The following is a 72,089-nucleotide window of genomic DNA, read 5'->3' as shown; positions in this document are numbered from 1 at the left end:
ATGTATAAATAAGGATCTCTGAACAGATACGATAACTCTGCAGAACAATGATTAAAACTTGAGCGTGGAGTGCCGCAAAGAGGATGCGAACGTGTGAGAAAAACGAATACGTGAAATTACTATTTTAGTATGCAAACTGTGACTTTTGAATAACCAAAATCCACGTGGCATGTTACATAAGCCGTGACCGGAAACTGAACATCAGTAGTCCATTTGTGTAATGTTTGAGCGAGCATTCTGTCACAGACAACCCGTTTGGTTTTTCTTCTGTTAACGGGATCGGTTAGTTACCATAAGTTGACAATGACGATTGACTGTGGTTGCGTGTGAGTGTTGAAACAATAATTTAAGATTAGCAGGGATTTGACAGTGATTTTTTGTATCAAACAAGTGCCAATATATCGAAGTTACCACTCACAGACTACCTTTCAGTCAGTCACTTCGTTAACATGATAATGAAAAAAATTGTCGCATCCGTTAGATTCATATAACAACTAGCTCTACTCATCTTTTCCAGAAGAGGAACATCATCCGTTTTCAACAGGGAAGGCATACAGACAGGACTGCAGAAGAAGAAGTTTCCGCAGGGTGAGTGACCATAATTTCTGTAGGACGAGCACATAGTAACTGCGATACTGCAAACTGTAGCAGTAGTGATCACACACTTACAAAGAAGTATTACAATGTCAACGTAATTCCTTGTATTGAGAAAAGAACACGATTGGTATGAGTATGTATACTGATTTGTCTCTTTGGGTTGAAACGACGCAAGATGGAGCGCAAGTGACTGTGGAGTGGAAGGCAGGACCAGAGAAACATGCAAGGGCAGCAGCATTCATAGACATATGCTCATATTTTAAATCAGATGACAATTAACAAGCAACCTTTCCAGTTGATTAGAAAACAGCTTTAAATAGTAAAAAAAATCTATTTCCATTGAAATCTCGACTACAGGTATTGAATCTCAAAATAATTACTAACAAGGTACTCAGACTGTCAGCCCTTTTAAAAAGCCAAGGGTTATCGACACAGTAACTAGTTAGTGAGTCTAGAATGAGATTTTCCTTCTGCAGCGGAGTGTGTGCTGGTATGAAACTTGCCCACTAGGGCAAAGGTATCGAGTTCGAGTCTCCGTCGGGTTCACAGTTTTAATCAGCCACGCAGTTTCATGCCAGAGCACACCTCGGCTGCAGAGTGAAAATCTCATTCCGGAAACATCCCCAAGGCTGTGGTTAAGCCACGTCTCCGCAATATCTTTTCTTCCGGAAGTGCTAGTTCTCCAAGGCTCGCAGAAGAGCTTCTGTGAAGTTCGGAAGGTTGGAGACGAGCTGCTGGCAGAATTGAAGCAGTGACGATGGATCGAATTCATGCTTGGGTAGCTCAGTTGGTAGAGCACTTTCCCGTGAAAGACAAAGGTCCGAGTTCGAGTCTCGGTCCAGCACACAGTTTTAATCTGTCAGGAAGTTTCAGTTAGTGACTATACCCAAAACAATAAATGACAAACCTTATTCACAACATTTGATTTTAAATAACTAGGGGAGTTTTCCCAGAACAAAAATAATGACAAAGCTCAACTTGAACAGCAGGGGCTCAAATAATTAATTATTTTCCCGCACACAACAATAATGACAACGCTTATGCAAATCAATTTCTACATAATCAACAAAATAGTATCTCAGAACACTTATAATAACAAAGCTGCCCTTCAACAGCAACGCTGAAATAATTAATGATCTTATCCCACACCATGATAATGGTAAAAGCTTATGAAAATATAGTTTTTAAACAGTTAAAAATTGAAGCAGTATATCAGCTGATCATAGTATATTACAACAGTTGAACACTTGTATGTGCCACCAGAATAAGAATATTAATAAATTAAAATGAAAGTAGTGTACTATAAACGATGTATGTCTCTGATAGGCTCGATAATGTGGATCTCTGACTGTGCGCGACTGCAGAGCCAAAGATATTGCTTCTGGTCTAAGATTTAATGTTGGAGTAAGAGAGCGCTGGGCGCACAGTTGTAGGTGGCTGCCTGTGAGGGAAAAACGATGGAGTAGGCAGTTCTTTGTGGCGTGCTGAGTGAAGCCATCAAGTGTTCGATTACTTCAGTTATGCCAATGTCATTGAACTTGGAAGCAGAAGTCTTCATGCAAGCAAGGTAAAGATGTTAAATAATTATGATTTTTCTTTTGCCAGCACGTTAGTATAAATGAGTTGTAATTGTTGAGGGACTCCAGAATACGTTCTGTATTGGTAAAAAGGCTAGTTAGATATTTCATTTTTGTAATGCTTCTAAGATTTGTTAACAGAGCTGTATGTAATGGGGTTAGGTAATACTTGCTTTTTAAATCTCATTGTTTATGAATCAATTGTGAGCAATGTAACTTCAGTTGTCAAATGTTTTTTAAAAGCTAAATATAACTTGCAATATAATTTTGCTATAAGAAAAGCTCAGTGTTAGTAATTCACCATAATCAGTACCGCTTTACTTTCTCTTTCTGAAAGAAGGTTACAACGTCACATCACCGTTGAACTACTGACCGATAATCCCAAATGGAACCACATCTGTAACACACTAAGACTGACCATGAGCCCACAGATAACGGAACAGATACAATTCAAAAATAATGGTATATACACAGGCCATACTTCAAGTACTTCCCCTTATCCTTTTCTTTTACGTTTCTTTTGGAACTGGACGGCAACATTGAAGGTTCAGAGCTAGCGAGCCAAAAGCTTCAGTGAGCGCGGCCACGCCACAAACAAACGTGTGAGTAACTATGGCGATACTAGTAACTGCTCGCGGCACTGCGGAAGGTCCTCCCTCTGTCGAACAGATTGCTCCACGGGAACCGGTGTTAACACGACCCAAAAAGACACTATATACACAGACACATCAGCTACCTGTCGCATGTATCCAGTCCACCACAGGAAAAATTGTAACTTACAGCCAGAATGAGGCCAGCTCAATGTAACCCAAATTTAGGCTTGAGACTATTCCACATATTGATGATGAACTCGCCAGATAAAATTTAACCTTGCAAGGCAAATACTTAAAACATTAATCAGAAATAACTACTTTGAAACCCACGAAAGACAATCAAATTATCAATGTCAATGAACAGTAATCACCTTCATTAAGAAACATTAAAGAATTTGAGAGCATGTCTCGCGTTGTCTAGAGTAACCTTACAGTACACCTCCGCACAAGTCCAAGCCATTACGGTGGAACAGGCAACCAATAGCCAGACCGACCAGGAGTGGCTGGGGAAATAAACGAATTCACACAAAGAGAGCAGCTAGCCCACAATCCTGTGCTTAACACGATGGGTTCACTTTAGATTAGGGAACCGAACAAGGAAACGCGAGCCTGCGGTAATGTTCAAGATAACAATCAGAGTTAAGACATGATTAGAGGGTGAGGCAGTACCTCAGACGGGAGTCACACAACCAACGTGAGGGACTGATGACCTTGCAGTTTGTTTCCTTTCGCTCCAACCGACCAACCAATCAACAAACCAGCCAACAACCAAATGGATGCTCTCACCCTACCTCACTTGAAAGAACAAGCCATCAAAAAATCTAAACGGTGAGAAAATACAATACCAGCAGAACACACTAACCGCTCCCCGGGACACACTCGAACAGATGACGCCGGGCGCCCACAGCACAGCCCAAACGACTCAGCAGTGCCAGAGCCATACATTTCCCCCTCCACCAACCTGTTTCGAATTAACAACCGGCGCCTTCCCGAAGAAGGAAGCATCCGATGTTCGTCGTTGGTGCGTCTTCAGCCCTTGTGACCCAGAGCCACTCGTCTAAGTTGCTCGAGATGTCCAGCAGACGACGGAAAGCATCGAGGTATCACACTCGAGCCACACCTCTGTCCTTCCCCACAGAAAACTGAATAGCGCCCCTCGTTTTTCTCTCAGCAAGACGAATATTAACACCTTCCTCCCTTCCTTGACCTGAGATATGTAGTTTCTAGAAGTCTTCCCCAATCCGTATATTCTGGACCAATAGATTGAGTGGATTTAGGACCCTTAGAACTTCACAGGGACCCTTAAAAGGTGGTAATGATTTGTTACAAATAGCCTTCTTACCTCGCTACATAATAGCAAAACTATGAACGAAAACGTTATCTCCTGGCACAACCTCTAAGGGGTGACGCCCTTCATTGAAGCGGCATATACACTACTGGCCATTAAAATTGGTACACCAAGAAAAAAATGCAGATAATAAACCGATATTCATTGGACAAATATATTATACTAGAACTGACATGCGATTGCATTTTCACGCAGTTTGGGTACATAGATCCTGAGATCAGTACCCAGAACAACTACCCCTGGCCTAACAGCCTTGATACGCCTGGGCATTGAGTCAGAGCTTGGATGGCGTGTACAGGTACAGCTGTCCATGCAGCTTCAACACGATACCACGGTTCATCAGGACTAGTGACTGGCGTATTGTGACGAGCTAGTTGCTCGGCCACCATTGACCAGACGTTTTCAATTGCTGAGAGATCTGGAGAATGTGCAGGCCAGGGCAGCAGTCGAACATTTTGTGTATCTAGAAACGCCCGTACAGGACCTGCAAGATGCGGTAGTGTATTATCCAGCTGAGATGCAAGGTTTCGCAGGGATCGAATGAAGGGTAGAGTTGCGGGTCGTAACACGTCTGAAATGTAACGTCCACTGTTCAAGTGCCGTCAATGCCAACAAGAGGTGACCGAGACGTGTAACCAATGGCACCCCATACCATCACGCCGGGTGATACGGTAGTATAGTGAGGACGAATACACGCATCCATTGTGCGTTCACCGCAATGTCGCCAAACACTGATGTGACCATCATGGTGCTGTAAACAGAACCTGGATTCATCCGAAAAAATGACGTTTTGCCATTCGAGCACCCAGGTTGGTCGTTGAATACACCATCGCAGGCGCTCCTGTCTGTCATGCAATGTCAAGTGTAACCGCAGCCATGGTCTCCGAGCTGATAGTCCATGCTGCTGCAAATGTCGTCGAACTGTTGGTGCAGATGGTTGTTGTCTTGCAAACGTCCCCATCTGTTGACTCTGGGGTCGTGACGTGGCTGCACGATCCCTACAGTCATGCGGATAAGATGCCCGTCATCTCGACTGCTAGTGATACGAAGCCGTTGGGATCCAGCACGGCGTTCCGTATTACCTTCATGAACCCCCTGATTCTATATTCTGATAACAGTCATTGGATCTCAACCAATGCGAGCAGCAATGTCGCGATACGATAAACCGCAATCGTGATAGGCTACAATTCGACTTTTATCAAAGTCTGAAACGTGATGGTACGCGTTTCTCCTCCTTACACGAGGCATCACATCAACGTTTCACCAGGCAACGTCGGTCAACTGCTGTTTGTGTATGAGAAATCGGTTCTCAATTTTCCTCATCTCAGCACGTTGTAGGTGTCGCCACCGGCGCCAGCCTTGTGTGGATGTTCTGAAAAGCTAATCATTTGCATCACAGCATCTTCTTCCTGTCGGTTGAATTTCGCGTCCGTAGCACGTCATCTTCGTGGTGTAGCACTTTTAATGGCCAGTAGTGTGTGATTCTGATGAGTGAGCTTTATGATCCTACAGGCACACTTCCAATTTCCCTCATTGACCTCTGCGGTTACCTTTTCCGTAAGAAGATCATTAATCGACGACATATAGGTCAGTTACAAGTTAACCGGATAGTTCAGCTTCAAGGACGCTGTAGTAGTCCTACTGAACTCATGATGAGAGGAATTGAAGTTAAACCAGAGGAGGGAAGTGTCCCATTTCCGCTTCGAATGATGATGAAACACAATGAGAGAGGACGAGATGCAATTATCACTTTTTGCAAACGAAGACGAGAGATAACAGGATATGGTGGTAGAATGATGAATATCAATCTCAAACCAAAAAATTCTAAATCTCCACAACATGTAAACTTGGGAGTTATCGTTAACCATTAATCTCAGAGGACACAAGATAGCAAATATGTCGTATAGATGTCGAATAGTTAAATCAGCCGTGACCCCATTACCTGGGGCAGCCACAGTAAAAAGCGGAAGACATCCCACCACAACGGAGGCATAACGCTTTCTGCACCACATCCTAGACAAAGGACCAATATAGTCGATGAACAGCTCCTCCCTTGTTGATTGTAAGAACCCTTTCGAAATGTTAGGGTTAGGCTCGGCTGTCTTAAACAACCATGGCATTCACCTACTAATGTCCAGACATCTTTGCCCCAAGGTGGGCCATGTAGGTGCTCTCTAATCTTCGAAATGGTTTGAGCGACTCCCAAATGACCACCTACTACAGAGGTTTGAAATCAATTGAAAATAGCCGGAATTAGCTCATGAGCCAAGAAAATCTTGAAGCGTTTATGACTCCTCGTTTGGTAGCAAACGGCGTCTTTCTTCAGACTGTAACCCAGCACCCATTTACTGCCAACAAGTTGCCGTTTGAGCTCGTTCAAGGAGGGGTTCCGGCTCTGCTTCTCCCTCAAATTACTAAACAGCTCAGAAACGTCCGAGAAGACCCTCATTACTCAGCTGGAACACTCCATGTGGCAACTGTCCTGATCATTCTCCTTATCATCATCAAACGTCAGACTTGAAACATCGGCTAGCAAATCATCGGCGTCCCATATGCGCTTGATAGTGAGATGAAAGGCCGATATGCGGACTGCCCACTGACCACCAGTCTTCATGGGCCAGGCCAGGACGCATCTAAAAGCTTCGTTGCCGATGCTCAAGATAAAAGCGGAAAGTCTCCAGGGCTTCCATCACAACCAAGGCCTGTCACTCATTCGTGGAATATTTTAATCCGGCTGGAGAGAGCGATCTAGACGCTTAAGTTACAATGCCACTGGCCCTTATCTTACTGAAGCAGCACAGTACACACGCCCGATTTAGATGCATCCGTCTGCACAATAAAAGTTTTTTGAATGGCATAGAAAACTGTCTATGGAGAATCTTCCCTCCTGAACTCGTAGTCCTTCTTTTGTATTTGATTCAACTGAGCGGAATAGGATACGAATTTCCTAAAAAAAAAAAAAAAAATTGGCCACGCTAATGAAACGAGAGACTCACTTCTTGGTCATAGTCGGGGGCGAACTTGTGGAAACCCGAAGTTCTTTTTTGATCGATACTAACACCGCCTGCTGAAGCCAAATATCCTACGAAGGAAATTCCTAGATGTACGTCATTTTGGGCGAATTAACAGTGAGTCTCGTAGCACGAAGACGGAGTCACATCTGCTTAAAATATTGAAGGCGCTCTCCAAACGTGGAACTATAAACTACGACATCATCAAGTAACTACACTGAAGAGCCAAAGAAGCTAGTACACCTGACATATCATGCAGGGCTCCGGCGAGCACGCAGAAGTGCCGCAACACGACGTGGCATGGACTCGACTAATGCTGGAGGAAACTGGCACCATGAATCCAGCAGTGCTGTCCATAAATCCGTAGGGATACGAGAGGGTGGTGACCTCTTCTGAACAGCAGCTTGCAAGGCTTCGCACGTATGCTCAGTAATGTTCATGTCTGGGGAGTTTGGTGGCCAGCAGAAGTGTTTAAACTCAGAAGTGTGTTCCTGGAGTCACTCTGTAGTTATTCCGGACGCGTGGGGTGTCGCATTGTTCTGTTGGAATTGCGCAAATCCGTCAGAATACACAATGGACATCAATGGATGCAGGTGATCAGACAGATTGCTTACGTACGTGTCACTTGTCAGAACCGTATCTAGACGTACCAGGGGTCTCATATCACTCCAACCGCACATGCCCCAGACAATTACAGAGCCTCCACCAGCTGGAGCAGTCCCCTGCTGACTCTCAGTATACATGGATTCTTCATACCTGTACTCATCCATCTGCTCGGTACAATCTGAAACGAGACTCGCTGGCCAGGGAACTTGCTTCCAGTCATCAACAGTTCAATGTCGGCGTTGACGGGCACGGGCGAGGCCTAATGGTTTGTGTAATGGAGTCATCAAGCGTACATGAGTGGCTTTCGGCTTCAAATGCCAAAATCGATAATGTTTCGTTGTATGGTTCGCACGTTGAATCTTGTTGATGGCCTGTAATAAGACGTGGCGAAAATGTTTTGGAGGTGATGTTTGGGATCTATATCGTTGCTTAACACGAGCAAAACAATGTTCAGTACACCACATCTTATTACAGATATTCTCCACCAAATAGATACGTATCTTGTGTAATCTGGAGTGCTGCTTCTAGATGCTGCCGTAGGTTAATTTTTATGTTACTGCTTTGCAACATGGGATTTATGCAATAGATTCAATAAGCTTCAGTGCTTCATGATCACAATAGATTTTATTTCGCTCACAAGATGTTCGATGGCGTACGTAAAACTTAAAATGTCTGACTACATGCTGTTGATACAATAGTCGGTCTAAGACTCCCGTGTGGCGCCGTACAGTTCACCTCTGTTACATGATTTTAAACAGTTACTGTCATTCTTACATACTGAATTTTGGATTTATACGATTAAAGTTTTCTCATACATCTTCCCAAAATACATAGAAAGTTACGTGAAATAAAAGTGAATGATTTCATACACAGACAGGAAATAATTTGCTTCTGGTAATACTATAAATTTAATGTTTTATCGTTGTAACAATGTATTTCGTTAATTTGCGTATATTATTTTACTGGCTGAAAGGAAAATCATCCTATCATTTTCAGGTGAACAGAGACATTAGTTTAATTGCATGAAAGGCCTAGATTGAATTAATTACATTTTGTACGAGCATAATTTTATATTTCTATATCGTCGTAATTGGAGTCCTATTAACTAACATCAATTAAAATATGAGTATGCTTAATTCGGAATGAAAAGTAGTCGTGTCATATTTCTGTTACGGATATAAACAATTCCTGATTTGAAAAATCGAAAAATAGCTGTCTCTCGATGACTTGGAAATATCGGAACTTTAATCATTAATTACTCCCTAAAGCAAAATTATTCCTACCATGTGCCTGAAGTTTGTATTGTGTGTAAATCATGATGGTACATTATTTTTTTAATTCAATATGTTTCCTGCATTCTATATACTGGTGAGACACAATGTAGACAATGTCAAAGCGACAGTTTAAATTGGTGTCAGTTACTAATATTACACACGACTATATGCCCTCTTAGGGAGAGTGGGGATGAGGTTGGTATAGGTCACAAGATCCCAGAATTGAAATCGGCATCAATTTGCGAAAGGGTTGCACTTCTGTCACGTTGAACGATTCTCTTCAGTCGTCGCTGGCCCCGTTCTTGTATGATCTCTTCCTGGCCGCAGCAACGTCGGAGATTTGATGTTTCACCGGATTCTCGATATTCACGGTACAATCGTGAAATGGTCGTAGGGGACAATTCATACTTCATCGCTACCTCGGAGATGCTGTCTCCCATCGCTTGTGCGCCGACTGTAACAACACGTTCAAATTCATTTAAGTCCTTATAGCTAGCCATTATAGCAGCAATAATCGATCTAACAACTGCGCCAGACACTCGTTAACTTGTATAAGTGTCGCAGACCGCAGCGCCGTATTCAGCCTGTTTACATATCTCTGTATTCGAATACGCTTGCCTTTATCAGATTCTTAGGCCCTTCAGTGAATAAACAGATTTACATTTCAGATCGTCCAATTCATTATCGAATACGGGAAAGGAAGTTTGCTCCAAGTCATTATCGAATAAGGGAAAGGAAGTTTGCTCTCGAGGAGGCCAAGAGGAAAGCGGTTAAATTCACATGCAATCCATACGGTGCAAATGCAGTCACTGGCTGATAACAGCCCTGTTTAAGTTCTAGGATCCTGAAAATTTTAGCCTCGACTAACCAGGGAAAGCAATGATAAGTGCAGCAAAATGACAGGCTGGTTTAAAAGCTTATACTCCACGACTGGGCGATACACTGACTCCTCTTTATGGAGTCAGAGCATGAGAGAAGTATAGGGAAAAGTAGAAGGCTTAATAACTCCTTCTGCATTTTTCGTCCACTGTCTGTCGTTACAACTCGATCTTGGACGGTAAACGCCGACAGGTAGATTGCTGAATTGGAACATCGTCAGTCAACAGTCTATTTTAAAGGACTCTGTTGGTGACCCATGGTATTAGTAATCAAATCGTTCTCACCCCGGTTTGAGACCCGCCATATCTTAAATTTTGATTAATACTCATCATGCGCAGCCGGAGACTTCCGATATAAGAAGTCACTCCCATTCAGCCAAATGCCTTGTCAAAGAGGTCGGAAGATCTGACAAAGGTTCAGAGTACTCTCTTGTGCTAAGAGTGGGAAGCTCTCCCTAAAGATGGGAGAATCTGCAATTATCGACGGCATGAGGGTGCAGAAGGCGATGGAAACCACTGCATTAAAGACACTTAACTGCTTTAGTAATAGATTCCAGAGAAGACACCCATTCGAATCTCAGGAGAATACTGCCAGGGAGGTGACATTAAGAAAAAGATTCAATAATCAACGAAAGGATAACGTTCTAGGAGCCGGGGCATGGAATGTCAGAAGCATGGACATGGTAGGGAAATTAGAAAACCTGAAAAGGCTCAATGTAGGTATACGTATTAGGGATCAGTGAAGCGAAATGGAAAGAAGACTGGGATTGGTGGTCGGACTAGTATAGGGTAATATCAATAGTAGTGCAAAAAAGTATAGGGGGAGAAGGATTTGTTGTGAATAGGAAGGTAGGGCAGACGGTGTGCTTCTGTTAACAGTTCAAAATAGGGTGGTCCTTATTAGAATCGACAGCAAACCAACACCGACAACGATAGTTCAGGTATACGTACCCACGTCGCAAGCTGAAGATGAAGAGACATAGAAAGCGTATGAGGATATTGAAAGGGTAATACAGTATATAATGGGAGACGAAAATCTAATAGTCATAGGTGACTAGAATACAATTGCAGGGGAAGGAGTAAAAGAAAAGGTTACAGGAGCATATGCGCTTGGGACAAGGAATAAGAGAGGAGAAAAACTGAGTTCTGTAATAAATTTCAGCTAGTACTAGCGAAAACTCTGTGCAAAATTCACAAGAGGAGGAGGTATACTTGCAAGGGAACCACCCCATCGCACCCCCTTCAGATTTAGTTATAAGTTGGCACAGTGGATAGGCCTTGAAAAACTGAATACAGATCAATCAAGAAAACAGGAAGAAGTTGTGTGGAACTATGAAAAAAATAAGCAAAATATGCAAACTGCGTAGTCCATGAGCAAGATAGACAACATCAAGGATAAGGTGACCTCAGGAGCGCCGTGGTCCCGTGGTTAGCGTCAGCAGCTGCAGAACGAGAGGTCCTTAGTTCAAGTTTTCCCTCGAGTGAAAAGTTTACTTTACTTATTTTCGCAAAGTTATAGTCTGTCCGTTCGTTCATTGACGTCTCTGTTCACTGTAATAAGTTTAGTGTCTGTGTTTTTCGACCGCACCGCAAAACCGTGCAACCGTGAGATTAGTAGACGAAAGGACGTGCCTCTCCAATGGGGACCGAAAACATTAGATCGCAATGTCATAGGTCAACCGATTCTTCCACAGGAAAGCACGTCTGATACATTCTTTATGGCACTGGTAACGGCATGTGCGTCACATGACAGGAATATGTTGTCGTCCCACCTAACCTGTACACTTGGCTAATGGGTAAAAAGATTTTTCTACCTTGCCCGATTTAAGTTTTCTTGTGGATGTGACAATCACTCCCAAAAAGTGATGAAAACGTAAGTGTTTGTCACATAAACTGAAAATAAAGAATTAAACTTTTCACTCGAGGGAAGACTGGATCCAAGGACTTCTCGTTCTGCAGCAGTTCACGCAAACCACGCGACCACGGCGCTCCTGTGCTCCCATTGGCCTTGATGTTGCCTATCTTGCGCATGGACTACTCAGTTTTGTATATTTTGCTTATTTTTTCATAGTTCCACACAACTTCTTCCTGTTTTCTCGATTGATCTGTCTTCAGTTTATCAAGGCCTATCCACTGTGCCAACTTATAACTAAATCTGACGGGGGTGCGATGGAGAGGTTCCCTTGTTGGAAAATGCCGGTGATGCGGGAAGATTTCAGTTAGATCACATCAAGGTCAGACAGAGATTTCGAAATCAGATACTGGATTATAAGGCGTATCCAGGAACGGATATAGACTCAGATCATAAAGTAGTAGTGATGAAGATTACGCTGAGATTTAATACATTACTCAAGAAGAATCAGTACACAAAGAAGTGGGATGCGGAAATACTAATGAATGACGGGATAATCTTGAAGTTCTCTAAAGCTATAGATACAGCAATACGGAATGGCTCAGTAGACAGAGGAATTAACATATCTAAAATAGTCTATCAAATAAGTTGGAAATAAGAAATTGTGTATGTGTATTGTATGTATTAAACCAGGGACCTAAAAACGACGGAGAGTCTTCGTTCCGCCTTGGCCCTCAGATATTCACAACAACACAAAATGGTTCAAATGGCTCTGAGAACTATGGGACTCAACTGCTGTGGTCATCAGTCCCCTAAAACTTACAACTACTTAAACATAACTAACCTAAGGACATCACACACATCCATGCCCGAGGCAGGATTCGAATCTGCGACAGTAGCAGTCGCACGTTTCCAGACTGCAGCGCCTAGAACCGCGAGACCACCGCGGCCGGCAACACAACAGGAGGCCACAGCAGTCCACCAATCCCACCGCCGCCCCACACCGAACTCAGGGTTAGTGTGTGCGGTTCGGCCCGCGGCCAGTTAGTGGACCCCTCCTCCCCCCCAACCCCCTCCTCCGTCGGGAACGTCACATACCAAACGAGTGTAACACGAAATGTTTGCGTGGTAGAGTAATTACAGAACACGGACACAGGTTTTGCACAGCAATAGCCCACATCATGTAACTGAGGCGGAATAAGGGGAACCAGCCCGCATTCGCCGAGGCAGATGGAAAATCACCTTAAAAACTATCCACAGGCTGGCCGGCACACCGGACCTCGACACTAATGCGCCGGACGGATTCGTGCCGGGGACCGGCACGCCTTCCCGCTCGGGAAGTAGCGCGTTAGACCGCGCGGCTAGCAGGACAGGCAAAATAAAGAAGATAACTGCGAAGAAAGAATGGTAACATAACATATACTTCAGTTGATCGATGGAGGAAGGAAGTACAAAAATGTCATGGAAAACTAAGGAATGCGGAAATACCATTCGGTGAGGAATGAGATAAATAGGAAGTGCAGTGAAGCTAAGACGAAATGGCTGCGTGAAAAATGTGAAAAAATCGAAACAGAAATGATTTTTGGAGAGAAAGACCAAGAATTCGAGCGCTCTCAGGCGCCTTGTCACGGTCCGCGCGGCTCCCGCCGTCAGAGGTTCGAGTCCTCCATCGAACATGGGTGTGTGTGCTGTCCTTATCGTAAGTTAGTTTAAGTTAGATTAAGTAGTGTGTAATCTTAGGGACCGATGACCTCAGCAGTTTGGTCCGATAAGACCTTACCACAAATTTCCAAATTTCCAAGCATACAGGGAATTCAAGACAACTTTCAGTGACATTAAAAAACAAGGGTGGTAACGTTAGGACTGCAACAGGAATTCCACTGTTAAATGCAGAAGAGAGAGAGGATATGTGGAAAGAATATATCGAAAGTCGCTATGAGGGGAAAAATTTGCCTGATGTGTTAGAAGAAGGAACAGCAGTCAATTTACAAGAGGTAAAGGATCAAGTACTATAATTTAAAAGAGCTTTGGGGAACTTAAGATCAAACAAGGTAGAAAGGATAGATAACATTCCATTAGAACTTCTAAAATAATTTGGGGAAATGGCAACGAAACGACTATTCACGTTGGTGTGTGGTATATATTAAACTGACGACATTCCATCTGACTTTCGTACAAATATCATCCACACAATTCCGAAGACTGCAACAGCTGACAAGTGCGAGAATCATCGCAAAATCAGCTTAACAGCTCATGCATCCGAGTTGCTGACAAGAATAATATACAGAAGAATGGAAATTAAAATTGAGGATGTGCTAGGTGACGATCAGTTTGGCTTTAAGAAAGCTAGAGGCACGAGAAAGGGCAATTCTGACATTGCGGTTGGTAATGGAAGCAAGACTAGAGATAATCCAAGACAGTTCGTAGGATTTGTCGACCTCGAAAATCGTTCAATCTGTACATCGAAGAAGCAATGATGGAAATAAAAGAAAAATTCAGAAGTGGAATTAAAATTCAAGATAACAGAATATCAACGTTATGATTCTCTGATGACGTTGCTACTGTGAGTGAAAGTGAAGAACAATTACATAATCTGCTGAGTGGAATGAACAACCTCATGAGTACAGAATATCGATTGAGATTAAATTGAAGGGAGACGGAAGTTGGTTGGTTGACTGGTTGATTTTGGAGAGGGGACCAAACAGCGACGTTATCGGTCCTACGGGATGAGGGAAGGAAATCGGCCATGCCCTTTTAAAGGAACCATCCAAGTACTTGCCTGAAGTGATTTAGGGAAATCACGGAAACCCAAAAAAAAGTGTGTGAAATCTTATGGGACTTAACTGCTTAGGTCATCAGTCCCTAAGCTTACACACTACTTAACCTAAATTATCCTAAGGACAAACACAAACACCCATGCCCGAGGGAGGACTCAAACCTCCGCCGGATTCAGTCAATGACTGCAGCGCCCTAGACCGCTCGGCTAATCCCGCGCGGTCACGGAAACCCAAATCATGATGTTTCGATGCGGGAGTGAAGCATCGTTCTTCCGAATGCGAGTCCAGTGTGCTAAGCCACCTCGCTCTGTTTGAGGAAAGTAATGAGAAGCAGCAGAAATGAGAACAGCAAGGAACTTAACACCAGGATTGATGGTCACGAAGTAGATGAGGTTAAGTAATTCTGCTACCTAGGTAGCGAGATAGCCAACGACTCACAGAAAGAGGAGAACATAAAAAGCAGACTAGAAATGGGAAAAAGGGCATTCCTGGCCAAGAGAAGTCTACTAATATCAAATATCGGCCATAATTTGAGGAAGAATATTCTGAGAATTTACATTTGGAGCACGGCATTGTATAGTAGTGAAACATGGACTGTGGGAAAACGGGAACAGAAGAGAATCGAAGCATTTGAGATGTAGTGCTATAGACGAATGTTAAAAATTAGGTGGACCGATAACGTAAGGAATGAGGAGGTTCTGTACAGAATCGCAGAGGAAAGGAATATGTGGAAAATACTGACAAGGAAAAGGGACAGAATGATAAGACAGCTATTAAGACATCAGGAAACGACTTCCATGCAACTAGAGTGATCTGTAGAGAGCAAAAGCTGTAGAGGAAGACACAGACTGGAACACATCCAGCAAATAGTTGAGGACGTAGGTTGCAACTGCTACTTGGAGATAAAGAGGTTGGCACAGGGCAGGAACTCGTGGTGGGCCGCATCGAACTTGTCAGAAGATTGATGACACAAAAAATGAAAATAAATAAATAAATAAATAAATTGGTGATACCTAAGTTATTGGTCAAAACATCTGGAAACTGATTAAGAATTTCCAACAGGGCCTCTGCCTTCTGACTGGATAAATGACTCACGCTATACTCAGCACTCCACAATTTCACATGAGCACAATCTAAATTGTCTGGTAGGACAAAACCTTAAGGAAAGGGCAATACCGGTGTAATGTGGTATGTGACGTTCCCGATGGAGTGGGAGGGGAGGGACGGGTCCACTGACGGACCGCGGACCGAACCGCACAATTACCCTGGGTTCGGTGTGGGGGGCGGTGGGTTGGGTGGACTGCTGTGTTGTTGTGAGTATCTGAGGGCCACGGCGGGACGAAGCCTCTCCGTCGTTTCTAGGTCCCTGGTTTAATACATACAATACAGTACACACACGCATGTTCTTCTTTCCATCTTATTAGATGCACTATTTTAGATATGTTTATTCCTCTGTCTATTGAGCTATTCCTTATTGCTGTATTTATAGCTTTAGAGAATTCAAGTTTTTCCATATCCCACTTCTTTGCGTACTGATTCTTCTTGAGTAATGTCTTAAATCTCAGCCTTCTCTTCATCACTACTACTTTATGATTTGAGTCTATATCCATTCCTGATTACGCTTTATAATCCAGTATCTGATTTCTAAATCTCTGTCTGACCATGATGTAATCTAACTGAAATCTTTCCGTATCATCGGCCTTTTCCAAGTATACCTCCTCCTCTTGTGAATCTTGAACAGAGTTTTCGCTAGTACTAGCTGAAATTTATCACAGAACTCAGTTTTCCTCCTGTCTCATTCCTTGTTCCTAGTGTATATTCTCCTGTAACTTTTTCTTTTACTGCTTCCCCTTCAATTGTGTTCCAGTCACCTATGACTATTAGATTTTCGTCTCTCCTTGTATACTGTATTACCCTTTCAATATCCTCACACGCTCTCTCTATCTCTTCATTTTCAGCTTAGGACATCGGCATGTATACCTGAACTATCGTTGTCGGCGTTGGCTTGCTGTCGATTCTGGTAGGAACAACCCTATTTTGAACTGTTAACAGAAGCACACCATCTGCCCTACCTTCCTACTCACAACAAATCCTTCTCCTCCTATACTTTTTTGCACTACTATTGATATTACCCTATACTAGTCCGACCACCAATCCCAGTCTTCTTTCCATTTCGCTTCGCTAACCCCTAATACGTACATCTACATTGAGCCTTTGCATTTCCCTTTTCAGATTTTCTAGTTTCCCTACCATGTTCAAGCTTCTGACATTCCATGCCCCGGATCGTAGAACGTTGTCATTTCGTTGAGTATTGAATCTTTTTCTTAATGTCATCTCCCTTGCAGTATTCTCCTGAGATTCGAATGGGGATCTACTGCGGAATCGTTTGCTAAAGCAGAGATAGTCTTGAAACACTTTCATTTGCAGGCCACATCTCCCGTTAAGTGTCTTTAACGCAGTTCATTCCTTTGCCTTCTGCATCCTCATACCGTTGATAACTGCTGATTCTCTTTAGGGGCAAAAAAAAAGTTCAAATGGCTCTGAGCAGTATGCGACTTAAGTTCTGAGGTCATCAGTCGCCTAGAACTTAGAACTAATTAAACCTAACTAACCTAAGGACATCACACACATCCTTGCCCGAGGCAGGATTCGAACCTGCGACCGTAGCGGTCGTGCGGTTCTCCACTGTAGCGCCTAAAACCGCTCGGCCGCCCCGACCGTCCAACGGCAAGGTCCACGGTTCATGGGAGAGCGTGTTAACAATTATGACAGGAGAAATATTGGCTACTGATGACTCACCATATTAAACAGGAGGCCGATAGACAAATAATGTCTAAAAGTTGCTGAGATCGAGTTTCTGTATTATGTATGTGTTACACTTCACAAAATGGACATCATCGACATTGAAGAAATGTTCATTGTGACGTAACGGGCAAATTGTGGCGCCCTGAAAATATTCTAAGTTGGTTTGCCCGCACGGGTCGCTAGGCCAGCCGGAGCCCGGGAGGAAACACGTGTGGCGAACGTTAGCCGTACGAGAGGGGTAGCCCCAGCGCGTGGTCCAGCCGCGTGGCTGGGAATTCCGCTGTGACGAGGACGGTGCTTTGAGTCGATGAAGGAGATGTCTATGCCGGGGGTACCAAAGATGGCGGACTTTGTGAAATCTTAATGGCAGACATTTCACAGTTCGTATATAAATTAATAGTAGCCAGAGGATGATGATACCTCAAAAAGAAACATGCACGTTACTATTATTTACACGTAGATTCTGATGGTGTAATCAGATTTTCAACATCTTTATTAGTTTAGTTTAGTATCTGACTGTAAAGTATACTAGAAACACCCAGCAACGAATTTCCAAAATCTAAACGCTTCATCCGATGTTGTCGAACGGCGTGTCTTTAGAAAGCTGTTAGTGTAAACCTCAATTGGTATGAATTACAGGCATGTAATTTGAATAGTACATGAGTTATTGGAGGTCAAAGTGGCCGATTACTATCGTTCGGGTCAGGCTATAAGTACCCCACAGTTACAAGAAGAAACGGTAGCAGCATGCTTATAAATATATCTATCCATCTATGTCTTTGTTTATATCCGGTATATATACTATTAATGAAGAAACTGGTTAAATATTTACTGTGTGGCCTACCTATTGCTTCTTTTCGTTTGATATATCTTTATTTAATTTGTATATGTATTTAATAAGGTGTGTTTAACCGTGTTTATACTCCAGACGTAGAAATATTTATTCAGTTTCAAGTATTTAAATATAAATCGAGTATTTTGTGTGTGTTTAAATATGTTTGTGAGTGTACGTTGGATTGAAGACATGGCACGAGCGCTCTAGCCAATCACAGCGCTCGTAAATGGGGAAATTGGTTGGAAGCGAGTTCGGGAGAGGATACGAGGCAGTTTTGGGAAGCGTGGTAGTTCTGGCTATGCGGCAGTGGAGGGACAGTGGCACAGGACACGGAAAGTGCGGGAGGCAATGGAGCGACGGACGCGGAGTCGTGGAGAGACTTGGAGAGTGTGGAGTGGCTTGCACGTGGTCGCGACAGATAGAAACAATTTGGCTTCTGCAGTGAAGACGTAGTGTGCGTTTAGAAGTGAATATTTCGCGAGCTGTGTTGTCGTTCATAACGTGCAGTAAGAATCTATTGTTTCCCTGTTATTCAACATATATTTTATTTAAGAACTTTCAGCATTATTTAATTGCTGGACCATCGATACCAATAAGTATTTTGCAGAAATATACCGCATTCTCAAAAGTACTTCAACTATCGTACTCGTCATTTAAAGTCGTTAAGATAGTACCTGCAGATTTCATTTAATTGCAATCTTTCATTTATAAAGTTATATCTTACTTTCATAATTCGCAATTGCTGAGTGATAGAAACCTGCGACCAACGATTCATGTGTGTATTATTATCGTATACTGTAGACTCAGCAGTATTTGGCCTGTAATGCGGCAACTACGTATCCCAGCCCCTAGACAACGAAACCAGCCAATACTGCAACTCTGAGTCGGAGGGTACGTAGTTGGTGGCCACCACACCACATCATTAATTTGAAAGCCCGCATCATAACAAACCGTTAACTTGGAAAATTAACACCGAATGAAAATCGGTGCGCTGCAGTGATCACAAAGGTTCGCACCAACACGATGGAAGGCGAACTCCTTGATAGTTACAATCTGTGTAGAACATTCAGTTAGGTATCCACTCTTATAGAATGATTTCTTTTTTGCTTTTGAGTCATCAGTTTCCTCACTGGTTTGATGCAGCCCGCCATGAATTACTCTCGTGTATCAAACTCTTCATCTCAAGGTAGCCGTTGCAACCTATGTACTCAATTATTTGCTCTCCTTTTTGTCTACAGTTTTTACCCTCTACAGCTCCCTCTACTATCATGGAACTTATTCCCTGATGTCTTAACAAATGTCCGACCACGCTGCCCCTTCTTCTCGTCACTGTATTCCATATATTCCGTTCCTCGCAGTTTCTGCGGAGAATCTCCTCATTCCTTACCTTACCAGTCCACCTAATTTCAACATTCTTTTGTAGCACCACATCTGAAATGCTCCATTCTTTCCTGTTCCAGGTTTCCCACAGTCCATGTTTCACTACCATACAATTCTGTGTTCCAGACGTTCATTTTCAGAAATTTTTTCCCCAAGTTAAAGCCTATGTTTGATACTAGCAGATTCTCTTGGTCAGGAATGCCCTTTTTGCCAATGCTATTTTCAGCATTTTATGAGCTCCTTACTCTGTCCATCTTCAGTTTTTGCAGCGTAACTTAATGTACTTTAGAATCACCAACACTGATCTTAATTTTCTCGCTGCTGGTTCTCATTGCTTTCGTCTTTCCTCGATGTACTCTCATTCCATACTTTGTACTCATTAGATTGTTGATTGCCTGCAGCAAATCCTGTAATCATTCACTTCCACTGACGACAAAAACGTCATCAGCGAATCTCATCATTCACATCATTTCACCTAGAATTTCAATTCCGCTCTTGAATATTTATTTTATTTCCGTTATTGCTACTTCGGTGTTTAGATTGAACAATCTTTTTAATCTGAGCACTTCTTCCTTGGTCTTCCACTCTAATTGTTTCCTCTTGGCTCTTGTATATATTGTATGTTATCTGTCTTTCCCTATACCTTATTCTATTTTTCTTACAACTTGCATCAGTTGCCACTGTCGAACGCTTTTATCATGGCGACGAATTCTATGGATGTGTCGTGATTTTTTTTTTTTTTTAGTCCTGTTCCACTATCAACCGCAGACTCGGAATTGCCTTGCTGGTGTATTTCCTTTTCTCTCTCCGTTATGTACTAGATCCTCAATTTCTCTTTCCATTCTTATCTATATTATCCTTGTCACCAGCTTGGATGCATGAGGCACTAAGCTGGTCGTGCGATAATTTTTAGACTGTTCGGCTGTTGCAATCTTCGGAATTGTGTGGATGACGTATTTCCGATAGTCAGATGGTATATCGCCAAAATCACACATTCTACACACCAACGTGAATTGTCGTTTTGCTGCCACTTCCCCCACTTATTTTAGAAATTACGGTGGAGTATTATCATTCTCTACCGCCTTATTTGATCTTAAGTACTCCAACGCTGTTACAAATTCTGTTTCTAACACTCTATTCCCTTCCGCTTCGATTTCGACGCCGGTTTCTTCTTCTTCGACGTCGTTGAACAAGTCAATGTACTCTTTCCACCTATCTGCTCTCTCCTCTGCATTTAACAGTGGATCTAGGCGCTCAGTCCGGAACCGCGCGATTGCTGCGGTCGTAGGTTCGAATCCTGACTCGGGCATGGATGTGTTGATGTCCTTAGGTAAGGTAGGTTTAAGTAGTTCTAAGTTCTACGGGACTGATGACCACAGATGTTAAGTTCTATAGTGCTCAGAGCCATTTGAACCATTTCAAAGTGGAAATCCCGTTGCAATGTTAATGTTACCATTCTATCTTTTAATTTAATTTTCATTTTCTATATTTTGGATTAGTCCTTCCGACAATAATATAAAATAGTATTGGTGTAACGGAGTGATGAGAACTTATGAAATGCAGTGGCAAGCAAATGAATGGGATAGAGTCTATCGTGGAGATTATCGTGACACTGGCTATCCTTTAAACTGTAACTGCACATAGTGCGAGGAACACGTAAAAAGCAAACACCCAGAGGTTGAATTTGTCCGGCGATTAAGGATGGTAGGAATTGCAGTGTCACGTATTTTTCATGAGGGATTTCTTTCTCTAAAGGAGTATGATTTTTGTACGTAGACCAGAAATTAAGCAAAAGCGAGTCATACGGCCAGCTGTTGGCCAAAAGGAATGATGATACCATTACGCCATCTTAACACTCTTGCTTGCTGTGACGTAAATATTTCCTATTGCTCTCGCAAGATCACGCCCACGAGGAAGAATCGCGTGGGGACAGGTCACCTCCAACTTGCAGCACAGTAAATAAGTTTCCAGCCAGTTAATCATCCAGATTGACAATCTGCATAGTTGTGTACAAATGTGTTAAGATATTGATGTTAGTTGATCTTAATACAACTCTCTTGGTACTTCTTATTTCCGGTGTTCTTTCAAATGATTTTCTTTTTCAAATCCGGCGTGGTCTGAGTTGAAAACAATTTCCTTTTTGATCGATGTGATAAGTTTGTTTATCTCATCTACAAATCTTCGGGACAATTCCGCAGTTCGCTGCACGTCAAGTTCACGCTTTGTTTGAAGTCATGCAACTATTCGCAGCGCACAGTTTGATGTGCGTAACGTAATAGGTCACCACTATGCATATCCTGTAAATTGTATCGAGCATCCTTGAAACGCACAAACGCCTGTTTTTGGAGCGAGTGCGCCTCGTCCTCCATTGAATATCCGCTGAACGGTAGTAATACTGCGGGTTTATTCGAAAACTTTTATTTCCCACTACTTAAGCTCGTATTGTCATCATTGTACTCATCAGGTACGTTCTCCGCACAGTCGTCCATGTATGACAACACACTTTCTCTTGACCCAAATTACAGAAACGCTAATATTTCATCTTCCATTTCGTTGTCACTCTGTGAAATTCCTTGAGTTACTTTCTGACGAAATTTCAGCTTCGTAACTGTAAATGTAATGGAACGTTTGCTTTGTTTGTCGTAGCCATTGATCCGCTTTGCATCAACGCCCCTCTCACTGTAGCACTGCTGCAAGCTACTCGTCGACGAAGCAGTTCAGCTCCGCTCAATAGCCTCATGCTGTGCTCACCAATGGCTACCTCCGGGCCCATCTCCTGACGCATTAGCAGCCAATATTGCGGTTCCGTGGCAGACAATATGTGGAGTATCGAATGCCGTAAACATCAATGTGACGTCTCGCTCAAGGGGTTCCCTGTCAGTTTGTCGATCTCCTTCCACCTTCTATCTTCACGTTATCACCTTTACCCTATAGAAGGCTGATGGTTCTTATCCCCGCAGTGTTTCTTTGCAGGCTTTGACTAACATGTGTACCGTTCTGGAGACGTAGGATGAGCTTTTTACAAATGGGTTTGCCCTAGTGCGCGCATGTCAAATATAGTTCAGATATATTTGAAGTATTTTACACGTAACTGTACACATAATTTGCACGTATCTCCAGCGAGCTTCGCGCTCCACTTTCGTTTTCACACGAATCGTTGTTTGCGACATTGTAATGCAACGGTACTTTATATGGTGATTTTTATTGTTTACAGTATGTCGCAGGTTCGAATCCTGCCTCGGGCATGGATGTGTGATGTCCTTAGGTTACTTAGGTTTAATTAGCTCAAAGTTCTAGGTGACTGGTGACCTCAGAAGTTAAGTCGCATAGTGCTCAGAGCTATTTGAACCATTTTGAACCTCCATAATGATCTGGTATGTATTTTTATGGAATGGAGTGGGTCGTCTGAGCCAGTGGAATTATTGACTGGAAATGGTTATGTTCGACTATTTGGAGACCGTTTCCAATCATTCATGGCCCCAAACAATGATGGAAGTTTTTCGGATGATATGTGCCATGCCACTGAGCCACAACGTTCACAATTGGTTTGAATTCTGTTGTATAGTTGGGACACTCAGATCGCCCGACATGATTCCCATGGAGCATTTAAGGGACATAATCGAAAGGTCAGTTGCTACACAAAATCCTGCACCGGCAACACTTTCGCAATTATGGGCGTCTACAGAGGTAACATGGCGCAGTTTTTCAGCAGGGAACTTCCAGGGACTCGTTGAGTCCATGCCACGTCGAGTTGGCTGCACTGTGCCGGGTAAAAGAAGGTCTGACCCGATGTCAGGAGGTATCCCATCCCGGGTTCGATTCCCGGAGGGGTCAGGGATTTTCTCTGCCTCGTGATGGCTGGGTGTTGTGTGATATCCTTAGGTTAGTTAGGTTTAAGTAGTTCTAAGTTCTAGGGGACTGATGACCTAAGATGTCAAGTCCCATAGTGCTCAGAGCCATTCGAACCAGGTATCCCATGAGTTTTGTCATCCCATTTTATGTCTTTAACTCTGAAGATGGCCGCACGGTGATCGAAATCTGGACACGCAATAAAACTTATTTACGACTAATTGCTGTAACCTTTAGTGCTTGCCACGTCCCTTCATGTTAAGGAACTGATACTTGAACATATTTCTAGTAGTGCATGATGCGTTTCACAAAGACAGTCGTAGGCCTAGTTGCTGGCGCGCTCGTACAGTTAAGTCGAACGTGCTGCATGCATTAAGCATGTAAACAACCGCTGTACTACTAGTATCTTATCAGTCCTTCGAAAATCTGGCGCAACTGTTCGCATCACCTATCTTGTGGACGTACGAACTCTATCGTTGTCCAAGCAAACAGTATCAGGTTTTACGCTTTGGTAAAAGTGGTTCATCTAAACTTACATATAGATTTTACTCTGCAAGCCACTGCAAAGTGTATGACAGAGAGTACTTCCGATTGTACCATGTAGTAAGGTTTGTTTAATGCCCTTTTTGTATGGGCCACAGGATGGATGACCGCTTAAAAGCCTCTGCACACACTGATGTCAGCGTGCTGGTGTATTTGTGCTTCATACGGGAATGATACTTGGAAGATTTTGGTATGTGATATTTCTCGAAGAACTTTGTAAGGTGGCTTTCGCGGGATGCTTGGCGTCTTCTATCATTTTCAGTTTATGTTTTTCACAATTTCGGTGCCACTCTGTCTTGGGCCAAGCAAATCGGTGAACAGCGAACCTGCGCTTTTACGTGTTTCTTCACTACAAATCTCCAAGGAGATCGAGGTACTTTCTGCAAGTCATGAATCAAAAATATTTGTAAATCGTTATACGTAAAGATTGGAAAGAAAAACATGTATTACAACTTCCACGAATACCAACGAAAACGGTTAAATATAAACTCAGTGTACTGAATATTCTATACCAAAGAATACGTTTCAGGCCAGAGTCGTCCCTGATGATGGAATACTTATTTATATTTTACTATCACTCTGTAATCTCCCATTTTTTTCATTGCCTCTTCGAGTCGGAAAGTTGTAGAAGTTTACAGTTGACCTTACAAGATTAGAGGTGGAAACAGTCATGCTGATTTCCCTATATTTTCTAAAACTATTCGTTTTCCCATATATTGGAAATCTTATTATTTCCCTATCTTTTGGAAAACTTAGTGGTTCCCAATATTTTGGAAAACTGGTCTGTTCGTCCCACATTTTGAAACTCTATGACATACGTATCAGACATAACCATTTAGTGATGTCGTCGTAATAGGTTATGGTATTTTATAGCAAGAATTTTCAAGAAAAGTGTAGATGCGAAGACTACGAAGTGCCACAATTAATGTAGATCTTCAACAACGTGGTGGCTGTAAAAACTGTTACTGCATATAAAATGTGATGGAGTGACGGTTATCGTTTATGGATGCGAGGGCGACGACGTGCCACAGTTAATATGGATCTTCAACACCGTTTGAAATGGTACTGCTGCCTGAATTAAACTTCCATAGGTTTTCTTTCTTTCTTTTTAGTCCCAAAACTACAATTAGGTGTGGTTTTAGACCACTGATGGTTCAAATGGCTCTAAGCACTATGGGATTTAACATCTAAGGTCATCAGTCCCCTAGACATCGAACTACATAAATCTAACTAACCTAAGGACATCACACACATCCATGACCGAGGCAGGATTTGAACCTGCGACGGTAGCAGCTGCGTGGTTCCGGACTGAAGCGCCTAGAACCGCTCGGCCACAGCGGCCGGCTAGACCACTGATGATGATGATGATGAAAAAGATGATGATTTAGTAGGAGGGCGCTAAAGAGCAAGGCCATTCGCGCCCTTGCATTAATGATTTACCGATGAACGTAATGAAAATATTTGGCAAAAGGTCAATAAAACGGAAAAAGCAATTTTCATCCCCCCAACAAGAATGGTAATGCAACCTCAATCAGATGAGCTTCAGGAAAGCCCGTAATAAAATTCCAACGAGATACAGCATAATAACCTGAAAAAACATGGATAAAACACTTGTAAACATACTCTTAATAAAGGAACAGATAACCGCGGTTGGATGAATACTTATAAATAATAATCTATCCAACCACTCTGTGATACATTAAGATCGCACACGCAATATTTTGGGAATAATTCCGGACACCACACAAAATCTCAACACATGATCAACACTTGCCTCATTATCAGCCCTAGTAGAGGGCAGATCCTGCAGGAGACCCAGTTCAACCCTCAGGTAGTCATAGAAAACACACTGAGTCATGTCGTATTGACAGCTGTGGCACGCATCTCTGACATATTGGGGACTTCTCCTGACGTAAGAGGAAGCCATGTGTCAATGGACAATGCCCCATTCTCAGCCGTGTAAGAGCCACTTCTTCAGACCGTCGCGAGCGTAAGCAGGTAAACCATTGTCGCACTGAAGTTTTTGTGGAACGTAATTTATTCTTCCTCAATTCTAGCCATTGAGGCTCCCTCCAACGCATGAACCTCCTGGTCACAAATGACCATTGTCCACCTGCATCCGAGCACAAACCGCCACAAATGAAATACACCTATTCATCCCCAGGAAGCAGCGACTTAGAATCATATTTATCAATAAGTTCCCGACGCCGAAACCGATCCGTGCACAGTTTGTAATTGTGACATTTGATAAAAAGAAAGAGTATGACGCGATAAAGTTAAAAAGGTCATCTCTTATAGAGGCATTATTTGAAAATTTGACGAAACCGACGATATACCGCTAAATAGTCTTGTACAAACAAGGTTACATGCATAACACAGTGAGACTATAGTGGGAAAAGGTGTGCTCCATAGTAAAACAACAACAATCGTTGTAAAGTAAAGCAGCTATCAGCGAGGAGCACTACCACCACACCGTCTTGTTACGAATATTCTGCATGGTAGTATTATTATGATGACTCTTTACTTCTTCCCAGCTCTGCTGGTCTGGAACAGAGCCATTAATGAAGGCACCATTGGTTTACCATGGAAACAGAAATATGGCTTAATTTTGCTCCTACATAAATCACTTATAACGAAGAATGTCTTGACAAAAGCCACAAAAGCTACGACGAACCTGCAACGTAACCACGAAGCGACGGACTTGAAGTCTCGTTCTGGGGCAGTTGCTATGTCACTTTACAAACGGTTCCATGCAGCAACGAAAATTGATCTAAGATTTGTATTTGTCAGAACCGGCCTGATAGCATACAGAGTGGTTATAATTAAATCTTCAATAGTTAAGTCACCGTAGACGGAATGCTATTTAGCGTAAGGGTACCCAAATATATACGAATGATGTTCAGACTGTACGCTGCAGGATTTGCGTTGTTGGTAACGTTAGTGTCGCGACTAGCCGTTAGGCGCCGGTACTGGTGTGATGACGTAGAGCTAAAAAACAAACGTCAGTTTGCATTACAGTTGTAGACGGGCAACGTGGATGTATACAAGGCGAGCAGGACTTCCCTCGTAAATCCAAATAACAGCAGTACTGCTGCTGTTTGAATAACCTTGTGGTTTGGGAGCTGCTACTGGGCGAGGCCGACGGACAAATTGTTGAAGAAGCTACTGTCGTCGTGGTTGAGAATGCTGGACCCAATGTGTGCTCTTCAAGCAGCGCACGCACTGTGTCACGAAAGCCGAACATTTCATGACCCACCATTCCCCCCAGCTACTTCAAACTACTGCGAAAGGAGCAGTGTCTAGAGCGGTTCCAGGTTGTGGCAGACGCATATCGTCGTCACATTGATCAATTTCTGTAGCCTGGAACGAAAGCACGGTACGCAATTAGCAAATGTCACCATCCCATGTGGAAACTGAAATGTTTCTTTCAATGGTTCATTCGTTATTTCTCTTCCACATGTCCTAACGAATGTTGCGAAGAACTTTCATTATCCTACGATTACTCGTTTTTCATGGTGGCTCCCTCAAGTAGCGAAAGTTTAAGTATAAGCACCCCGTAAAAAGGACTAAAGTTTATTTGCATGCTGTTCCACAAGTTACATTCATGAAATTAGATACTATCAGACACAAAATTCCTCTTACTTCTGTTCCTCCATATCCGCTTTTTCTCCTTAACGTGAGGCATCCTCAAATAGATTTCAATCGATTTCTATGTATACACATTAATGCACCTAGATACAAAATCCTTCACTTCATTACATTTTATATACAGTATTAGTTATTACAGTCACCACGGTGTTGAAGATCTACATTAATTGTGGATCTCTTGTATGTATTCAAGGAGAACACGAGTAAGAACTACATCACGAGATGTGATTTGTAAGGCAGTTCTACACGTATGTTACATTGGTGTATAGTTAAATTGTTTACCTTTTTCCTTTTCTTAACGTCATGCTGTGATATAACTCATCACTTCCAACGCATCGACTTCAGCCCTTCAAATCGTGAACTCCGTACCACGTCTTTCTTGTATTTAATTGCGCGGCGTTTTGATCGTTAAAGTTATTTAGAATCTTCTTTATTCTGGCTGCTGAAATCTTAGCCATTGACTGAAAATATTTTGTGCCAGGGAGATTAGGCTTCAGATTATCTTCTTTAACAGGAGTGACGAACTGCACTATTTATAACGTGACTTCCACGTAAAACGTACCAATTTGATGCCGTGAATAATTTGTAATTTGGAGTTGTTTCGTTTAACGTCAAGTTTGATTCTACCGGAAAGAAAGTACTATATGGAATTCCACGAAGTCTACGTAGACAATGTAATAGGTGAGACCCATAAAGGCAGCAAATTAAGCCAGCGGCATGATTATTAGGTTGGGAATGTTAACGGACATACTTTTAGACCCATAGGGCAAGGGTCGACAGGTGGCACTTTGATAGTCTGTCCCGCAAAAACTGCCTGTGGACAACGTGCCGCAATATTTAATGAGATAATAATTTTAGAATATACCCGTAAATATATCTTCAGAATAATTGTAAGTGAAGGCTGAAAACGGTGTGTGGGGGGAGACGGTGGTCTTAAAGTTGTTTAGCCGCGCGGGGTAGCCGTGCAGTCTCAGATAAGGTTTCGAATGTACAGAAGCAATTATGCTACTCTGCTACTGCACGTCTTTGAGCGTGGGCAGTCGTAGCATTTCCCACATCCACCATTTCTCTTGCGACTGCCTCCAGTGCTGCTAACGGAACCCCTCCTGCTTCAAGTGAGGTGGCGCTCGCCATCATCAGCAGTCCCCTCATCTCTATCAATATTTTACATTTTTCTGGTAAATTCTATGATGAACAACATCGTAGTCCCTGCTGTTTATAGCCTCAAGACCATTTGGATGCTCTACATTATATATATTTACTTTATGATTCGATCAGTAGAAAAAAATTAAGAAACTGCGAATCACAGAAAACAATGTCAGCAATCGAGAACAGTTCAGGAACATCATAAAGAAACATACACTTTAGCAAAAACGCACCTAGAAAAGGACAGGAAATAAATTGTCGGAAGAAGACGAGAGAGAGCACAGTGTGCATATGAAGAGCATTTGGGAAAAAGGAAGGAAGAAGAAGAAATCATGACTATTGAAATTCAATTGCTCTCTTAAAACACTGGTCCATAAATTTTCCTCTTAATTTTTCTTCCTTCCTTTTCAATCTCTCTGATTTTGTTATGACCATGTATCACTGTAGTTTCTGCAGCGTAGAGTGCTTCTGGTAGAACCACTGTGTTGTAATAACTTAAATCTACATTGGCAAAATAGATTTTTTATTTTAATGGTTGCGAGTGAGCTTATATTCTGGAGATTCATTCTTGATTGTCTATGGAGTTCAATCCTGATGGTTGGATTATCTCTCCTATATATTAGAAGTGTGCAGCTTGTGACACGTTCTCGTACTGAGTTATAATGCGGAGACTTCTGCAGGCTTGCTTTTCATATATTGAGTCCCCACATGCGAGATTTGTAGGTCAGTTTTCTGTGAGATTTCGTGAAGCTTCTCCAGTGCACGTTTGATTACTTGTCTGTAGGTGGTTAGAAGGAAAAATGGTCCGTGAAAGCCAAAAAAGTCACAGTGGTTCTCTTCACTTTCTTAATCGCAAGTTGATATCCCTTTATTTCCCTCTCTCGTGTACTCACATTTTTTTCCGGAACCATATGAGATAGAAGGGAGCAGAGGCCATCCCCTTCGCGAATACCAAAATGAATACGAAATGCTTTTGATATTCCTGGCATTATCTAGGTCCACCACAATAACATGAGAAGAAACAACATAAACTGAAGCGCCAAAGAAACTGGTATAGGCATGCGTTTTCAAATACAGAGATATGTAAACAGACAGAATACGGCGATGCGGTCGACACCCTCTGTACAAGACAACAAATGTCTGGTGCAGTTGTTAGACCGGTTACTGCTGCTACAATGGCTGGTTATCAAGATTAAAGTGAGTTTGAACATAGTGAAGAAGTCAGCGCAAGAGAGACGGTACACAGCATCTCCGAGGTAGCGATGAAGAGTGGATTTTCCCGTACGATGATTTCACAATTGTACCGTGAATATCAGGAATCGCGGTTAAACATCAGATCTCCGACATCTGTGCGGCTGGAAAAATATCCTGTAAGGAGTGTTCAAATGGCTCTGAGCACTATAGGACTTAACTTCTGAGGTCATCAGTCCGCTAGAACGTCGAATTACTTAAACCTAACTAACCTGAGGAGATCATACACATCCATGCCCGAGGCAGGATTCGAACCTGCGACCGTAGCGGTCGCGCGGTTCCAGACTGTAGCGCCTAGAACCGCTCGGCCACTGCGGCCGGCTGTAAGAATGGGACCAACGATGACTGAAGAGAATCGTTCAACGTGACAAACGTGAAACGCTTCCGTAAATTTCTTCAGATTTGAACGCTGGGCCATCAATAAGTGTCATCGTTCGAACCATTCAACGAAACATCATCGACATGGGTTTTCGGAGTCCAAGGCCCCCTCGTGTATCCGTGATGACTGCACGAACCTAGGCTTACGCCTTGCCTGGGTCTATCAACAAGGGAGTGAGAAGGGAGTAACGACGTACTAAAATATTTCTTTCTGGAAACAGCTGCACTTCGAGCCTAGCCATAGGCTGACAGCTGCGCTTACTGAAATGAGAGTGACTGCTTGAGGCTGTGGCTACATCACGGAAACTAGTAGCAATGCAATAAATATACACTCGAAACGTTAGGTAGACGTTTGACACTAATATTGCTAGAAAAGTATTTCATTAGCTCTGGGTGCACACATAAAATTCTTCCCATAAAATAGTGTAGGAGATCATGGGGAACATATTGAAACGATACGACAATTTGTCGGACTCTCTCCGCTACTTCCGCAGATAAAGCACTGCACTGCAAAAGCGAAGCTACTCATTTGCGTCTATTTAATGTAAGTGGTTTAAACTTGCCACGACGACTGACTTCGATACTAAATCTTTCTTCGTAGTTATCTATTTATAGCAAGTGCAAAGGTTATTTAAAACATTTATGTTCTGCAGTTCTTTATGGTTGTTTATTGACTCTACGGCAATATATTGTGTCACTAATTACTGTTTTTTCTATAAATTACGTAAAATCATTGTACGGGTGAGTGTCACAACTCAATATAATTGTGCGATTTGGTCGCTTATTTTTTAAACACGCCTTATCGCGTTTAGGGCACAATCATCATCAGAATGAAATTTAAAAACTTGAGACACAGTATCTCAAATATGAACTGACAAAATAATTTGTATCGAGATAGTGAATGTGATGCTGATTATGGACATGGCCGAAATGCATTATGGTGTATACTTGAATAAAGAAATATAAATACCGATAACGACGGACATTTATACCGATTAACATGAAGCGAATTTGCGGTTGCGAATACGAACAACCATACGCTGTATAAGAATATGACAACAATGCGGTGGACTGAGAGTCGAACCCGGACTCCCCACTATACGCAAGCGGTCGCCTCAACCACTTTGCTGGCTACGCCCAAACCTCCATATGTCTTCGTTCCTGTGTCTCAACCTGTATTCACACACACGTATGTAATTCCCGTACTGATGAAGACATTTTAATTGAAAGTCGCTATGTGGTATCGGCGGATAAACACGATATTTCAGTGCCTATGTTGTTAAGAAGAACGAAGCCGTGCTCCTCCGGAGTCGCATGCGTGGCAGAAGGAACCTCGCAGCGTCCTTGTTAACACAGGCGCTGTAATATTGTACATGCTTACTAAGGGGGGTAGGACGTCAAAAGGCCCGACTTGGAGCAACAGAGGTACCACATGACATTTTGATTCCCGCTGTCTATACTTTTACAAATAAATTCATAAAACTTTGTCAGCACGACCAGGAAAGATTCAGGATTCGCACTCACAGCAGTGGAAGTTCAAAAACACAACAAAATATTTTTTCTTTAGTTGTGAAAGTTCATCATTTTTTCATTTACTACTGGCTGCATTTGTTGCTATATGTATATTTTCTTTCGTAAGTAAGAAAGATTCTTCGATGAATTTTGCACAGCATACAAACCATACTTACAGGTGTATGAAACTCTAAAATTTTCCAAATCTATTAAAAACTGTGGTAAAAATTGAGATAATTTACTGTAAAAGTTGAGTTTGTTCTAAACATGAAGTATAAAATGTAAAAGCTCATTCAGTTTTTCATAAATTAAATAAATTCTTGACGTCCTGCCTCCCCCCTTAAGTAGCCGAACACTTTGTGGAGAAAAAGTTACGTGCAAGCTGCACAGCGGTAATTCCTCAAGCAGGACCACGCTGGATCTCAGTCGCTGTGACGGTGGAAACGCACCTTGCGCTCTGTTTCTAATGTCTTCTAAATCAGTCGAACCTCCCTATTGAAATGAAGGGTGTTAGAATCAGTTCCAGTGAGCCTCCGCTGGGCGACGCCTACCTGAGGTCCCTGTCGCCGGCGAGCGCGGCCCACGCGCAGGGCGCCGCCTCCTGTCCCAGCAGCAGCATCGTCTCGCGGCCCTCCACGGCCCACAGAGCCGGCGGCCGGATCACGGGACGCCGACGCCGACGCGAGCGCGCACTAGCACAGCCGCCGGTGACGCCGCACTGGCCGCGCCTTCACGCAGCAGCCGCACTGTGAATGGCGGCTGCCGGGCAGCGCATGCGCACTCGCTCCGCGCGGTCTCAATGAGCGGGCGGACGCCGCCACGCCGTCTGGCCCTGGGGCAGCCTCAGGTGAGTCTGGTCCGACTCTGGGGGACACGGGCCAGCAGTTCATCAGCTTCATCCACCACCATGCCATCACTCCAGTCAGGCAGCAGCAGCCTCCCGAGACACAAGCAGCAACAGGGAGGTAACCATGTTTTTGACATTTTACGAGTTCCTAACGAGGAGCGAACTGCATAGTTTCATCTGTGTGCTTTGGTTTCTTGAGTTTCTGCTTGTTAATTTAATAATTCATGGAAACAGTTCTCGGGTTTAGTTTGCGTTGGAAAGTTAACCGATTTTGTAACATACACTCCTGGAAATTGAAATAAGAACACCGTGAATTCATTGTCCCAGGAAGGGGAAACTTTATTGACACATTCCTGGGGTCAGATACATCACATGATCACACTGACAGAACCACAGGCACATAGACACAGGCAACAGAGCATGCACAATGTCGGCACTAGTACAGTATATATCCACCTTTCGCAGCAATGCAGGCTGCTATTCTCCCATGGAGACGATCGTAGAGATGCTGGATGTAGTCCTGTGGAACGGCTTGCCATGCCATTTCCACCTGGCGCCTCAGTTGGACCAGCGTTCGTGCTGGACGTGCAGACCGCGTGAGACGACGCTTCATCCAGTCCCAAACATGCTCAATGGGGGACAGATCCGGAGATCTTGCTGGCCAGGGTAGTTGACTTACACCTTCTAGAGCACGTTGGGTGGCACGGGATACATGCGGACGTGCATTGTCCTGTTGGAACAGCAAGTTGCCTTGCCGGTCTAGGAATGGTAGAACTGTGGGTTCGATGACGGTTTGGATGCACCGTGCACTATTCAGTGTCCCCTCGACGATCACCAGAGGTGTACGGCCAGTGTAGATCGCTCCCCACACCATGATGCCGGGTGTTGGCCCTGTGTGCCTCGGTCGTATGCAGTCCTGATTGTGGCGCTCACCTGCACGGCGCCAAACACGCATACGACCATCATTGGCAACAAGGCAGAAGCGACTCTCATCGCTGAAGACGACATGTCTCCATTCGTCCCTCCATTCACGCCTGTCGTGACACCACTGGAGGCGGGCTGCACGATGTTGGGGCGTGAGCAGAAGACGGCCTAACGGTGTGCGGGACGGTAGCCCAGCTTCATGGAGACGGTTGCGAATGGTCCTCGCCGATCCCCAGGAGCAACAGTGTCCCTAATTTGCTGGGAAGTGGCGGTGCGGTCCCCTACGGCACTGCGTAGGATCCTACGGTCTTGGCGTGCATCTGTGCGTCGCTGCGGTCCGGTCCCAGGTCGACGGGCACGTGCACCTTCCGCCGACCACTGGCGACAACATCGATGTACTGTGGAGACCTCACGCCCCACGTGTTGAGCAATTCGGCGGTACGTCCACCCGGCCTCCCGCATGCCCACTATACGCCCTCGCTCAAAGTCCGTCAATTGCACATACGGTTCACGTCCACGCTGTCGCGGCATGCTACCAGTGTTAAAGACTGCGATGGAGCTCCGTAGGCCACGGCAAACTGGCTGACACTGACGGCGGCGGTGCACAAATGCTGCGAAGCTAGCGCCATTCGTCGGCCAACACCGCGGTTCCTGGTGTGTCCGCTGTGCCGTGCGTGTGATCATTGCTTGTACAGCCCTCTCGCAGTGTCCGGAGCAAGTATGGTGGGTCTGACACACCGGTGTCAATGTGTTCTTTTTTCCATTTCCAGGAGTGTATTATAAGTTCAAATCAGGAACGAATTATTTAGGATCGCTTGACTGCTTTGGTACTTCAGTTTTTGAACCTGTGTATTAATCTAATTTATTAGACAGAGTTCTTGTGTTTTTCTCCTTTTCTGCAAAATGGTTGGATTGTTTGGGGGAAGAGACCAAACAGCGAGGTCATCGGTCTTATCGGATTAGGGAAGCATTGGGAAGGAAGTTGGCCGTGCGCTTTCAAAGGAACCATCCCGCCATTTGCCTGGAGCAATTTAGGGAAATCACGGAAAATCTAAATCAGGATGGCTGGACGCGGGATACAACCGTCGTCCTCCCGATTGCGAGACCAGTGTGCTAACCACTGCGCCACCTCGCTCGGTTGCAAATGGCTCTGAGCGCTATGGGTCTTAACATCTGAGGTCATCATTCTCCTAGACTTAGAACTACTTAAACCTAACTACCCTAAGGACATCACACACGTCCATGCCTGAGGCAGGATTCGAACCTGCGACCATAGCAGCAGCGCAGTTCCAGGCTGAAGCGCACAGAACCACTCGGCCACAACAGCAGGCCTCCTTGTCTGCAGTAGAGTTTCGCAGTGCGTGTCGATTGTCCTTTGTTTGTCTTCAGTATGGATAGGGACTGTGGTCGCTGCGTGCGGATGCGAGCCGAGTTGGTAACACTTCGCTCTCAGCTCCAGGCTGTGGTGGCTTCGCTTACACTGCGTGAAGCTGCAGTGGATAGGCATCAATGTTATGTACTTGCCGTGGGAATCCGTCGGACGTCCAGCACGTCTGTGTCCGCCAGTTACTGCTCGCTTCGGGACAAGGCAAGTGGCGAAAGGCCACCTAGGCGGCAGCACATAAGTCCTCCCCAGTTATTCTGACAAACAGATTCCAGTTGCTGTATGTAGCTGACACTGTCCCTCAGCCTGGTATAGTCGCATGTCCTAATTCAGAGGAAACCTAGTGCTTTGTCACTGTCCGCGCGGCCCCTCCGTCGGAGGTTCGAGTCCGCCCTCGGGCATGGGCGTGTGTGTTATCCTTAGCGTAAGTTGGTTTAAGTTCGATTAATTAGTTTGTAAGGTTAGGGGTCGATGACTTCAGCAGTTTGGTCCGATAAGACCCTACAACAAAAAGAAAACCAAAGAAGAGGAAGCCTCTCAGCTTGCAAGATTCCGGCAGTGACAGACACTGGGATTGGTGGCAATTGGGCGCTGCAATGTTAGCGCGTTACGGGGATATTAATGGACATGCCTGCCAAGGAGGGGAAGAAAGCCAATGTGGGCTCCATGTCCATACCGGGTGGAGTCGTTTCAGACGTCGTTCGGGTTGACATAAAGAGCACAGGGTGCAGCCAATTGCAGGTGGTGGCTCATGTGGGTACCAAGGACGTGTGTTACTTTGGATTTGAAGAGATTCTCTCTGGTTTCGAACGGCTAATAGAAGTGGTAAGGCCTGGCAGTTGGGAAGGGGGTGTTTAGAGAGAGGAGGGGAAGAAAGCCAGTCTTACTTGCGAGGCGAAGGCAGAGCTCGCTATTTGCAGCATAGTCGATAGCACCGATTGCGGACCTCTGGCACAGAGCCTAGTGGAGGATCTGAATCAGAGGGCTCAGACGTTTCTGCGACTGTATAGGTTCCAGATTCCTCGACTTATACCATAGGGTGGATTTCGAGTCCCACTGAATAGGTCAGAAGTCCAATACACGTAGGAGGCGGCTACACGGGTAGCAGACACTGTATGGAGTGGACATGGACGTTTCTTCGGTTAGGGGGTCTAAAGCGCTCAAAAAAGACTTCAGCGTCAAAGGGTGCAGGTCGAACACAGGAACAACGTAGGTGAAGAAACCATCGGTATAACACTTGCAAATTGTAACAGCTGTGTTGAGAAAGCGCAAGAGCTCCAAGCGCTAATAAAAATGGTTCAAATGGCTCTGAGCACTATGGGACTCAACATTTTAGGTCATAAGTCCCCTAGACCTTAGAACTACTTAAACCTAACTAACCGAAGGACATCACACACACCCATGCCCGAGGCAGGATTCGAACCTGCGACCGTAGCAGCCCCGCGGTTTCGGACTGCAGCGCCAGAACCGCACGGCCACCGCGGCCGGCAAGCGCTAATAGAAAGCACTGATGCTCAAGTCGTTATAAATACTGAAAGCTGGCTAAAGAAGGAGAAGGACCTAACGGTGTTTCGGAAGGATAGGCTAAACAAAGATGGCGGTGGCGTGTTTGTGCTGTTAGAAGTTCATATTGTAACGGAATTGAAATAGGTAGTTCCAGTGAATTAGTATAGGCAGAAGTCATTCTTGGCAACCGGAATAAAATAATAATTGGATTCTTTCGCCGACTTCCCAACTCATATAATACAGTTGCTGAAAGGTTCAAAGAAAACTTGAGTTTAATTTCAAACATATACGCCACCTCATATAATCATAGCTGGTGATCACTTTCCACTCTATATATTGTCGAAAAGGCGTGTTTAGATCCGGAGATACGCATAAAAAATCATCCGAAATTGTGCTAAGCGCATTATCTGAAAATTATTTCGGGCCGTCAGTTCTAGAGCCAGTGGAAAAAGTAAACGGTTGTGAAAACACGCTTGACCTGAACTAATAACGAGCATCAAAACAGATACAGGGATTAGTGAACACAGGATTGTCGTAGCAAGGCTGAATATTGTAACCCCAAATCCCCCCAAAAATAAACGATAAACACATCTGTTGAATCAGATAACGATTCACTTGACGCCTGCCTGTGAGACGATCTCCATGCCATCCACATTAGCGGAGTAAGTGTAGACCAGATGTGGCTTGACTTCAAAGAAACTGTATCGCCAGCAGTTGAGGGATTTATACCTAATAAATTAAAAAATGATAGAGCTGATCTTCCTTGATACAAAAAACAGAATGTTTCAGAATGGTCTATTGTGACACAGTCAACACGGATTTAGGAAACTTAAATTGGAAATAACACGTAGAAAGTGTTGTGGGGAAGGCAAACCAAAGACTTAGAAAATGTAACAGATCTATTGAAGAGACTGTCTCCACTACGCTTGTCCGTCCCCTTTTGGAGCAATGCTCTACCGTCCGGTATCCTTACACATATAATTAACGAACTACATCGAGAAAGTTCAAAGAATAGCAGCACATTTTGTATTATGGCGAAATCGGTAAGAAAGCATCACTGACATGATACAGGATTTGGGGTGGACATCATTAAAACAAAGCAGTTTTCTGTTGGAGTGGAATCTTCTTTAGAAATTTCAGTTTTCTCCTCCGAATGTGATAACATTTTGTTGATGCTGACCTGCATAGAGCGAGATGAACATCACAATAAAATAAGAGAAATCAGAGGTTGCACGGGAAGATATAGCCGCTCTTTTTGTTTCCGCGAGTTCTTCGACATTGTAATAATAGAGGATTATTTTGAAGGTTGTTCGATGAACCCTCTGCCAGGCACTGATTTGTAGAGTATTCATGTAGATGTAGACTTTTAGATGTAGATTGTACGTCGTTCCACCTTATTCTGTTGGTCGGCGAACGAGACTTCTCCAGCAGTTATGGTTCTTAAACTTCGCTTCGTCTCTGATGTTGTCCCCGGTATTTCGTCCTTGCTAGATGTTAGATTTCACCACATCCTTGTATCTGAGCCTTACTGTTCCTCTCGGTACATAGTTTGTACCAGAGGCACTAGGGCAGTTTGTGTGAAATTCCAAACTGCAGTGCTACCTTGTGGCGTGTTGCGGCGGTACGACGCCTGAAGGTTTCAACAACAGCAGCGTAGTAGTAGGTCAAAGAGCCAGGGTCAATGCAGCGGGCATACTGGCAGTGAATGTAACAGCAGGTGTCTGACACTGGTCGGAAAGTGGCGGTGGAGCAACGAGCCAACATCAAGCTCTGTGTTAAGTTACGCACATCAGCCAGTGAATTCGTCGAATTCGACCAGAATAATGAGAGCCAAGGTCCTGGTCGCTCCTCCACAAAAATGCCGCACCCCACGAAGTGAACACCGTGCGCGAGTGTTTGGTTAACTTGGATCACCCGCCGTGTTCTCCGGATTTAACCCCAGTCGACGGCTTCTGGGTTTCCTCTATTTGAAGTTGGCAAAGAGATTACGCTGTTATGAAGTATGTATGTACATCCCAGTAAATTCTACTGGCGTACTAAATTCGTGCCGGCCGTTGTGTCCGAGCGGTTCTAGGCGCCTCAGTACCGCTACGGTCGCAGGTTCGAATCCTGCCTCGGTCATGGATGTGTGGGGTGCCCTTAGGTTAGTTAGGTTTACGCAGTTCTAAGTTCCAGGGGACTGATGACCTCAGATGTTAAGACCCATAGGGCTTAGAGCCATTTTGAACTAAATGCGTCTCCAAAAAAGGACTACAGCGACTACTTCAAAACTTTTTAAAACGATTTCAGCTATTGATTTAGATGGAGCTCTTATTGAATAAATACAATTATTTCGTGAACATTATCCTAACTCTTATTTTTCGTAGGCTCAGCACTAACGATAGTGGGCCACACTATGTATTTTATCCCTGATTTCCAGATCATACATTACAATCCATTTAATGAAACAATCAGCAACTAGGAACACAAATGAAATTTGTTTTCTGTGCTAGTTTCAGGCATCTAGCGCGTTTCTCCAGAAAATTATACACTACTGACCATTACAATTGCTACACCAAGAAGAAATGCAGATGATAAACGGGTATTCATTGGACAAATATATTATACTACAACTGACATGTGATTACATTTTCACGCAATTTGGGTGCAAAGATCCTGAGAAATCAATACCGAGAACAACCACCTTTGGCCCTAATAACGGCCTTGATATGCCTGGACATTGAGTCAAACTGAGCTTGGATGGCCTTTACAGGTACAGATGGCCATGCAGCTTCAACACGATACCACAGTTCAAGAGTAGTGACTGGCGTATTGTGACGAGCCATTTGCTCGGTCACCATTGACCAGACGTTTCCAGTTGGTAAGAGATCTGGAGAATGTGCTGGCCAGGGCAGCAGTCGAACATTTTCTGTATCCAGAAAGCTCCGTACAGGACTAGCAACATGCGGTCGTACATTATCCTGCTGAAATGTAGAGTTTCGCAGGGATCGAATGAAGGGTAGAGCCACGGGTCGTCACTCATCTCAAATGTAACGTCCACTGTTCAAAGCGCCGTCAATGCGAACAAGAGGTTACCGAGACGTGTAACCAATGGCACCCCATACCATCACACCAGGTAATACGCCAGTATAGCGAAGACGAATGCACGCTTCCAATGTGCGTTCACCACGATGTCGCCAAATATGGATGCGACCATCATGATGCTGTAAACAGGAACTGGATTCATCCAAAAAAATGACGTTTTGCCATTCGTGCACCAAGGTTCGTCGTTGAGTACACCATCTCAGGCCTTCCTGTCTGTGATGCAGAGTCAAGGGTAACCGCAGCCACGATCTCCGAGCTGATAGTCCATGCTGCTGCGAACGTCCTCGAACTGATCGTGCATATGGTTGTTGTCTTGCAAACGTCCCCATCTGTTGACTCAGAGATCGAGAGGTGGCTGCACGATCCATTCAGCCATGCGGATAAGATGCCCGTCATCTCGACTGCTAGTGATTCGAGGCCGTTGGGATCTAGCACGACGTACCGTATTACACTCCTGAACCCACCGATTCCATACGCTCTTAACAGTCATTGGATCTTGAACAACGCGAGTAGCAATGTCGCGATACGATAAACCGCAATTGCGATAGGCTACAATCCGACCTTTATCAAAGTCGGAAAGGTGATGGTACGCATTTCTCCCCCTTACATTAGGCATCACAACAACGTTTCACCAGGCAACGACGGTCAACAGCTGTTTGTGTATGGGAAATCGGTTGGAAACTTTCCGCATGTCAGCACGTTGTAGGTACGTCACCGACACCAACCTAGTGTGAATGCTCTAAAAAGCTAATCATTTGCATATCACAGCATCTTCTTCCTGTCTGTTAAATTTCGCGTCTGTAACACGTCATCTTCGTGGTGTACCAATTTTAATGGACAGTACTGTAATTGTTGTGGTAAAAAAATATTCTTTGTGGAACTGGTTGCTGACATTTTTTTAACAGATAGACATACAGTTGCTGAGGACTTATAATGGAATAAATTGAACGTGAAGGCAGACGCAAAGAACCATCTACATCTGTAGGAAATACAAATTGAAGACTCTCAAGATTTACAACAACATTAATTTTAATGAAGAACATAGTGTCAATGAGAAAGGCACTAGATGGTTGAAACTGGTAAAGAAGTCAGGTTTGTTCTGTGCATGTGATTGCTGATTTTGCCATCAAATAGACACCCTGATTCTGAAGATTGATAAGGAAGTAATAGATTTGTAAAACTACCATAGGCTCTCGAAGACTATCATAAGTAAGCGTAGACTACGGTAATTTTTCAGTATCTTTGGTACGTTAAGGGTGTACATTAGGTGTATTGCATACCAATCGTGCATTACCTCATACCAGTCACTTCCTTTACGTATCCGATCACTGTCTCACTAAATCTCCCTAAGAACAGTCTAGAAACTGAGAGAGGCTCTATAAAAGGGCATGTAACTTACAGTTTTTCTCTACGTACTTATTTTCCTGTCTGTTACTTCTAAATGTTGTTGTTGTTGTCTTCAGTCCGGAGACTGGTTTGATGCAGCTCTCCATGCTACTCTATCCTGTGCAAGCTTCTTCATCTTCCAGTACTTACCGCAACCTACATCCTTCTGAATCTGTTTCGTGTACTCATCTCTTGGTCTCCCTCTACGACTTTTACCCTCCACGCTGCCCTCCAATGTTAAATTTGTGTCCCTTGATGCCTCAGAACATGTCCTACCAACCGGTCCCTTCTTCTTGTCATGTTGTGCCACGAACTCCTCTTCTCCCCAATACTATTCCATACCTCCTCATTAGTTATGTGGTCTACCCATCTAATCTTCAGCATTCTTCTGTAGCACCACATTTCGAAAGCTTCTATTCTCTTCTTGTCCAAACTATTTATCGTCCATGTTTCACTTCCATACATGGCTACACTCCATACAAATACTTTGAGAAACGACTTCCTCCACTTAAATCTATACTCGATGTTAACAAATTTCTCTTCTTCAGAAACGCTTCATTTGCCATAGCCAGTCTACACTTTATATCCTCTCTACTTCGACCATCATCAGTTATTTTGCTTCCCAAATAGGAAAACTTCTTTACTACTTCAAGTATCTCATTTCATAACCTAATTCCCTCAGCATCACCCGACTTAATTCGACTTCATTCTATTATCCTCATTTTGCTTTTGTTGATGTTGATCTTATATCCTGTTTTCAAGGCACTGTCCATTCCGTTCAACTGCTCTTCCAAGTCCTTTGCTGTCTCTGACAGAATTACAATGTCATCGGCGAACCTCAACGTTTTTATTTCTTCTCCATGGACTTTAATATCTATTCAGAATTTTTCTTTTGTTTCCTTTACTGCTTGCTCAGTATACAGATTGAATAACATCGTGGAGAGACTACAACCCTGTCTCACTCCTTTATCAACCACTGCTTCCCTTTCATGTCACTCGACTCTTATAACTGCCATCTGGTTCCTGTACAAATTGTAAATAGCCTTTCGCTCCCTGTATTTTACCCCAGCTACCTTCAGAATTTGAAAGAGAGTATTCCAATCAACATTGTCAAAACTTTCTCTAAGTCTACAAATGCTAGAAACGTAGGTTTGTCCTTCCTTAATCTAGCTTCTAAGATAAGTCGTAGGGACAGTATTTCTACGGAATCCAAACTGATCTTCCCCGAGGTCGGCTTCTACTAGTTTTTCCATTCGTCTGTAAGGAATTCGCGTTAGTATTTTGCAGCTGTGACTTATTAAATTGATAGTTCGGTAATTTTCACATCTGTCAACACCTTCTTTCTTTGGGATTGGAATTATTATATTCTTCTTGAAGTCTGAGGGTATTTCGCCTGTTTCATACATCTTGCTCACCAGATGGTAGAGTTTTGTCAGGACTGGCCCTCCCAAGGCCGTTAGTAGTTCCAATGGAATGTTGTCTACTCTGGGGGGGCTTGTTTGGACTCAGGTCGTTCAGTGCTCTGTCAAACTCTTCACGCAGTATCGTATCTTCCATTTCCTCTACATCCTCTTCCATTTCCATAATATTGTCCTCAAGTACATCGCCCTTGTATAGATCCTCTATATACTCCTTCCACATTTCAGCTTTCCCTTCTTTGCTTAGAACCGGGTTTCCATCTGAGCTCTTGATGTTCATACAAGTTGTTCTCTTATCTCCAAAAGTCTCTTTAATTTTCCTGTAGGCAGTATCTACGTTACTCCTAATGAGAAAAGCCTCTACATTTGTCCTCTAGCCATCCCTGCTTAGCCATTTTGCACTTCCTGTCGATCTCATTTTTGAGACATCTGTATTCCTTTTTGCCTGCTTTATTTACTGCGTTTTTTTTTCTTATTTTCTCCTTTCATCCAATAAATTCAATATTTCTTCTGTTACCCAAGCATTTCTACTAGCCCTCGCCTTTTTACCTACTTGATCCTCTGCTGCCTTCACTACTTCATCCCTCAGAGCTACCACAGAATGGATATTCTTCTTCTACTGTATTTCTTTCCCCGATTCCTGTCAATTGTTCCCTTATGCTCTCCCTGAAACTCTGTACAACCTCTGGTATAGTCAGTTTATCCAGGTCCCATCTCCTTAAATTCCCACCTTTTTGCACTTTCTTCAGTTTTAATCTACAGTTCATACCCAATAGATTGCGGTCAGAGTCCACATTTGACCCTGGAAATGTCTTACAATTTAAAACCTGGTTCGTAAATCTCTGTCCTACCATTATATAATCTATCTGATAACTTCTAGTATCTCCAGGATTCTTCCACGTATACAACCTTCTTTTATGATTCTTGAACGAAGTGTTAGCTATGATTAAGTTATGCTCTGTGCAAAATTCTACCAGGCGGATTCCTCTTTCATTTCTCTCTCCCAATCCATATTCACCCACTATGTTTCCTTCTCTCCCTTTTCCCACTCTCGAATTCCAGTCACCAACGACTATTAAATTTTCGTCTGCTTTCACTGCCTAAATAATTTCTTTTATTTAATTACACATTTTATCAATTTCTTCATCATCTGCAGAACTAATTGGCATATAAATTTGTACTACTATAGTAGGCATGGGCTTCGTGTCTATCTTGGCCACAATAATGCGTACACTATGCTGTTGGTAGTAGCTTACCCGCACTCCTATTTTTTATTCATTATTAAACCTACTCCTGCATTACCCCTATTTGATTTTGTATTTATAACCCTGTATTCACCTGACCAAAAGTCTTGTTCCTCCTGCCACCGAACTTCACTAATTCCCACTATATCTAAATTTTACCTATCCACTTCTCTTTTTAAATTTTCTAACCTTCCTGCCGGATTAAGGGATCTGACATTCCACGCTCCGATCCGTAGAATACCAGTTTTCTTTCTCCTGATAACGACGTTCGCTTGAGTAGTCCCCGAACGGAGATCCGAATGGGGGACTTTATTACCTCCGGAATATTTTACCCAAGAGGACGCCATCATCATTTAACCATATAGTAAAGCTTCATGCCCTCGCGAAAACTTACGGCTGTAGTTTCCCCTTGCTTTCAGCCGTTCGCAATACCAGCACAGCAAGGCCGTTTTGGTTAATTTTGCAAGGCCAGATCAGTCAATCATCCAGACTGTTGCCCTTGCAACTACTGAAAAGGCTGCTGACCCTCTTCAGGAACCACACGTTTGTCTGGCCTCTCAACAGATACTCCTCCGTTGTGGTTGCACCTACGGTACGGCCATGTCCATGGTTCATGGGGGTAGGTACTTATAAATAAACAGTATTTATAGCAACAATGAACTTGCCAACGTTTATTTCAGGTTTAATTCGAATGTTGTTGATTTGTAAACTGGAACTGAGGGATGTTGTACTAAAAATAAACAAAAAATACAAATTGATCATATAGAGAAAACGGAATTTCCTCAACAAAAAGTCAAATATAAACCACAAAATAAAAATATATCGAACGTCGCTTCAATACGTTGGTGAACTTAAACAGTACATGTTTGTGTTATTCATTAACAAAATCCACATTTATTATTAATAACACGAAGCTCTTGCCTTTGATCATGTTAAAGCATTATCTGTTAGGTCAAAATAACTTTGTATAGCATCGCTGTTGGTGGGGGAAGTACCCTTTCCCGGAAGAACCCATCAACTGCCTTAAGGTCGAAGCAGAAGTCAGCTACCCGTTTCCCATCGCGCAGCGCTGCATCCTCTGATTTACATCGATATTCTTCATGTGATTTTAGTTACCAGCCACAGTCAGTTCAGCTTGGGTATTTAGTGATGCACTTAGCTTTTCAGAAGCATATTACATCGCAAGAAAATGTGCACGATACGAAGAAATAGCGTTCCGTAGTCTGACGTAATTACACCTTGTATGTAAAAGTCTACACAAAAATAAATACTGGCTGATACTGCCAGTCCCAATCAGAGGACTGCAAATATACAAGTTAGCTTTGCCATGACGGAACGAGTGACTGCGATTTATACAAGTTATACATGCCATAACGGAACGCATCAGGAATAAACATGAAAATAAACTGCAGGATTTACTGGAATCGGCAAGGAAGAGCGCAGTGACTTTTGGGAGGATAACAGCTCCAATCTCCTACCAGGCGGGATATCAGTAGTAGAAGGAGTGCCTCATTTGTAACACACAGTTTGGCTCAAATGGCTCTGAGCACAATGGGACTTAACATCTGAGGTCATCAGTCCCCTAGAACTTAGAACTACTTTAACCTAACTAACCTAAGGACATCACACACATCCATGCCCGAGTCAGGATTGGAACCTGCGCCTAGAACTGCTCAGCCACACCGCACACAGTTTGTAAACATCACTGAGCTCATTGTTATCCTAAGTTGCTTTTGATTAAATGTGAACAGTATCTGATTATTTGTTTCTAAACATGCTGTTCCTTTATATTGAATATATACGTAAATAACTCAACTCAATAATTCCTTTTGATCCACTTTATTCCGTTTTTATACAAAAAATTAATAGTACTTCTGTGATCCACTTTTAAGCAAAATATGCCTCGCGGGATTAGCCGAGCGGTCTTGGGGCGCTGCAGTCATGGACTGTGCGGCTGGTCCTGGCGGAAGTTCGAGTCCTCTCTCGGGCATGGGTGTGTGTGTTTGTCCTTTGATAATTTATGTTAAGTAGTGTGTTAGCTTAGGGACTGATGACCTTAGCAGTTAAGTCACATAAGATTTCACACACATTTGAACATTTTTTAAACAAAGTAAATGATCACCAACACTACGAAAACGCATATAACGTTCTTGATAACTGACATAGACCATGCGATCAAAAGTGTCCTGACATCTGGCTGAAAATGACTTACAAGTTCGTGGCGCCCTCCATCGGTAATGCTGGAATTCAGTATGGCGTCGGCTCACCCTTAGCCTTGATGATTGCTTCCACTCTCCCAGGCATACGTTAATCAGGTGCTGGAAGGGAAATGGCAGCAGATTTTCCACGGAATGCTACGCTGAGGAGAGGTGTCGATGTCAGTCAGTGAGGCCTGGCACAAAGCCGGCTTTCCGAAACATCCCAAAGGTGTTCTGTATGATTCAGGTCAGTACTCTGTGCAAGCCAGTCCATTGCAAGAATGTTATTGTCGAGTAGCCACTCGGCCACAGGCCATGCATTATGAACCGGTGCTCGATTGTGTTGAAAGATGCAATCGCCATATCCCAATTGCTCTTTAACAGCGGGAAGCAAGAACGTGACTAAAACATCAATGTAGGCCTATACTGTTATAGTGCCCCGGAAAGAAACAAGGGACGCAAGCCCCCTCCATGAAAAACACGACTACACCACAACACCACCGCCTCCGAATTTTACTGTCGGCACTAAAAACGCTGGCAGATGACGTTGACCGGGCATTCGCCATCCCCACACCCTGACATCGGATCGCCACCTTGTGTAACGTGATTCGTCACTCCACACAACGTTTTTCCACTGGTCAATCGTTCAATGTTTACGCTCCTTACACCAAGCAAGGCTCGTTTGGCATTTATTAGCGTGATGTATGACTTATGAGCTGCCGCTCGATCGTGAAATCCAAGTTTTTTCACATCCCACCTAACTGTCATAGTACTTGCAGTGGGTCCTGATGTAGTTTGGAATTCCTGTGTGATGGTCTGGATAGATATCTGCCTATTACACATTACAACCTTCTTGAACTGTCGGGGGTCTCTGTCAGTCAACAGATGAGGTCGGCCTGTACACTCTTGTGCTGTACAGTGTACCTTCACGTTTCCACTTCACGGTCGCATCGGGAACAGTGGACCTACGGATGTTTAGGGGAGTGGAAATCTCGCGTACAGAAGTATAACGTGACACCCAATCACTTCACCACGTTCGAAGTTCGCGATTTCTAACGATGCCTAATGACTACTGAAATCGCTGATATGAAGTATCTGGCAGTAGGTGGCAGCACAATGTACCTAATACGGGAAACGAATGGTTTTGGTGGTGTCCGGATACTTTTGATCACATAGTGTAAGAGTAGATTTCTGACCGGGCTAACAACACACAGAAATTTTTTTCTGAAATTTATCAGCACCATGGCAAAAAAGGCAGTTGAATCGGATTAGTGCAACATGTGAACTCATAAATTCACCGTTGCTTCTTGAACACTCCTCTACACTAAGAACAGTGGCGTTTCAAAGCAGTCGTCCATAGAAAACTTCTACCTCTTAGCGCAAACACAACATACGAATAAACTTGAAATCCTTCAGAATAATCACTCTAAATCGTATTGAAAATCCCATTGGAATACATTCATCGGTTTAAGAGGAGAAAGGTGGATGAATACCCTTTCAGATGAACACTCACTGTTTTTTATATATGTATTAGATACATGAATCCTGACTCATGGTTTCCCTTCCTACGTTAATGTAGTTTCCTCCAAAATTTCATGTTCCGGAAGGAGGTCGTCGTCTTCGGTACTCCGCAAAGTGTTAACTTATTTATGTGAAAATAAACTTCTCACTGCGTCGCCACTGATTTAAAGCCCACGTCTGAGAAGGCTTCTAAAACGTTGTGACACTGTCTGCAGAAGCTCCTTGCGACGTTGCAGGGTAGGCTGCAGCACTGTATCGTCCAAACTGAACAATACGCCATTTTCAATCCCACATTGAAAGCGTGCGTTTGAACACTCGCACGACTTACACATTTTAATTTGCTCTTAAGGCCATCAAACATACATTCCTTGAACAAATAATATTACAGCGCAGTAAATTTATTGACTTACAATTGACTTTAAGAGGCAGGCAAATTAAATGCGTTGATTAGACGAGTATTTCGCGGTGTGATACATTCACTTACTTTCCAAGGCAGGTAGGGAGACAGGGTTTAACTTCCTGTCGACATTGGCGTCATTAACAACGGAGCACAAGATCGGATTGTGTCAACAATGGGGAAGGAAATCGGTGGTGCACTTTCAAAAGAAACATCCCGTTATTTGCTTGGAGATGTTTAGGGAAATCAAAGGGAACCTAAATCTTGACGGCCGGAAGCGGGTTTCAAACGCCTCCTCCCGAATGCGAGTTCCGTGTGCTAACCACTGCGCCACCTCACTCGGTGTCACTTACGTTCCATGTAAGCCATACATTGCTATTCTAAGTATTTACCAAATACAGGTAAAATGCACTACCAGTATCGCTTTTTCTGGTTGATATAGCGGCACGTCCACTTAAGTTTACGATTCGTGAGAACTGCAATGGTAAACAATTACAGAATAATGTTAAAATGATCTGCTATGGTTTATAAGAGCAGATATATTTTTTTGTATTTACTTTATTATTGTCATCGTCCCCTAATTATCTGTTTAAACTGATATTATGCCGAACGTCCCAGCTACTCTGGCGTCTTCAATAACTTTCTTCACCTTTGTATTACAAGGAATAATTAACTTTTTTTTCTCTGCTGCCTTGATACTCTAATCTGTACAGTGTTTACTTGGAACTTTGTTAAAATACTCTCATACTTTGTTTAAGTAGTAGCTGATATACAGAGAAACCAATCTGCGATACTTAGAACTTATTATAACTGATGGATCAAGATAGTTCATTCACCAACTCACCGTTCTCCAATTTATGCTTTTTCTTTGCCTGTCAGCTGGAAGTGAAGAATTACGCGCATAAAAAAGACTAGGGATAGCATTTGGTTTCAGCTTCCTCTTGTTGTGGGCACTGTCTTGCTCAAGATGGCTTCCTTCAAAATGACTGTAAATGTTTTGTTATTACCAGGAAGTTGTGGAAAAGTACTATTAATTTACTTATTCTAAAAAATTAACAGCTCCTTCGGGTAGAGTTATTGTAAATAAAATCAAGAAAAGTAACTTACACTATGCTTACAGTGTTACGTCATGTTACGTCAACAAAACTTGCAGCAAAATTAAAATAAACACATTGCTTGCATATGTAATTTCTTTCCCATCGCTCTTTCAGCACATCTATTTCTAAAACAAAGAAAAAAAGCGTTTTTACCTTCATTACACAGCTGATCGATATTTGTGTCCAGTCTTGGCGCCTTGAATTTAGAAGCCATCCTTTATGACGATCTATATCATAAGGAAGCTGATGAAGTTATAGCAACCGTGTCTGCTGTTATTTGAACAGTTGGGAGCTGTGGAACAGTAAAATTCACCGATTCACTTTCCTAAGCTACACGAAGCGTACAACACCATCGTTGGATCGGAATTCAAACTGGCGGCACGCTCAGCTCTGTATATCTCGGGCTTTATGGCACGCAGCAAGGCCAACCAGAAGGACAGGCCGCGCCGCGTTCGCCATGAGCTCGCTTAGCTCTGTACACGAACTGCTATTTTGAGCCATTCAGTACAAATGAGAACTGCACCTGACGCTGGAATCCGCTGTAATGCAGTCTTACTGGTTACTAGTACTACAACAGAACACGCAACTTTCCAGTTTGATGCTATTTAAGATTTACGCTCGACATAAATGGTATAAAGGCTTAAATGAAACTTCCTGGAAGATTAAAATTGTGTGCCCGACCGAGACCCGAACTCGGGACCTTCACCGTTCGCGGGCAAGTGCTCCGCCATCTGAGCTACCCAAGCACGACTCACGCCAAGTACTCACAGCTTTACTTCTGCCAGTGTCTCGTCTCCTACCTTCCAAACTTTACAGCGCACACTCCGCTGCAGAGTGAAAATCTCATTCTGGTATAAAAGCTTATTTACAGCATTCCACTTCTTCTGCTTAAGAGTCCTAATTTCGCACAAAATGTAGTGCTTCTAGCAACCGAAAACATTTTGCCATGATTTTAGTTCCATTGTATCTAATACATCCTTAACAAATTACACTACTGGCCATTAAAATTGCTACACCAAGAAGAAATGCAAATGATAAACGGGCATTCTTTGGACGGATATATTATAATAAAACTGACATGTGATTACATTTTCACGCAATTTGGGTGCATAGTCCTGAGAAATCAGTAACCAAAACAACCACCTCTGGCTGTAATAACGGCCTTGATACGGATACGTCTGGGCATTGAGTCAAACAGAGTTTGGATGGCGTGTACAGGTGCAGCAGTCCATGCAGCTTCAACACGATACCACAGTTCATCAAGAGTAGTGACTGGCGTATTGTGACAAGCCAGTTGCTCAACCACCATTGACCAGACGTTTTCAATTGGTGCGAGATCTGGAGAACGTGCTGGTCAGGGCAGCACTCGAACATTTTCTGTATCCAGAAAGGCTCGTACAGAACCCGCAACATGCTGAAATGTAGGGTTTCGCAGGGATCGAATGAAGGGTAGAGCCACGGGTCGTCACTCATCTGAAATATAACGTCCACTGTTCAAAGTGCCGTCAGTGATAACAAGAGGTGACCGAGACGTGTAACCACTGGCACCCAATACCATCACGCCGTATGATACGCCAGTATGGCGATGACGAATACACGCTTCCAATGTGCGTTCACATCGATTTCGCCCAACACGGATGCGACCATCATGATGCCTTAACCAGAACCTGGAGTCATCCGAAAAATGACATTTTGCCGTTCGTGCACTCAGGTTCGTCGTTGAGTACACCATCGCAGGCGCTCCTGTCTGTGATGCAGCGTCGAGGGTAACCGCTCCCATGGTCTCCGAGCTGATAGTCCATGCTGCTGCTAACGTCGTCGAACTGTTCGTTCAGATGGTTGTTGTCTTGCAAAGGTCCCCATCTGTTGACGATCAGTTACAGCCACGTGGATAAGATGCCTGTCCTCTCGACTGCTGGTGATACGAGGCCGTTGGGATCGACCACTGCGTTCCGCATAACCCTCCTGAACCCACCGATTTCATATTCTACTAACAATCATTGGATTTCGACCAACGCGAGCACCAATGTCGCGATACGATAAACCGCATTCGCGATAGGCTACAATCCGACCTATATCAAAGTCTGAAACGTGATGGTACCCATTTCACCTCCTTACACGAGGCATCACAACAACGTTTCACCAGGTAACGCCGGTCAACTGCTCTTTGTGTATGAGAAATCGGTTGGAAACTTTTCTCATGTGCCGGCTGGAGTGGCCGAGCGGTTCTAAGCGCTACAGTCTGGAGCCGAGCGACCGTTACGGTCGCAGGTTCGAATCCGGCCTCGGGCATGGATGTGTGTGATGTCCTTAGCTTAGTTAGGTTTAATTAGTTCTACGTCCTAGGAGATTTATGACCTCATAAGTGAAGTCGCATAGTGCTCAGAGCCATTTGAACCATTTTCAGCACGTTGTAGGTGTTGCCACCCGCGCCAACCTTGTGTGAATGGTATTAAAAGCTAATCATTTGCATATCACATCATCTTCTTCCTGTTGATTAAATTTCGCGCCTGTAGCACGTCATCTTCGTGGTGTAGCAATTTTAATGGCCAGTAGTGTAGTAGTATGCTTATGGGCTACTATAAATTAGTAAGGAACTCCATTGTAAGATGTAACTCTCGTATGCATGAAAATGTCCATTTACGAGTTAACAGATTTAGAAACTCAGTTCGACATCTGAGGTGAGCAAGTGAGCTAGCGAGTGAGCTCAAGCCTATCCTCGTGACGTTAAGCACCGCGTCCTGTCTTTCTCGTGGGCCTCGGTCGGCAGAATAGGGTCTCGTATGCTCACGAGTTTACCGACGGATTATGGTCTTGGTAGCATGTCAACGTTCATGCATCGCATCTGTCCGCACCGTCTCACCCTCTATCGAAGTCATTTTGTCTTCTGATTTCACAACTTCAGCCTGTTTTCGTATTTATTCCCTTTGGATTCTACCATTCTGTGTCTTTTCAACCATGCTCAGAACAAACATCTTCTCAGTTGCTAACGACTTTACTTCTCGTGGTCCATGTCTCATATCCGTACCTCAAAATGAACGTATAATAAATTTCATAGATGACATGTTGTAGGGCAACATTCTTGTTCCGTATTAGGTGACACTGTAATGGATTTCCTCCGTTTCGAAGGCCTGCTGATTGCCGATATCTTGCATTACCATCACCTCACTTGTGTACTAGCTTAAAATGAGACCATATTCTTAGCAACATGTCCATGGGTTTACCCGTGGCTCCGCAGCCATCATTCAGTGTACGATCGTGGTATCACGAAAAATGCAAGGAGCCGCCAGCACCACCAATTTTTAACACAATATTACTAATTTTTGCTATTGCTTTACTGTATCTTATTTTAAAGCCATACGTAATTTTACAGTTCGTATCTTTGCTGTTCCTGCCCCTGTAGGGACAAAAAAAGGAATTGTTATTAAGATCTCGTCTATTAATTTAAAAACATAAAAAATGGAAAAAGAAAGAAAGAAAGATTTCTTCTATGTCTGAACATCGTCAGTTATTATTTCTTGTTCTTTACCTATGCAAGCACAGATTTTCTACCGTATCACACCAAGCGCACACATCTTACAATTGCTGCTATTTTCGGTAACTTTATGAAAATCTATGTAGCTAAAAGTATTCAGGTATTCATGACGAAAACAACATAAAATTTTAAATTCCTGGAAGAAATTGGAAATGAAGTCCCAGGCTTCTTGAGAGAGCGTAGGGTAAAGATGCGGGAAACACGCACCGCCGTACTAGGCAAGATCCTAATGGAGGTGGTTTCCCGTTGATTTCCTCCGACCGTAATGGGGATGAATGAGAATGATAAAGACGATACAATAACACCCAGTCATCTCGGGGCAGGGGAAAAATCCCTGACCCCACCGGGAATCGAACCCGGAACCTCCTGCTTGGGAAGCGAGAACGCTGCCGCGAAACCACGAGCTGTGGACTGGAAGTAATTACGGAAGATAAATTGTAACAGGTATTGGTATTCATTTTATACTAAAAGAATTACATAGAGCAATACTCTAACATGGAGCAATATGTCTATTTACGCATCAGTTTTCCACATCCCCTCTTCGGTGTGTGCTCGTGGTAAATTCAATGTTTCTGCTACAGATATGTAGAAAGAGAAATTTTAAAATATGATGCTCCACTGATTTACGTTGTGTTAAATGAATAAATTTTCGTCCGGTCAGTAGTTGTTATAGAGGGGGTTCAATATTTTCATTTCAATATGAAGTTTTTGCTATATTTTAAACTGATACGTTCATTTCTGCCATTAACGTCTGCTTCAGTAGCTGTGTTGCCAGTGCAGCTGACTGACGTGTTTGAGAGTCCCTTGTTTTTTCAGGGATTTTTCCTGGGTAGTAGGTAGAGCTTTGGAGGTCTTAAAATCAAATAAGGCAAAAGCGATAGATAACATTCCATTAGAATTTCTAAAATCATTGGGGGAAGTGGTAACAAAATGACTATTCACGATGGTGTGTAGAATATATGAGTCTGGCGACATACCAAGTGACTTCCGGAAACGCATTAACCACGCAATTCCGAAGACGGCAAGAGCTGACAAGTACGAGAATTATCGCACAATCAACTTCACAGTTCATGCATCCAAGTTTCTTAAAATAATAATATACAGAAGGATGGAAAAGAAAGCTAAGGATGCACTAGATGACGATCAGTTTGGCTTTAGGAAAGGTAAAGACACGAGAGAGGCAATTCTGACGTTGCAGTTAATCATGGAAGCAAGACTAAAGAAAAATCAAGACATGTTCGTAGAATCTGTCGACCTGGAAAAGGGGTACGACAGTATGAAATACTGCAAGAAGTTCAAAATTCTGAAAAAAGTAGGGATAAGCTATGGGGAGAGACGGATCATATACAATTTGTACAACAGCCAAGAGGGAATAATAAGAGTGGACGACCAAGAACGAACTGCTTCTATGAAAAAGGCTGTAAGACAAGGATGTAGCCTCTCACCCCCACTGTTCAGTCTGTACATCGAGGAAGCAATGATGGAAATAAAAGAAAGGTTCAGGAGTGGAATCAAAATTCAAGGTGAAAGGATATCAATGATACGATTCGCTGATAACATTGCTACCCTGAGTGAAAGTGAAGAATAATTACATGATCTGCCGAATGGAATGAACATCTAATGAGCAGAGCATGGTTTGAGCGTAAATCGAAGGAAGACGAAGGTAGTGAGAAGTAGTAGAAATGAGAATAGCGAGAAACTTAACATCAGAACTGTTGCTCACGAATTGGATGCGATTAAGGAATTCTGCTACCTAGACAGTAAAGTAACCAATGATGGACGGAGCAAGGAGGACATCAAAAGCAGCCAAGAGAAGTCTACTAATACAAAAAAATGGCTCTGAGCACTATGGGACTTCACATCTGAGGTCATCAGTCCCCTAGAACTTAGAACGGCCTAAACCTAACTAACCTAAGGTCATCACACACATCCCTGCCCCAGGCAGGATTCGAACCTGCGACCGTAGCACTAATATAAAATATCGGCCTTAATTTGAGGAAGAAGTATCTGAGAATGTGCCTCTAGAGTACGGCATTGTAAGGCTGTGGAACATGTACTGTGGGAAAACCGGGACAGAACAGAATCGAAGCATTTGAGATGTGGTGCTACAGATGAATGTTGAAAATTAGGTGGACTGATAAGATAAGGAATGAAGAGGTTTTCCGCAGAATCAGAGAGGAAATGAATATATGGAAAACACTAATAAGGAGAAAGGACAGGATAATAGAACATCTGTTAAGACATGAGGGAACTACTTCCATGGTACTAGGGGGAGCTGTAGAGGGCAAAAACTGTAGAGAGAGATTGGAATACATCCAGCAAATAACTGAGGATGTAGGTTGCAAGTGATACTCTGAGACGAAGAGGTTAGCACAGGGGAGGAATTCATGGCAGGCCTCATCAAACCAGTCAGAAGATTGATGACAAAAAAAGTAGGAATGTGGAGGGGTGCCACAATCAGCCTCGCGATAGCATTTGATGAGCTACTTGACTAATAGCGGTACCAGATCTAATAACCTGACAAGGGCCGGGAGAGCTGTCTGCTGAAACCACGACCCTTCACACCGCATCTCGATGAGGCCTTTGGATGAGTATGACATGGTGGACTCGATTAGCCCCTCTGTGGCTAGGAAGGCAGTGCTTTCCTTTTATGGTAGCCTCTCCTATATCTTCATGACACGTTCAGCACACACACACACACACACACACACACACACACACACACACACACACACATACGCTGTACCCTTTATTCAGTGCTACTTTCAGTGTTGTGGAAAATGATACTAAGAGTCAACTGACATATCATCACTGCCATTAAAGGCTTTGGTACTACAGGATTTCTTTTCATCATTCGCAAGAACGAACGAAGAACTTCTCTTTATTTTAGGGAAGTGGACTTATGCCAATATCCATAAACCATTAAAATATCGTAAAATTAACTAGTAATTTTAATGATATGAACAAAAAGTGCGCCACGTGGGGTAGCCGCGTGGTTTAAGGCGTCTTGTTACGGTCCGTGCGGCTCACCACGTCGGAGGTTCGAGTCCTCCCTCTGGCATGGGTGTGTGTGTTGTTCTTAGCGGAAGTTAGTTTAAGTTAGATTGAGTAGTGTGTAGGCTTAGGGACCGATGACCTCCACAATTTGATCCCAAAAGACCTTACCATAAATTTCGAAATTACTAACAAAAAGTGCAACTATTCGATAAGATTTTAAATTTTCGCTGATTTCTACTGCGACGATTGGGAAAGTATTTTGTTGTAGATATGCCTCTTAAGAAAACATTATAGTTGTCTGATAAAGGCACTGGTATCTCAGACTGACTTCCGAGCGTTTTGTTGGTGTTCGATTTTAACCGACGCGAAATTGACAATCATAAGAAGGCGGTTGTAACCTCAAGGAAACTTTTAGACAAACATTATCAAGGCAGTTAAGATAAACTCATATCTTCTGCCTCGAATTGGCTCTGTGGAATGGTATGTTATTTTTATCATTGTGTGGAAATTTGCCTCTGTTTACATGAGCATGGTGATGGAATAGTGGTAATCTTTTCATAATTTATGTTGAGTTGTCAGTATGCAGCCAATGATAAGTTGTAGCTCTAAGTTGGTTCGTGACGCATGCTCAGATGGGTCAAACAGCTTGATTTAATATAAATGAAAATACCAAAACTAGGAAACGCATACAAAATTTTCAGGTTTCAATAAAGAAATCCTTGCTACAGGAATTCACTGTGGGAACGCAGGGAAAAACCAATATAATTTTTTTCCTGTAAAAAGGCAAATGATACTTTTAATACAAAACTGGAAGTAAGGAAGTTAAGAAGGAGATCACCCTTGGCAAACGAGTTTCATGTTGAAAAACGAGCGAAACTCTCTATTATCAGTATCGAAGATTTCGACTGGCAGAGGGAATTCAGTACGAAGGCTATACATAATGAATTTCGGAGGCCAGATTTCGGAGTATTTGAGGCAAAGACGATGCCTTCTAAAGAAGAGGTCACGAGTGTGATTCTGCCTCGGTGATTGATGTGGAGTTTCATTGGACAGCTACTGTGTTTGCCTCATATTGTACAAGAGAAGCAGAGAAACCAACTACATTGTTTGCAACGTAATTGGTTGAGTCCCATCAGAGATGATAATTTTGCACCGTCTAACGGTGGAAAAAACCAAATTTTCAAAAAAGGAAATCAAGGTGCGCTCCCACCGTAATCTGAAAGCTTTCGGTTTACTTTTGAAACCTCCAAGTCGTTGTTATTCGAAATAATTTTCTGTTGCAGACGTATGACTACCGTGTTAAGAACTGCTGATAATTTCGGCTGTGAAGGAGAAGGAAGGCCGTAACGGATTGGTAGATGAAGTGACATGAAATTTCAAGCAGTATTTAGTGGATAGCTGTAGATGGATACCTGCAGATTATACCAAACTCAATCGGAATGAGTAACAATGTGAAACATCAAGCAGAGACACTACTTGATCTTTAGTTATAACTACCAACCAGTGCCTCTCGACAAAAATGAAAAGCGTCTCAATAACTGTTATTTCATTTGTATTTTTAAAGGTTTTCTCACCTCGATAATGATTTTTACGAGATTTCATCACTGAAATTCAGGAGATAATCCGTTGGTATTGGAAAGTTGCTGTTTCTACACTAGAGTCTGGGGAAGTGGCCTAGCGGTCGCCTACTAACTTCAGACAACGATAACAAAACTCATTTCGTAAGCATTTCAAAGAGCCAACCGTAGTACGTAGCACCTGCCGCGGGTGTCCATATTAGTCAACTGTCACTGTCATACTGCAGCCGTTTCTCGTTTCGTCTGGCAGCGATTGCTTGTGACGGTCGTAAAGATAAAGCAGCGTTTTTGTTTGTTATTTCGCCGCGTTTCTTTCTCCCAATCGGGAGCACTGTAGCTTTTACATACGTATCTAACTTGACCCATTTACAAATCCTTCTACCCTCCTCGAGTTGGCTAAATGGATTCCGTCAACATGGCACAAATATCCCGCAACTCACTAAACAGGAAAATACGAACGGTACTTAAGCCGGCCGGGGTGCCGAGCGGTTCTAGGCGCTACAGTCTGCAACCGCACGACCGCTACGGTCGCAGGTTCGAATCCTGCCTCGGGCATGGATGTTTGTAGTGTCCTTAGGTTAGTTAGGTGTAAGTAGTTCTACGTTCTAGGGGACTGATGACCTTAGAAGTTGAGTCCCTTAGTGCTCAAAGCCATTTTTGAACGAACGGTACTTACCATTTGTATTTGTCAAACCTTAGCGTGAAAATCAAATATGGGGTAATTGTCTGTATACGCACGTGCGTCCTGTTATGTCCCACAACATGCACAAGAGATACTTAAAGAATCTTTACTGAGAGTTTTACGCTCCAGTAATAAAGGTGTAATGTATCTGTCAAAGCATGCTGCAGTGGTACAAGAATCTAAATTGTCCTGCTGTACAAGAAAGCTTAAAGTTTCTGTACCATGAAGCATTGTCAGAAGTAAACGAACGGTGTGACAAGTCGTAGAAAATTCTAAAAAACGATACCGGACTCACGTTGCAGTGCGTGCCTACGCATTGAGAAAAAAGGACGCATTAAAACGTAATGCCGCAACGCAGAAAATGTTGGTGGCTGCTTCTTAAGGAGAACGTTGCTAAAATGCCACTTTTGACACTTCTATCTTGTCATTTAATATGCTGACCCATTCTGCTCTTAATGCGCAAGAAGTCTAAACGTTACTTAAATCTGACAACAAGCACCGTTTTTCTTCTAAGTGCAATAATTAATGCTGTCTATGGTGTTACCCAACGAATGTCACTCATTATTGAGTCGCTGATCCACCGACATTATCTTTATTACGACACTCTTTAAAACTTATTTTAAAATTTCTTCCCGTTTGCTACACGTACATCATTTCACAAATACTGACACTTTACTTCATAAACTCCCGCCTTCCCCATCCAGTTTTCTCCTATGTCAGTCTTATAGTTCAGCCTCTGATCTAGTTTATGATTCAGACAGCTCTCTTTGTTGTTAAATAAGCTCGTAATTCCCCAGTAGATCCCGACTTTACAGTCTTACTTAACTTTCCTGCAGGTTTTCCTTATTTTGTTGAATTCTATGCATTACTTGTATCAATTACATGTATTAAACACACCTCGAAACCATTATTCGTCTAAATGTTTTCCTTTCGTAATACTCGTTGTTAGGGCTTAACGGGAGAGAAATAGCTCTACGCACAGTGGTTTTAAGGAATGCTATTTTATGTTCATGCGGTGTTAAAACGTCTTTAAAGGCACATCTGCGGGAAGAGCGGATTTTATGCACAAAATATTTGAACCGTAATAAAGACATGAATAAAATATCATTTAAAAATTATGTAATATTTATTTTATTTATTTAGCGTATGGCTAACACAGACATATCATGAAATTAAATTACCTATACATATGTATATATTGACACACAAGAAACTTAAGTTTGTCTTTACAACTGAATATCCAGTCCTTCAATCCAGCGCACTGCATCTGGAGTTGCTAGCAGGAAGTCCTCTTTGGCGCCGTGATAGGCTCAAATTCTGCATTCACTGACAATGTGGTGAACAGTTTGGTATCGAGCCCCGCAGTCACAAGCTGGATCAGGCAGTTTCTTCCACTTAAAAAGAGCATCCCTGCATCTGCCATGGCCGGTATGGATTCTGTTGAGAGTAGTCCAGGTCTTGCGTGGTAAGTCGAATCCACTAGGAAGTTTAGCACCTGAGAAGATGTTATGCAGGTGCACATCTGCCACTGATTCCCATCGACCTTTCCATTCTTCAATAGGTTTGAAATTCTTAGCAACTATGTCAGGAGCATCCCACAGAGTTGGATGCGTGATTTCAGTCTCTTGTGATTTAAAAGTGGTTCAAATGGTTCAAATGGCTCTGAAGACTATGCGACTTAACCTCTGAGGTCATCAGTCCCCTATAACTTCGAACTACTGAAACCTAACTAACCTAAGGACATCACACACATCCATGCCCGAGGCAGGATTCGAACCTGCGACCGTATCGGTCGCGCGGTTCCAGACTGAAGCGCCTAGAACCGCAAGGCCACTCCGGCCGGCTATTTAAAAGTGGCAGGTCGCTATGCACGGATAGGTTAGAATTCCTGGAGATCTTGTAGAATCCTCTCATAAGGGCAGTACATCTGCCCGAGGCAGGATTCGAACGTGCGACGGTAGCGGTCGCTCGGCTCCAGACTGCAGCGCCTAGAACCGCAAGGCCACTCCGGCCGGCTATTTAAAAGTGGCAGGTCGCTATGCACGGATAGGTTAGAATTCCTGGAGATATTGTAGAATCCTCTCATAAGGGCAGTACATCTGCCCGAGGCAGGATTCGAACGTGCGACCGTAGCGGTCGCTCGGCTCCAGACTGCAGCGCCTAGAACCGCAAGGCCACTCCGGCCGGCTATTTAAAAGTGGCAGGTCGCTATGCACGGATAGGTTAGAATTCCTGGAGATCTTGTAGAATCCTCTCATAAGGGCAGTACATCTGCATATATGAGGAGGAGTTATACCGGTTTACAGTGGAAGCCAATAAACTGGAGTAGATCTGATTGCGCCAGATATTATCCGCTTTGTCGTATTCAGCTGGGTATCAACAAGCCTTGTATGATGACTGTTCATCCAAACAGGTGCACAATACTCAGCACTTGAGTATACCAAGCCCAGAGCTGAAGATCGCAGGGTGGTTGCTGAAGATCCCCAGGTAGTTCCGCATAGCTTATGGATGATGTTGTTTCGAGCCCTCAGCTTTTGAGCTCAGTTAAGAAGGTGTTGTTTGAAGCATAGTGTACGATCCAGGATGACACCAAGATATTTTGGGTTCCAGTTATGACGAAGAATGCTGCCTCTGAAACATACTTCCAGTTTTACGTTCGCCAACCGGTTGTTTAGATGGAAGCAACACACTTCTGTTTTACTCACACTGGGTTGGAATCTCCAGATTTTGAAGAAATTATCTAATGCAGACAGGTCATTCGCTAGAATCTCTTCTGTTGTCTTCATTTCCTGGTGTTTTACGGCTCAGTTTTCTCACCCTTACTGGACAACCTATATCTATCTGATCTACCTGACACTTCGTCCAGGAAATGCTGCTATGCCGATGACCTGGCTCTAGCCGTAAAACACCAGGAAATTAAGTACTATGAACGGTTGTATTGACTGTCGGACACAACCGCAGAAAGAAATGTAGAATTACGTTAGTCGGCGGGAGTGGCCGAGCGGTTCTAGGCGCTTCAGTCTGGAACCGAGCGACCGCTACGGTCGCAGGTTCGAATGCTGCCTCGGGTATGAATGTGTATGATGTCCTTAGGTTAGTCAGGATTTAAGTAGTTCTAAGTTCTAGGGGACTGATGACGCAGATGTTACGTCCCATAGTGATCAGCGCCATTTGAACCATTTTTCTTGGAATTACGTGCCTCAGTTGTTTTTGTGAAGCGGACGGAACCTTTTCGATTTATAAGAGAGCCAAGACGAACGCTGTTCTGTAATTATGGCAGATTTATACGGCACACCACCGTTAGTATTTATATTTTGCAGAGGCGGTATCATAGTAGGCTCAATCGCATATCGTTGCATACAGTAACTGATTTTATGTGAGTCTCATTGTAAATTTATTGTTTATGTGTGATAATTATATAGTGATATTACTTAATGTTTGTTTCATTTTGTGTTAAAAGTTATCATCAGCTATACTGGCTGTTGACATGGCGGAAGGTTTCGTGTTAATTTAAAATTCTTATCATTGACTGCACCTGGGAGTGTGGATTCCGTTAATATTCCTATTTCAAGCTTATTCTTATAAACGTAAAATGGCACTCTTCAGATATGCTGTGCATATGGCTGATTCCATACTGTTTAAACCTATGAGCAAAGATGAGGAGCCGGCCTTGGTGGTCTCGCGGTTCTAGGCGCGCAGTCCGTAACCGTGCGACCGCTACGGTCACAGGTCCGAATCCTGCCTCGGGCATGGATGTGTGTGATGTCCTTAGGTTAGTTAGGTTTAACTAGTTCTAAGTTCTAGGGGACTGATGACCACAGCAGTTGAGTCCCATAGTGCTCAGAGCCATTTTGAAAGATGACGAAATGAATACACATAGGCAAACAGCGGTGCAAGGTGGTTTTGATGCGGGTTTAATAGATAGGATTCATGCAGCGATAGGGTACAGAGACCAATATAAGGACAAAAATCCTCAAAAATGTAGCCTTGCTATATCGGGAATTATATAAATTGGCGAGGGGTTAAAGGTCCATTCAGGATGGATCACAAACTGTAGAAGACGCTGAAGCACAAGGCTGGCACAAGAGAGAGCTGGATGGGGAATGCGGAACTTCACGAAACAGAATGTCAGGATTCTGAAAAGACGTGGGGCAAACTGGAAGAAAAATTAAAACTGAGTTTAAAGGTCATAGTAAAGAAACCGCTCAGACCGGTGGCTATGTATCTCGAGAATGGGCAGCAATTGTTGGGCGCATCACAGACTGTGTATTGCACTTTCAAGAGAAACGGTGTTTACTGTCAAAATTACAGGTTATGATTTTTTGCATGTTAAGAGCAGGATGCATCAGCATGATAAATGGGAAAACAGAAATCTCCATGTGGCAATTTTAGTACCCTCTTGAGAAGCGTAACCAACTTTTCCTACTTAATGGCTATAAATTTTAATGTGTCCTCTTAGTCAATATATAGGGATGCACTCATTACAACATAAGCAAAGTATTGGCTTTTAGGATCTGTTGACGTGATATTGTTCACAGGTTACGGTAGACTATAGCATCATTGGAGGCTGTGACATAATCGCTACGTGATACACAGAAGAGCCAAAGAAACTGGTACACCTGCCTAATATTGTGTAGGGCCACAGCGAACACGCGGGAGCGCTTCAAAACGACGTGGCATGGACTCGACTAAAGGCTGAAGTAGTTCTGGAGGGAATGGACACAATGAATCCTTACGGTTGTCCATAAATCCGAAAAAGTACGAGGGGGTGGAGATCTCTTCTGAGAAGCACATCCCACAAAGGCTCAATAATGTTCATGTCTAGGGAGTTTGGTGGCCAGCGGAAGTGTATAAACTCAGAAGAGTACTCCTGGAGCCACGCTGTAGCAATTATGGGCGTGTGGGGTGTCGCATTTCCCTGCTGGAATTGCTCAAGCCCTTCGGAATGCACAGTTAACATGATCAGACAGGATGCGTTCTGTCGTATATATATACACTCCTGGAAATTGAAATAAGAACACCGTGAATTCATTGTCCCAGGAAGGGGAAACTTTGTTGACACATTCCTGGGGTCAGATACATCACATGATCACACTGACAGAACCACAGGCACATACACACAGGCAACAGAGCATGCACAATGTCGGCACTAGTACAGCGTATATCCACATTTCGCAGCAATGCAGGCTGCTATTCTCCCATGGAGACGATCGTAGAGATGCTGGATGTAGTCCTGTGGAACGGCTTGCCATGCCATTTCCACCTGGCGCCTCAGTTGGACCAGCGTTCGTGCTGGACGTGCAGACCGCGTGAGACGACGCTTCATCCAGTCCCAAACATGCTCAATGGGGGACAGATCCGGAGATCTTGCTGGCCAGGGTAGTTGACTTACACCTTCTAGAGCACGTTGTGTGGCACGGGATACATGCGGACGTGCATTGTCCTGTTGGAACAGCAAGTTCCCTTGCCGGTCTAGGAATGGTAGAACGATGGGTTCGATAACGGTTTGGATGTACCGTGCACTATTCAGTGTCCCCTCGACGATCACCAAAGGTGTACGGCCAGTGTAGGAGATCGCTCCCCACACCATGATGCCGGGTGTTGGCCCTGTGTGCCTCGGCGTATGCAGTCCTGATTGTGGCGCTCACCTGCACGGCGCCAAACAAGCATACGACCATCATTGGCACCAAGGCAGAAGCGACTCTCATCGCTGAAGACGACACGTCTCCATTCGTCCCTCCATTCACGCCTGTCGCGACACCACTGGAGGCGGGCTGCACGATGTTGGGGCGTGAGCGCAAGACGGCCTAACGGTGTGCGGGACCGTAGCCCAGCTTCATGGAGACGGTTGCGAATGGTCCTCGCCGATGCCCCAGAAGCAACAGTGTCCCTAATTTGCTGGGAAGTGGCGGAGCGGTCCCCTACGGCACTGCGTAGGATCCTACGGTCTTGGCGTGCATCCGTGCGTCGCTGCGGTCCGGTCCCAGGTCGACGGGCACGTGCACCTTCCGCCGACCACTGGCGACAACATCGAAGTACTGTGGAGACCTCACGCCCCACGTGTTGAGCAATTCGGCGGTACGTCCACCCGGCCTCCCGCATGCCCACTATACGCCCTCGCTCAAAGTCGGTCAGCTGCACATACGGTTCACGTCCACGCTGTCGCGGCATGCTACCAGTGTTAAAGACTGCGATGGAGCTCCGTATGCCACGGCAAACTGGCTGACACTGACGGCGGCGGTGCACAAATGCTGCGCGGCTAGCGCCATTCGACAGCCAACACCGCGGTTCCTGGTGTGTCCGCTGTGCCGTGCGTGTGATCATTGCTTGTACAGCCCTCTCGCAGTGTCCGGAGCAAGTATGGTGGGTCTGACACACCGGTGTCAATGTGTTCTTTTTTCCATTTCCAGGAGTGTATATATGTCACCTGTCCGAGTCGTGTCCAGATGTTTCAGGGGTCCCATAATACTCCAAATGCACACGTCTCACAGCTTTACAGAGCCTCCACCACCTTGAACAGTCCCGTCCTAACATGGAGGGTCCATAGATTCATGAGATTGTCTCCATACCCGTAAAAAATCGACACAATTTGAAAAGAGACTCGTCCGACGAAGCAACATGTTTTCAGTCATCAACATCCAATATCGGGGTTGACGGGGCCAGACGAGGCGTAAAGCTTTGTGTCGTGCAGTCAACAAGGAAACAGGAGTGGACCTTCGGCTCCGAAAGCCCGTACTAGAATGTTTCGTGGAGTGGTTCGCACGGTGACACTTGTTGATGGCACAGCATTGAAATCTGCAGCAATTTTCAGAAGGGTTCCACTTCTGTCACGTTGAACGATTCTCCTCAGTCGTCGTTGGTCGCGTTCTTGCAGGATCTTTTTCCTTTCGCAGCGATGTCGGATGTTTTACCGTATTCCTGGTATTTACGGTACACTCGTAGAATGGTCGTACGGGAAAATTCCGACTTCATCGCTACATCGGAGATACTGAGTCCCATCGCTCGTGCACCGACTATTATACCACGTTCAAACTCACTTAAATCTAGATAACCTTCCATTGTAGCAATAATTACCGATTTAACAACTACGCCGGGCACTTGTTGTCTTATGTAGGCGTAGCCGACCGCAGCGCTGTATTCTACCTGTTTACATATCTCTGTAATTGAATATGCGTCCCTAGACAAGTTTCTTTCGCTCTTCAGTGCAGTACTATCTTTGGTAGGTAAAGGCAATTTACAATTGGATCTTGTGAGAGAATTATATACCATCGTGAGGTATTCATGGAATAGTTTAATGTTTGCAACGTAGGTATGCTATTGGATTTTTACATTTGACGGAGTCTAATGGCCTAGAAACTTTAAGGTATGTTATATCGCAGGACAACCACCACAAACGGAAAATAAGAAAGGAACGCCAAGGCTATCGCTGCACGATGTTGGGCCATTTGCGGGACACACTTTAAGGCACCCAGGTGTGCGGGACCGTAGCCCAGCTTCATGGATACGGTTGCGTGTGGTCCTCACTGATACGCTGGAGCAGCAGTGTCCTTATTTTGTTGTGAAGTCGTAGTGCAATCCAGTAAGGCATTTGGTAAAACGCGAAGGTCTTGGCTTGCATATGCGCGCTGTCCGGACCAGATTGATGGACATATGCACTAGAGACCTGTAGCCTCGTGGCCTATCTGCGTGACCCCTACACACTCGTGGTGTGCGGGTGAGAGCGCTAATACGATGCTAATGACAGCTGCGTAAGCGCACGTACACGCGTCTGGCACCGCCGCGAGTGCCACGCAGATTTAGCGCTCCTGCGCTAACTTCCACACAGGCTGCGAATTTACAGTGTGTGCATGCGAGATGCGCTTTGCTTAGCTTGTATGCGAATGGTGTATAACGAATACAGATAGGTATAAACTACTACCTGTTAATAGTAAATAACAAATGTTATTCGAAACAATATTCACTTGTATAAATAAAAACACTTATTCGTCATCTGCGGAAAAAAATAATGAATAATAGATAAATTTGATATCCAATTTCCTTTATAGCGCTAGTTCTTTGTCTTTCATTAAACGAATGTACTTTTCGTTTCTTTTAAATTAGTATTCAGAACAACTCGTTTTTGAACCATCTCATCAGAAACTTTTTTTTATTTTAGGAGGTTCACCGTTATGTTCTGCACATGAAAAGCACTCCTGAATTCGTCTTTAATCAGGACATCAATGTTTGACTTTCAGCTCACAAGCTTCTTCAGCACAAACTGAGAAATTATCAGTTCTACTGTAGTTATTGGCGAATAATTCGTTGTGATTCGACTTTGACTTCAGTTCTCAAATCGCATTCCTAATAAAATCTTTTTATGTCATAATGTCATTCGGAGCAAGCTCTTGATCAGATTTCTTTGACATTTCTTTGGCTGTTATACGTCTGAAGTTTATTCTAAACCTCCCTTGGCCATGGACATCAATAAAGGTGACTACTTTCATTTAAATCGTGGGTGAGACTTTACTGCAATAGCTACAGTTGGAACAGAAAGATGAAAAACGTCTCTTGACACTTTCACAATACACAAGTTGCAAGTCTGAGGCAATATTAAAAACTCCTTTATATACTTGAACCTAGCGCCTCTTCCGAAATTTTTGAATATCAAAATTGTATGTAATTGCATAGGCAGATGTCGGATCGGAAAACTGTTTCATAGTCTAACGACAAGCTCACTCAGAAAGAGTCCTAAAACACTTTAGATGACTTTGGACATCCAGCAGCATTCTATAAACGTTTCAGAAGACTTTGAATTAAGGGGAGTTGGAAGACCCTATCCCGACAATATTAAATTTAGTGACTTCACTTACCTGTATTTAAGGAACCACTGTAGTCATTGACGTGAAACTTTTACAGGACATTAAAATGTATGTTCTGAGTCTATTGAAATACAATAATGCAATTTCAGTCGCTGCTTTTGGAAATACAGCTTTTTAATTACTCAGTTAAAATGTTATGTACTTTTTTGTACGTTGTCCTAAATAATTTAATTATACATAACATTATGTTCGTCTTTTAGTTTAGTAGACTCAGGATATGTATGTTATTAATATCTGAAAATCTGAATATACCACTCGAAAGTGTTTCTGAGATTTAGGGAAAAATGCAACAGAAAATGTAAATTTTCAGGAACAGCTATTAAAGTTTCAAAAGACTGTAACTCACTTAATAGATGGTTAATTTTTATTTTTTATTTTTAGTCACTCAGAAGCACCTTACCCAATACTGTAAACCATCCTCTTGATCTTTTTCCCAGTTTTTCCTTCTTTCCTTCTTTCTGGACTCCTTAGTGGCCAACTGTGCTGCATACTCTGCTTCATAAATGCGAACCTTGTCCATCCGTTCAAGTTCTCTGATGCAGTTTCCTCCAGGATTAATTCCCATATGCTGTAGCACTTTCACTCTACGAATGTTACCATCATTAAAAGCAATAACAGCATCACTGAATCCCTACATTACTATATTCATTCCAAAAAAAACATTATTTGGTAACAGTGTCCATATTGGAGTCTGACCATGCAGACACTTCTTCCTTAATTCAGGATTTCCAGGTGCCTATATATATAGGTTTTATAATATGCATGACTCCTGCTGTGGAATGTTTATGGCTGTATGAAGTGTTTGAGTACAGGGCTTTGCGGTGATTGTACCATGAATCAGGTCCAGAATGGGCAAAGGTGGTATAGTGGTTTTTTATCAGTTGACAGTCTGTGGAAGAAGGTAGCCCATACTGCCTGCTTCATTTTCAACAAATCCTCAGTATTATTTCTAATGCACACCCCATAATAAGTTAAGACTTCAAATTGTTATCTCTTTCTCCCATATAATTTTATAAAACACAGCATGAATTTATTACGGCAATTAGAAATTCATCTCGAACATACACTTGGCGAAGAAAAATTCTGTGTCCTCCATTTATTTGCAAAAGTGTATTCTATAAGGCACCTAGTCCGAGACAACGGGTTTTTAAAGGTTCTTTTACCGTTTGTCAAACTCCTTCCTCCATAAGCAAGTATGAAATATTCGGATGTACCAAATGCCTCATGTCCGACAATATGCACAACGTCGGTAATCCCTTGTTTCACATGGGATTTTTCTCCGATATTCGTAAACTTTGCCGCGTGGGGTAGCCGCAAGGGATAGCCGCGAATTCTCAGGCGTCTTGCCACGGTTCGCGCGGCTTCTCCATCAGAGATTCGAGTCTTCACTCAGTCATGTGTGTGTGTGTGTGTGTGTGTGTGTGTGTGTGTGTGTGTGTGTGTGTGTGTATGTGTGTGTGTGTGACCGATTGCATCAGCAGTTTGGTCCCATAGGAACTTACCATATATGAAAAAAGAAATTGTAAATTTTTACTAACGAGATTTTATTGTGAAATTCTTGCATAAAAATAGACGAGTCACTGTATTTTTTGTATGAACCAACATCTACGGACGTGAACTTACAATGCGCAGTTCACAAAGCAAGTAAAATGACGGAAAAATCATTTTTATTATTATATTAAAGTATGTTTCTTACGAGAACGAAGGCGTAGCATATTCCACGTTCAACTCGCTCAGCTGATGGGTCACGACTGACCATCAGGTGGTTAACTAAATTAGATGCTTAACATTGCACCTGTCTAATGCGCTGCAACCCAAACTGCTGAGGCTGTCCACCTTTAAGCAGTTTTGTCTTTCATTTGCCACGAGGTCAATTAAGTAAATCTGTACTCAGGTTGAAGGATCATTTTAGTAAGGTCATGCTTTACTAAATACGGGGTTGTGTCCTTGACTTCACGGCACAGAAACGGCCAGTTTGGGAAAGGGGGGAGTGGATCTATATGTGCTCCGAAATACGTGCAGCTTTACTTAGCTTTATTGTCATTGTTATAAGGAAAATAAGCGATAATAACATAGAAAATCGATGGACCAACCGTTGATTAAACGCTAAGCCTAAATGTTTTAGTCTGGAACTGAGCCACAAAACCACATTTGTGGCCAAACCATTAATATGTTATTTGTAAAACGGAAACTGCACTGATCCAAGGGAAAAATACTAAGTTTGTAAAAGAAGTAAACAAAATACAGTGGCATTATATGTTATTCGTTATTTACTTTACAGATAATTTATTGGCGAATAAATCTGTTTGAGTGACCCGCTTTTTCGAATAATTATCGAGATAGAAATCTGTTAGAATTCTTTTCACCACTTCACTTTTCACTTCTTTTCTCTTTCTGTTTATATTATAAATTGTGGAGTGTCCTACTAGTTCACTTGCCTGATTTTTCAGGAAAGGCTATGATGTGGTTTGAAGTCTCTTAATTAATTGTAAACAAAGTTTACCATTATAGCCAGCTGGCACACTCTCAACATAAAGCTCTTTAATTTGTTCTGATCAAAATATGTCTAAATGTCATTGCGATTTTACCAGCTCACTGAAAGAGAGTATTAATTTATCAGCTATTGTTCAACAGAAATATTCAGTTTCGCAACTGAAACAACGGCCTTCAACAACATTCAATATTCGGTTATCACTTTAATTTTCGTTATACTGCGGTGACAATAGGTGATTCTCAGGAATACAGCGCACACCTTCTCCACAGGAAACACGGAAAACCAACAGCTAAAAAGAAATTCTAAAAGTAAATGCATTTAGACGCTGCCCAGGGCCGTTAGTGCTGTGCCGTTGTGTCGCATCTGTGAGCTCGCTGCTGTGACCTCTGACGTCACTCGCAGCGACCGGTGCAGCCTGCGAGACAGGTGAGCCACGGCAAGTTCCTGTTGCCTGTCTGTTTCCTTACCTGCATGGAGAGGCCACGCGGCTGCTGCCTCTACTGTGTGAGTGAGCGCCGCGTGATACCGAGTGAGTGAACAGCCAGCCGCGTGTTTCCGCTTGCGCGTGCATAGCGAGTGAGGTAGTCGAGCGCTACTCACGCGGCTTCGGCACGCCGCTGCAGTGCACTGATGTGACCACTGGCGACAACATGGATGCTCCGTGGAGACCTCTCACCCCGCGTGTAGCGCGGTTATGCAGTATAACTACCTAGTATACCTCAAACTCACTATACGCCTTCACTCAAACTCCATCAGTTGCATAAACTGTCCACGTCCATGCTGACGTGGCATACAAAGAGGGATTACGGAAGCAGGGTTGGGTTGTTTGGGGGAGAAGACCAGACAGCGAGGTCATCAGTCTCATCGGATTAGGCAAGGACGGGGTAGGAAGTCAGCCGTGCGCTTTCAAAGGAACCACCCCGGTATTTGCTTGGAACGATTTAGGGAAAACACAGAAAACCTAAATCAAGATGGCCGGACGCGGGATTGAACCGTCGTCCTCCCGAATTACGGAAGCAGGCGGAGCTCTGGTACATCATGACAAAATGGCTGCTACTGGCCCAGAAGCGAACAACTGATAAGGCATTTGCCTTCTCTTAGTATCCTGTGTAAGTATGACATACCTTAGTCACTTGCATTAACGTGATCATTTTTCTTTTTTCAGTGATATGGAGAAATTGCTGTCAGCGTGTAGTATTGCGATGTATTGATTTATTTTCTCGGACTGTAGCACCTGATAATGGAATAACGTAGTCCACAAACATGCTGTGCTAAATGTCTCTCATACTTGAAAACTTGTCTATAACACTCTCAGTACAGATTAATGAGACAGTTGTACAATGGCTTTGCAACAGACAGCCGGCCGCGGTGGTCTCGCGGTTCTAGGCGCGCAGTCCGGAAACGTGCGACTGCTACGGTCGCAGGTTCGAATCCTGCCTCGGGCATGGATGTGTGTGATGTCCTTAGGTTAGTTAGGTTCAAGTAGTTCTAAGCTCTAGGGGACTGATGACCACGCAGTTGAGTCCCATAGTGCTCAGAGACATTTTTTGCAACAGACATTTAAAGAAATTATCATTGTTGTATATTTCATTTAATATATCAGAAACATTCACTCTCTAAATTTACAAAAACAATGACTTCTAATAAAATATTATTGTGTTTTATTGATTACCATTTTAATTTACTAAGACCTTCTGCGAGATTTATGCATTGACTGAAACATTGTATTATAATATCAGCAACTAACTCTTCAAACCTATTGAAATTGCTGTTGAGTAGTGCTACACAGCTTGTTTATTAACCACAATGCACTGGTTAAGCACAACACCATGCACGAAACCATAAACAGGGATAGTCGCCTATGAGTTGTAGATGAAAGTTTGGCTGGCATAGTCATATTAATAACAAGCAGATGACACGATCTGAGCATTTATAGAACCAACACACATTCTGAATTCAAACCGACTGTGATCACTTCCCTGAAAGTTGTGGAGCAGTTTCTGTAGAACACGACAAGCGTTTTCATCAGGATACAGCAGATATGGAACAGAGGTGTGAAGTGAAGCGACCTGCTGCTACTTTGACAAACTACTGCTGTCAAATGTTTTTACTCCAGTCTTTGATCACAATATGAAGTCTTTCGACGATGACCAGTTTCAGTCGGTAATGACCATCATCGTATCTGTTCTACATCGTCTTAATGTGATAAAGCCGTAATTGCTGCATCAAAACTTATAAATGTCATTACGGCTTTTTCACATTAGGGCATGGAATAGAATAGATTTGAAGATGGTCATAACTGATTGAAACCTGTCCTCGTCGAACTACTTTATATTGTCATCCAAGACTGGATGAAAACTTTATTTCACTGTTTGTGTGCCGGCCGGAATGGCCGTGCCGTTCTAGGCGCTTCAGTCTGGAACCGAGCGACCACTACGGTCACAGGTTCGAATCCTGGCTCGGGCATGGATATGTGTGATGCCCTTGAGTTAGTTAGTTTTAATTAGTTCTAAGTTCAAGGCGACAGATGACCACAGAAGTTAAGTCGTATAGTGCTCAGAGCCATTCACTGTTCGTATTCGCGACTATGTCGCAGCTTGTGAAACTACTGCTCGCATATTGCTAGTGATGCTTCACATGTAATAATTAACGTAAAGTCCAGTGGTAACGCAAAGTCGATTTATGCTTTGATTAAAATTTTTTCACTGTGTCAGCTCAATACTTTCATGACGGGAAAACTGTATAGTAGAGAATATTATCTAGTGTCCGCAACTCGTCATCTATTGGCTAGTGTTGCTGCCTCTGGATCACTGGCATCCGGGTTTGATCCCCGGCCGGGTTGCGGATTTTCTCTCCCTTGGGACTACGTGTTCGTGTTGTCCTCCTCCTCCTCATCATCATCATCATCATTCGTGGCAGTGTCTAGGTTGGGTTGTGTAAAAATCGGGCTGTGAAAAAAAAAAAATGGGACTTTGTACGGGCGCTAATGACCCCGCAGTTGAACAACAAACCAAACACAATTATCATCATCATGCCTTCTAGTGATACCATCTGTTACTTTCTTCATTCATTATAAATCA

Source organism: Schistocerca gregaria, chromosome 1 (genome assembly GCF_023897955.1).
Source record: "Schistocerca gregaria isolate iqSchGreg1 chromosome 1, iqSchGreg1.2, whole genome shotgun sequence".
Taxonomy (NCBI): domain Eukaryota; kingdom Metazoa; phylum Arthropoda; class Insecta; order Orthoptera; family Acrididae; genus Schistocerca; species Schistocerca gregaria.
This window is presented reverse-complemented; position numbering follows the sequence as displayed.